General features: G+C 31.6%; 4 protein-coding genes and 1 pseudogene across 4 annotated transcripts in view; all 5 read right to left on the reverse strand.

The window, feature by feature from the left end:
• Window positions 1-4,051: 4,051 nt before the first annotated feature.
• Window positions 4,052-5,257, reverse strand: LOC131173046 (receptor-like protein Cf-9 homolog). The gene has a single exon (XM_058134698.1). The coding sequence runs from the start codon at window positions 5,255-5,257 to the stop codon at window positions 4,052-4,054; it is 1,206 nt and encodes a 401-aa protein (XP_057990681.1).
• Window positions 5,258-20,773: 15,516 nt separating this feature from the next.
• LOC131173047 (receptor-like protein 9DC3) lies at window positions 20,774-24,335 on the reverse strand. The gene is made up of 3 exons (XM_058134699.1): window positions 22,181-24,335; window positions 21,356-22,076; window positions 20,774-21,224 (listed from the first exon to the last, which is right to left on the reverse strand). The coding sequence occupies exons 1-3, from the start codon at window positions 24,333-24,335 to the stop codon at window positions 20,774-20,776; spliced, it is 3,327 nt and encodes a 1,108-aa protein (XP_057990682.1).
• A 22,209-nt stretch (window positions 24,336-46,544) lies between these two features.
• LOC131173048 (receptor-like protein 7) lies at window positions 46,545-49,821 on the reverse strand. Its single transcript, XM_058134700.1, has 2 exons — window positions 48,122-49,821; window positions 46,545-47,799 (listed from the first exon to the last, which is right to left on the reverse strand). Exons 1-2 carry the CDS (start codon window positions 49,819-49,821, stop codon window positions 46,545-46,547), a joined length of 2,955 nt encoding a protein of 984 aa, XP_057990683.1.
• Window positions 49,822-60,321: 10,500 nt separating this feature from the next.
• LOC131173049 (receptor-like protein 9DC3) lies at window positions 60,322-67,713 on the reverse strand (annotated as a pseudogene).
• A 1,763-nt stretch (window positions 67,714-69,476) lies between these two features.
• The window catches only part of LOC110645233 (uncharacterized), a 2,691-nt gene continuing 78 nt past the window's right edge, over window positions 69,477-72,089 (reverse strand). The window contains exons 1-4 of the mRNA XM_058134701.1: window positions 71,773-72,089; window positions 71,112-71,151; window positions 70,924-71,010; window positions 69,477-69,646 (exon numbers count right to left, since the gene is read on the reverse strand). The exon at window positions 71,773-72,089 is cut by the window's right edge and continues 78 nt beyond it. Of these exons, the coding sequence (XP_057990684.1) occupies window positions 69,477-69,646; window positions 70,924-71,010; window positions 71,112-71,151; window positions 71,773-71,826 (351 nt within the window). The 5' untranslated portion in view covers window positions 71,827-72,089. The remainder of the gene's footprint in view (window positions 69,647-70,923; window positions 71,011-71,111; window positions 71,152-71,772) is intronic.

Consider the following 72,089-nt stretch of genomic DNA (forward strand, 5'->3'; position numbering starts at 1 on the left):
TAGCCTTTCACTATAGATGCATACCCTAGAAATATGCATTTTCTTACTCTTAGCTCAGGCTTACCATCTCTCACATTAGCATAAGCAGTGCAACCAAATACTCTCAGCTGAGAGTAATCAGCAGGTGAACTGGACCAGATCTCAAAAGGAGTTTTGCACTTAATAGCTGTAGATGGAGATCTATTAACCAAGAAACAGGCAGTATTAATTGCTTCAGCCTAGAAATCCTTTCCCAATTCTGAATGTGAGAGCATGCTTCGTGCTTTATCACAAAGTGTTTTATTTATGCGTTCTACAATACTATTCTATTATGGTGTCCTTGTACAAGTGCGATGTCTCACTATACCTTCATTGCTGCAGAATGCATCGAACTCACGATTGCAAAATTTTAACCCGTTATCAGTTCTAAGAAGCTTGACCTTCTTTTCTGTCTGCTTCTCAATCATCGTCTTCCACTTTACAAAGGTTGAAAATGCCTCATCTTTTGTTTTCAGAAAATACACCCACACCATCTGAGAGTAATCATCAATCAAGGTCATGAAGTACCTAGCATCGCTCTTGGAAGGAATTCTGTTAGGACCCCATAGATCTAAGTGGATATAATCCATTATTCCTCTGGTCTTGTGCACTGCCCTTTTATCGAACTTCAACCTGGTCTATTTGCCAAACACACAGTGTTCACAGAAGTCCATAGATTCTGTTTTCTGCCTGTCCAACAAATCTCGCTTGCTTAACACATATAATCCTCTTTCACTCATATGACTAAGATGCATATGCCATAATTGAGTCTGATTCTGATTATTGCTTTCGGATGCTACTGCAGCTTCCCCTGAAACTGTACTACCCTAAAGAAAATATAATCCTAAAACTAAACTAATTTCATGAGTACCATCGAGCCTTTGCACACTTTGAGAACTCCATTCTCTGTATGGTATCTAAATCCATGAGAGTTAAGTGTCCCAAGATAAATCAGGTTCCTCTTTAGTCCTAGAACATGCCAACACTCTCAGTTCTGACAACGCCTTCAAACATCCTCAATCTGATGTTACCAATTCCTTCAACAGATAATGCATGATCATTGCCCAGAAACACCCTGCCACTCATCTGTTTGTAAGTGACAAATCAGTTTTTGTGTGGACACATGTTATAAGTAGCACTAGTATCAAGAATCCATGAATTTTGTCCATGATCTGAACTCACGGATAAAATTTCTCCAGCACTGTCATCACCATCAAAATCAATAAAACTATCAACCACATTCACAAAACTTTTTGGTTGCTTTCCCTTTTTATTTTTCAACTTGGGATAGTCTGTCCTCTAGTGACCTTGCTCCCCTCAATCAAAACAGTTTGCCTTTTTCATTTTTGACTTAGATCTGGCCTTAGATTTCTTCCTACTAGAAGAACCCTCCCTTGAATGTGCTCACCAAACCTTCCCCCTCAAATCTTTCTCTATTATCTAGAAATTTCTTTTTAAACTCCTTCGATTTTAGAGAATTACTAATATCGTCTAGTGAAATACTGTCTTTTCCATATAACAGAGTATCAACAAAAGTTTCATAGGAGGGTGGCAAAGAACATAACACAATAAGGGCCTGATCCTCACTATCAATCTCAATATCAATATTCTTCAGGTCCATAATGATTGAATTGAATTCATCCAGATATTCTTTAATGAACGTACCTTCACTCATTCTTAAATTGTAAAGCCTTTTCTTCAGATATAGGCGGTTGGTCAGTGATTTGTCAGAATACAACTCCTCTAATTTCTTCCATGTCGCAGATGCTAAGCTTTCACTAGCAATCTCGCGTAGGACATTATCAGTTACGCTTATGAAAATCGCACTCAAGTCTCTCTCCTTTAGATCAGCCTTCTCTGCCTCTTTCATACCTTATGGAAAGTTATCATCGATTGCCTTCCATAGACCTTGTAGGATCAAGAAAATTTTAATTTTAATCTTCCACATACTGAAACTCGATCCACCATCAAACTTCTCCATCTCATACTTCGTTGAAGACGACGCCATCTGTAAACCCTAGGTTTTGTACACAAAGCTCTGATACTAGTATGTTATAATAAGCATACAAATCCAAGGCACACACACAAATCGTACAATCACACAGTATTGAAAAGAGAAGAAGAATAACACAGCATTGAATGTGGTTCAATCATAAGGTCTACGTCCATGGGCAAAACAAGAGAAAAAGTTCCACTATGATGAAAAGAGCAAGATACAATCAATCAGAACTCTCAAACCCTAACCCCAGTGTGTTTCTCAAATATCTCACAACTCTTCCACAAAGGGTAGAATATTACAATATTTATACTGGTCCTATCGGCCCGTGACCTTCGCTACCACCACAGATCTCACTTATCCCAATCGAGTCGCAGCGCGAAACTTTCGGGTCGGGTCACAATTTGGGTCCTTGAAAAACATATCCAAAATTCAAAGCCACAAATATAACAAAAAGTTTATCTTTTGTGAACAATCTTAATTGTTAAATCTTTTTAGCTTTCGATGCCCTTCACCTTCAACCATCCTCACAAACCATGTAGGTTTTCTTATTTTAAACACAACATATCCCATTGCAACACCAAATATTGCTCCATATCCATACCCTACCACTACAGTTCCCATCCAAATCCATTTTTAGACTTGGAATCATCTTCCTTTGATGTTGTTGGTTTTTGCCTCTCCCCATTGTCACATTTTTCTAGTGGAAATCCGCACAATCCCAAATTTCCTTCATATAAAGTCCTATCGAATGTGTTGAACTGCTTTCCTTCCTATATAGGTCCTTCAAGTCGATTATCAGAAACTCGAAATACTTGCAAAAATGTCAAATTTGTCAATTACATTGGAATTCTTCCAGCAAGAAGATTTGAAGAGAGGTCTAGTGATTCCAAATTACTCAAATTTCCCAACGATGGTTGAATATTGCCTGTGAGTTGATTGTGAGATAAGTTGAGCAACTTAAGTGATTTAAGTTTTCCAATTGACTGTGGAATCTCCCATATGAATTTATTGCCTGACAAATCAATGGATGTAAGAAGTGTTTGGATTTTCACCAAATCAACCTCTAATCTTTTGAATGTTAGACTCACAGAATAATCATAATAAGAATGATTTGGATCCCATGTATTCCATTTTCACATCAAAGATCATCATTGCTTTGAAATTATTGAAATACTCTGCAGGTAAAGGTCCACTAAACATGTTGTTGGAGAGATAAAAAATTCATAGCTTTAAAAATGAATGATTGGCAGAGGACCCTTTCACCAAACCATGGAGCTTATTGAATTGTAGCACTAGAACTTGTAGCTTCGAAAGAGTTTCCAAAAAAATGAGGGAATGTGTCACTTATATTATTGTTGCCAAGATCTAAAATTTCCAATCCTTTGCAATTGGAAATGGATGGTGGGATTATAGCTTGCAATTGATTGCCATTGAAGTTCAAATATCTCAAGCTGCTGCCTACTGAAAATGTTTCAGGGATGGTTCCATTGAACTTGTTCGTGCCCAAATACAACACTGAAAGATTGTTGCTGAAATTTCCCAAACATTGTGGGATGAAGCCGTACAAACTATTGTTTGACAAGTTAAGAATTCCAAGAGAATTTAGCTTGCAAATTGCAGAAGAGACTTGTTGGATGAAAGAATAAGAACACTCAAGTTCGTAAGTTTGAAAATTGAACTTAGAATTGGGCCAAGTAACAAGTTATTAGATAAATCGAGGTATACTAGACTTGAAATCCGACTTCCTTGGAAAGGGATGGGACCTGCAAAATTGTTTGAAGTTTGTAAATAATTAGGAATTTGACCATTGAGATTATTGTTTTGGAGGCCTAAAATTTGAAGCTGTAAATGAGGAGGGAATCTCACCATTAAAATTGTTATTGGAGAGATCCAATAAAGAAAGTTCTTTAAGGCTTCAGAGTGATGATGGAATTTGACACTGAGATTGTTGTTGTCGAGAAACAAACCGTAAAGCTGTTCAAGGTTTTCAAATGAGGAGAAATTGTTAAAGGAGAGGTCCAATGAAGAGAGTTCCTAAAAGCTTCCAAGTGAGAATGGAATTTGAACACTGAGATTATTGTTGTAGAGGTCCAAAGTATCAAGTTGTTTAAGGTTTTCAAATGAGGAGGGAATCTCACCATTAAAATTATTATTGGAGAGGTATAATGAGGAAAGTTTCTTAAGGCTTCCAAGTGAGGATGGAATTTGACCACTTGGATTGTTGCTGTAGAGGGACAAAGTATCAAGCTGTTTAAGGTTTCCAAATGAGAAGGGAATCTCGCCATTAAAATTGTTATAGGCGAGGTCCAATGAACAGAGTTCCTTAAAGCTTCCAAGTGATGATGGAATTTGACCAATAAAATTGTTATGGGAGAGGTCCAATGAAACCAATTTGGATAGATGACTGATATTTGGGAATTTCCCTTGCAAATGGCTTTCGCTGAGTTTGAGAGATGTCAAAGAAAAAGACAAATTCATCAAGGAACTTGGTATAACCCAAGACATGTTTACACCACTCAAGTCCAATTCTTGTAACTGGGTTAGTTTTTGAACAAGCTTCTTAAAATAAGCAGTTTCTACTATCAAATGATCGTTCCCAGAAAGAAAGAGCAAAGTCAATTCAAATAGATGACTGATATCTAGGAATTTCCCTTGCAATTGACGATACTCGAGTTTGAGAGATGTCAAAGAAGAAGACATATTCATCAAGGAACTAGGCACAACCAAAGACATGTTTGCCAAACTCAAGTCCAATTCCTCTAACTGGGTTAGGTTTTGAACAAGCTTCTTAAAATAAGTGTTTTGTAGTCTCAAATCATAATTCCAAGAAAGATCAAGAGATACCAAACCTGACAGATAAGAAATTTCTGAAGGAAGTTCGCCTACAAAATTGGAAGTGCTTAGGTTAAGATAAGTTAAATTCAAAAACTGGCCAAACTGAGGCGACACGTGTGAATTGTTGAAATCATTGCAGGAGAGGTCGAGTTTTTGGAGATGATGAAGGAGGAAAAGAGGATTGTTGGAATAGATGGTACCATAGAGCAAGCTATTAGAAAGGTCAAGGCCAATTACATTACCTGTTTCTATGTCACAGGTAATCCCATCCCACGAGCAGCAATCTGAGCCCTCTTTCCAAGACTGTCTTGGGATAAGGCTTGGGGTAAGGGGAATACCAGGTAGAAGGAGCACTTGCGATGGAAAAGGTTTCCTTGAATTTGAGCAAGGTAAGACTCTGGTCATGTTGGCACGACATGGCTGTAGAAGAAGAATTGAGAGAAAAAGGTAGAGAAGAAGCAGCTTGGAAATGCAAGTGAATCAAAAGGGAGCAAAGAAAGTGAGCAAGCCATAGTAGACTAGCCATTCTCTTGAAGAAATTTTGAAGGGAAAGTGGAAAGCTAAAGTTGAAAAGTTGAGTTATTAAAAATCAGTGTAAGCATTTGGTATTTATAATCTGAATGAAAGGATTTTCGGAGTTTGGAGAGAAGAGAAATAATTTGCATATTATGAGTTATTTGTTTTTTTTTTTTTTTTTTTTTTTTTTATTTAACAATGCTCTTCTTTTACTTCAATTACAACTTTTTTGCTTTGATATTAATTAAGTATTTACTCTGCATCACAGCTTTGCATAGACTATTATTAGTAGCTAATATTATTAATCTTTTTTTTCCAAAATAATAATAATAATAATAATAATAATAATAATAGTTGACTTCTTTTATTAAGACAAGTATGGCCATGAAGACCAAGGCATAGATTTTAATGGCTTCAGCACTATATTTTATTTTCCCCTGTCCATTTTTGCAGATATAAAAGGCAATGACTGGACTCCTTTTTTTCAACTATTCATCTCCCTTCTTAATTGAAGACTTGTTATATATTTCACAGACATTTTTCTAAATGGTCCCTAAACATTCGAAAGCTTGATAGAGTAGAAATCAGGTTGCAAAATCACAAGATCAGACATAACTTAAATTTGAATTTCAAATTTAAATGAAATTATTGATAGAGAGATATATAATTATTTTTAGAGTTTTTATATACAACTTTAAACTTTTAAGTTTAGTGGTTTCTTGACAGTTCGAATCTTGGTCGTTTCTATTTATTAGTCTTATATTCATGCTTCATATAAAATTATTCTTGAAACTCTCATATACCCAGTTTAAACATTTAAGCTGAGTCTGCGGAGGTTTTACCTAATAAATTCCCTGCATAGTTATTTATTATTATTATTATTATTTGATATATATATATATATATATATATATATATATATATATATATATATATATTAAAATTAATAAATTTAACTTAAGAAAATTGAGAATTAGAAAAATATTATTAAAATTAAATAAATAATATTACTAAATTTTAATTTAATAATATTAGAGTACTTTCTGGTGGTAATTCTCTATTTTCCACTCTCTTCTCTCTTACTTTCTCCATTTAAGATTGACATCTTCCATTCCCTTCTTTCTTTCCCCTCTAAAATTAGGGTAGCAAAAGCATAACATCAAATTAACGAAATTTTATATTGCATAACTCAATTAATTTATTTTTGTATTTTTATATTTCTCTAATTTTTATATATATATATATTTTTCAACCTATCATAAGAGTGAATTACTTCAAATTTTTATATATTTACTCAAGAAGACTTATAACCACCAATGAATATAATATTTGTAAGTATCACTTACCAAAATAATAAAATGTATACAAATACATAATAATAATCGACTGCAACTATCAAGACAAGTGAAGACCAAGTCATGGATTTTGTAGAGATAGAGGAAACGTCTCTCTTTCTCTTCTAATTAATCCATTGAAGACTTATTGTATATTCCATAGACATTTTTCAAAATGGTTCCTAAACATTTGAAAGCTTGACAGAGTAGAAATTAGGTCGCAAAATCAGACATAACTTAAATTTTTAAATTTAAATGAAATTCAAAGTCTATGGGTTGCTACAATTGCTATCTGAATCCAAGCTTTAAAGAAGGTTTCAATCGAGAATACTGATTATAACCATCAATAAAAACAATGTTTAGGAGTATCACTTTCCAAACAAAAGACCGCTTCTATGAAAATAAGTATGGCTTTGAAGACCAAGTCATGAATTTTAATGCCTTCAACACTGTATTTTCCCTTCTCCATTTTCTATAGATAAAAGGCTGTGAATTGACTTGCCCTCTTCAATCAATTAGGGGATATCACTACAATAAATATTAGAATTAACAGTAAAATTTTTCCAACAACATTAATTTTGTTGCCTATAAATCTAACATATAGCAACAATAAAAACAATAGATGCTAATGGTACATAAAAAAAAAATATGACAGTAATTATTGTTATCATTAAAATTTTTGTGCAATAATAATTGTTACTGTCAATAACTATTTTTTTTACAACAATCACAGTTTTATTATAAAATACTTATAGTCACAATTTTATAACAACATGCAGTAATTCATATATTATTGTCATAAATTTATAACAATAAATTTTATATACATTTAGCAGTAAAAATCATTATCACTATGTATAATATTTCTTGTAGTAATGTAAAGTTTTTCCCCCTTTGAAAAATACTCATATTTAGCTAAACTAAAATATGAATTTGCTATGAATAAAAGAAAAAATAAGGAGAAAAAAAAAATAGCATTCCTCAACAACATCAAGAAAGAGTTTCTGTTTCAATCTAAGTTTCACTCATGTAATGTTTTATAATGTTTATTTTGATATAAATTGAGAGTATCAGTTTAACCAATTGCTTCTTCAATCAGTGAAAATACAACAATTTTAAAATACAAATATATGAATAAATGTGTATTAACATAAAATTAAATTATAATATATATGTATATATGGGTGTGTGAAGTGAAATAATAGAAGTTTAAATATGTAGGCTACAAACAGGAATTTTTGATAACTATATAAAAAAAAATCCAACGGGGCAAAATATTAATTTTATTTTTCTAAAAAAAAGTAGTATTGGATAATTGTTTTAATAAACTATTTTTAATAAGTTATTTTTGATATCTTAACATCAAATAGTCAAAATTAATAAAATCTTATAAAATAAACCAAAAATTTACAACTTATCAGACATGTTTTTTTTTTCTTATACTTACATAGAAGTTCGATTTCATAAATTATAATATCTAGAGAGTATTTAGTTTGATTACTTAATTTTAATATTTATTTAAAATATATTTTTAACTTATAAGTTAATTTGAAAATAAATAGTGATTGCTTAATAAAACTATTTAAATTTAAAAATTACTTTTAAACAGTTTAAATGTTTGGTAAATATTTACTTAAAAATAATGTAATTTATCAAAATAAAATAATATGAATATTTTTAAAAATTATTAGAATAGTATAAATTTTTTACTTGATTAAAAAATATTTTTAAAATAAATAGATAAGTTATATTGATAATTTTTTCTTATTTTTTATATTTTCTATTTATAAGTAAATTTAAATGTTTTGAAGGCCTTTTTTATTATGTCTGGGTATATATATATATACCAACATTGATATATTATTTAAAATAATAATATGTTTTATAAAACAATATAATAAATTGAGAGTATCACTTTAACCACCGATGAATATAATGTTTGAGAATATCACTTTCTATGGGCTTCATGAAAATAATAAAAGTATATAAATACATAATAATAATTGACTGTTTCTATGAAAACAAGTATAGTTGCGAAGACCAAGTCATGAATTTTAATGCTTTTAACATTCTATTTTCCCTTCTCCATTTCTAGAGATAAAAAGCAATGAATATTGACTTGTCCTTTTCAATAAGTACATCTCCTTTCTTAGTCCACTAGACACTTCCTATACATTTAAAAGTTGTTTTGCTAATTCTTAGTCCACTAGACACTTCCTATACATTTAAAAGTTGTTTTGCTAAATTTTTATGGGTGTGTACTTGAAATTATTAAGGATTTCAATATATATATATATATATATATATATATATATATATATATATATACATAGTTTCCTCTTTGAAAATATTTTAAGAGCAAATCTCTCGTACATTCAAAATAAATAATTTTAGGATATATTAAAAAATAAGCTCCTATTCTAATAAAATGGATTACTCATATTGAATATATTAGGTAATATAATGAAAATAGTGTTTGTACATTCTATGAAATATATAATCTATATATTTGACATTTTATTTATTTATTTAGATGATTATAAAAGACACCCAAATTTGAAATCTCTTAATTATAATTAAAATGTGCCTACTTTTAATTAGAGGAGTATCTCCATCAAGAGAGAGTTTCTATTAGGACTACAATAGATAACGTATAAGGTAATGTTTGGTATAAATGAATTGCATAAGATTTTTGTGAAATTCATTTATAAATCTAAAATTTTAGTGTTTAATTTAAATAAAAATTCATTTGAAATTATTAATCATCAATTTTATAAAATTTATTATAACTAAATTAAATTTTATTAAAATTGATAGAATTGACACATGAATTTTAAACTTAAAATTATGCATATTTCAAGTAATAAGATTATTCTCTTATTATATATCATTTTATTTTACTTTATTTATTTCAAATATAAAATTTATTTCATTCGAAATAAATTTCATATTTAATATAAAATATATAAATGAAATGAATTTTACTATAAAATTGAACCAAACAAGATAAATTCTTTGTTGGCAATGGTATCCAAAATTCTAGTGTCTATAAATTAAAGTTAAACATGTTTTCTAACTTTTCTTTTCTCTGATTATTTGACATGTCAATTAATTTCTAATTTGAATGATTACTTAACTCTATTTTCTTCACTATCTTCTCTACCATTTTTTACGCATAACAAGTAGAATTTAATTTTTATGACATTTATTTCCATGAATTAAATGAATTCTCAAGTCATTACTTGTCTTTATAATTATAAATGTTGATATTATACTGACACAATTCCATTAATGTATAATCCTGACTTTAAGATTGATTGTTAAATAGATTATTCTATCAACTATTTCTAATATTATCATACAAAATCTCTCGAATTTGTGAAAACAGATTAGACCACTTAATTTTCTTAATTAATTAAAAATAATGAAAAACCTTAGTATATACTTTGCTTTCACACATCATAATATATATGTAAAATATCACTTGGGCAGATGGAAGTGAAATCTTGACCTTGTAAAATATCACAAATTAGAGACATTGCATCATTAGTTTCATCTTCCTATTAATTAATCTCTCTATTTTATTTCCGTCAATATATATGTAATTTTCCTTCCTTTCAGCTCAGGCGTTGCACGCGCTAAGAATAATCATGGGCTAGAGTTTGGGCTTTTAGTCCACATTTGGGCCGATTTTGAGAACTAAATACCAGAACTTGGTCCCGTCCAGCACCAACTAGACTTGCTTTCTCACAGTTTTGAAATGTCAACCAGCGTGAAGTTGACCAAAAATCAGGTGAATGGGTAGTAAGTTAGGTTAATGGTTCAATCTGATAGTCATTAAAATTTAATTAAATATATTAATTAATTAAAATTAATTAAATATAACACTTATTGACATAAATAAATATAATTAATTAAATTTTAATTATTTAAAATAAAACTTTAATATTTAATAATGTTTTTCAATTTTATATAAAAATATTTAAGTAATATAATGCATAAAATTTTTATAAATTATATATTTTTTTTAATTTTTATAAAATATTAAGTATATATTAAAAAATAAATATATTGAAATAAAAAATATATAGCTATCAAGTTAGCTCAATAGATTTTAATTTTAAAGACTTTTTATGATATTTTGAGTTTAATTCTCTATACAAAAATTAAAAAAATAAAAATAAAAAAGAAAGATTTAATTGAATAATTGAATTGAGCATATTAACGGTTGAGTTGACTGGGTCACGCAGATCTCTTATTTATCTGGTTCAATTACAAATTTGAATTAATTTGGGGTCAGTTCACTGATTCACTAGTTCAATTGATCGATTCAGTCCGAGTTTAATAACTATGATGTCATCCCTCTAGGTAGGCCTAGCCATGGATAAAAATTTTATTTTAATTAATTTTATTTTAATTTCAATTCTATTAATATTATGTGGTATATATTTTATAAAAGAAACTTTATCTTTCAACTTATAGCATAAAAAATTAAAGTTCATCAATAATTGATTCTAAGAGGTATAATTTTACTTTTTATAATTTTTTAAATGATCTTATTGTTTTAACAGTATTTATTCTTTAATATTACTAATTTTTTAAATAATTTTTATGATTTTGAAATTTAATTCTAATAAATTAATTAATAATGCTATTGGCAGGGGAAGTTATAAATTCATTGAATGTCTCAATGCAAGTGAAATAGTATAATATATATATTTGATGATCATTTAGGCATTATTTTAATAAATTTAATTCTTTTATTTAAATTATCTGTATGTCTAATGGTGCGTAGCAAATTAATTATATGATGCTAAATTTATTAGTATGAATGAAAATTTTAAATTAATACTTACACAATATATAATTGTAAAAAAATCATATTTCTACAAATTTTATCATATAATTTTGTAGTATTTAAATATATGGAAGAATTTGTTAAAATAATAGAATAAGAAGCATGACAACATTTCAAATATGTATATACTATATTACACTAATTAAATTTGAAAAAAAAAACTTTTGTATTTTAATTTAAGTAATTAAATTTAAATTTAGTTAAATTATATAAATAAAATAATTATGTATGTTGCACGTGCCTCAAAAATTAGTATATAATTTATACTATATAGAAATGTATGAAAAGGAGAAATATTGAGAATTCTCAAAATGTCATTCATTATTTTTATTATTTGTAAAAACACCTAAAACGTATTTATAGCGACAAATAAATGCTTCGTCGCCAATAATATACATTAGTGACAAAATTTTATCCCTAATCTAATTATTTTATCGCTAACAACTTTTAGCGACAAAATCAATATCACTAATACTTAGTAATGAAAAGGTTAACCCATACAATATCATTGTTCCAATAACTTTTAGTGACGAAGATATTTCGTCACTAAATCTCTAAATAATTTCAATTACCATTATTACAATAATTAATATAAATTAAAATTTTAATATTATTTTAATATTATTTTAATAATGATTCTACTTATACTAAAATCCTATTATAATTTTTAATATAGTAATTCTATAATTTTACTTTTATAAGCATTATTAATTTATTAAAAATTATTTAATTTATTAATAGAAAACTTAAACATTGAATATTACTTCCACTAATTTAAAGTTTAATGAACCACTAATATTACATCCTGAACTCTTTTGAAGGACTGCCATTGATTAGGATGGAGATCCATGTAAAATAAATTCTTGATAGACCATAATAATTATAAATATAATGTGAATCATAAACGTAAGATTCAACTATCACCCTAATAATGGATCTTGAACAAATAAATTCTCACAGATCTAGAAAGCGTACCTGATGCGGAGTTTTACTTGAGGCATGGCAGTAATTGAGAGAGACCCTTTGATTCAACAAACTGATTTCTCCCTCTTGACCCTTCTTGATTCACACACAAGAATTTAGTGATGGAAGACTTTCTTGAGATGACCCTATTATCTCTAACTTTATGAAAGAGAATGTGTATGACCTTATGGGTAGAAAGAGGACTAGCTCATATATATATATCCAAGACTTAATCTAATACGTCCATCAAGTATCCTTATACAATTAGAATTAGGATTTACTTCAATTAAAGTAATCATTGTATAATTAAGATTTGTATTAATTAAAGTAAATATCAATTAATATTAGGCCACATTAAAGGAATTGATTTTGGCCCTTATAGTAATATTAATTACCGAACAAAATCTTACATTCTCCCACTTGACACAACAATTAGGTGATATTAACTTTAATAACATAAATATTAGGCGCGCATAAAATAAACAAATCCTTTCTATAATATACTTCATAATTACCTTCCTATAATAAATTACTAAGTATGGGTTATGGCAGTTGTACATTGTTTAATCACATACTTCCTTCTATATACCACAATATTAGCAACTTACCATATTAGGTACATAATGGATATATGTTTATCACATCATGGTCCACAATAATGTCTCCAAAGACTTTTTCTATTATCATTCACTCAAAATATTATGTGTATACAATCATGAGAAACAGGAAACACTTCAATGTATATCAGAAATACATCAATGAGCTTAGAGTGTCAAAGCCAATACATTATACATTAATACAATCAAGACCCATTATAAGAAAATATTCTTTAAATGTCTTAGGTTGCGAACCCTTAATTAACGAATCTGCTATCATGAGATCAATACTATTATACTCAATAGACACTCTTTATTTCTGAACTTTCTCCTTAACAATAAAATACTTTTAATTTCATATGCTTGGTACCTTTGGCAAATTTGTCATTTATGGAGAAAATACTATTACAGAATTATCAGAATGAATTCTCAGCGGCTTGCTAATGGTGTCGACTACCTCAAGTCCTGAGATAAAATTCTGCATCCATAATGCGTGAATTATAACTTAAAAACATGACATAAATTTTGCTTTCATAATGGATGAAATAATGATAGACTATTTTTCGGCATTTTTCCATAATACTGTTCCTTCATCTAATAAGAACAAGTAGTCGAAATAAACTTTTATTATCAACACATCCATCTAAATCTGAATTTGAATATCCAATCACTTCTAAATGATTAGATATCCTGTAAGTGAGCGTGAAATCTTTAGTTCATTGTAGGTAACATAAAACTTTCTCTGTAGCTTTCTAGTTATCAATTCCGGGATAAAGAATTGTACAGGTTTAAGTATACATCAAATTGTCCACAATTGAAGCATAAGGAATTGATTCTATTTCTTTACGTTCCACATCATTCTTTGGACATTGATTGAGACTGAATTTATCCCCCTTTTTTTTATATGGGAACAATTCCTGCTGAATATTTATGTATATTAAATCTCTCTACAATTCTATCAATACAAGCTTTCTGAGACAATCCCAATAGTCCTTATGATCTATTACGGAATATTTCTATTCTAATCACAAAGGATGCCTCTCCCATATCTTTCATTTCAAAATTCATTGAGAGAAAATCTTTAGTCTCACGTAATATGTCCAAATCATTTGCAGCAAACAAGATATCATCAATATATAGAATTAAAAAAATAAACATACTCCCATTGATCTTAAGATATATATACATCGATTAATGACTTTTTCTTTAAATCAAAAGACTTTATGGTATCATTGAACTTAATATACCACTGGTGGGAAACTTACTTAAGTATATATATTGATTTCTTAAGTTTACACACCATATGGCCTTTTCCTTCAACTGGAAAACCTTTAGGTTGGTTCATATAAACTTCCTCTACAAGTTTTTCATTTAGAAAGGATGTTTTCACATCTATTTGGTGCAACTCTAAGTCATAATGAACCACCAATGCCATGATAATTCTTAATGAGTCTTTCTTTGAGACTAGTGAAAATGTTTCTTTATAGTCAACATCATCTTTCTAAGTATAACCCTTGGCAACAAGTCTTGCTTTATATCGTTTGATTTTGCCATTCGAGTAGCGCTTGGCTCGTTTAGATCCTCTAGGCAATTCGATTGTATCCCATGTTTTGTTTTGCTCCATAGATTTTAACTCATCTTTCATTGCATCTAACCACTTATAAGACTCATTATTTTCTATAGCTTGTGAAAAGGAAACTGGATCTTTATTAATTCCTATGTCAAAATCTAACTTTTGCAAGTAAACCACATAATCATTAGCAATTGCCGATCTCCTTTCTCTTTGAGATCTTCTTAATGGCATTTCTTGTGGTTCACCTTCATTAGCTCTTTGTGGGTTAGCTTCTTCAGGACGTGTTTCATCATTATGTTGTGTAGCATTGTTAGGTCCTTCAGCAACTGCTGGAACAACATGTGGAGAAGGAGTGGATATTGAAACTTTAATAGGCACATGAAAATCAACTTTATTTTCTTATATATCCACATCCTGTCTCTCAACACTCCCACTAACTTCACCATTCTCAAGGAATCTTTCATTATCAGTTTCTATAATTCTTGGACTATGGTTTGGAACATAAAACCTATATCCTTTAGATTTCTCTGAATAACCAATAAAGTATCCACTTATCGTTTGAGAATCTAATTTCTTTTCATGTGGATTATAAATTCTTGCTTTCACTCGACAACCCCAAACATGCAGGTGCCTTAAACTAGGTTTCCTTTCAGTCCATAATTTATAAGGTGTTTTTAAGACTGCCTTACTAGGAATCCTATTTAATAAGTATATAGCGGTTTTAAATGTATATATCCACAAAGATATAGGTAAAGAAGAGTTACTTATCAAACTCCTAACCATATTCATTAAAATCCGATTTTGCCTTTTCGCCACCTCATTTTATTAAGGAGTACTTGGCATAGTATATTGTGCACATATGCCATAACTTTCTAAGAACTTTATAAATAGACCATGACATTATCCCATTTCAGTGTGTTTTCCATAGTATTTACTACCTCTATCTGACCTTACTATTTTCACTTTTCTATCTAATTGCCTCTCAACCTCATTTATGTACACTTTAAGTGCATTTATTGATTGAGATTTTTCATTAAGCAAATAAATATGTTCATAACATAAAAAATCATCAATAAAGGTAATAAAATATTTTTCTCTACCAAAAGATGGAGTATCAAAAGGCCTACATATATCAGTGTGTATAATTTCAAGAAGCTTACTGCTTCTTGTGGCTTCTTTCTTATTGTGTTTAATTTGCTTTCTCTTAATGTAATCCACACACATTAAGATCAATAATATCTAAACTCGGTAGAATCCCATTCTTTATTGACCTTTCTAATCTTTCTTTGGATATATGACCCAAACGCTTATGCCACAAGAAACAAAATTCTCATTCAGTCTACTAGGCTTAATTCCAATATTGCTAAAAGTGACAAGCAAGGATTCAACAAAATTATCACCAAGTTTCAGTATATATAGATCATCAGTAAGAATTCCAAAAACAATAATGGAATTATCATTATTATTAAATAAACTGAAACATCCATGCCCAAACTTAACATTGAACCCAAATTTATCAAGTTTTAAAACAAAATGACATTCCTAGAAATTAAAAGCATATAGAAAGTTTTTAATAGGTCTAGTTGATAGCCATTATCTTAGAGCAAACGTTAAGTCTCTATGTCTTCAATTAGAGCCTTCATATGGTTCCCCATAAATAGAAAGTCTTAGTTGGGTTTTCTGTTTGGACCATAAGGAATTCTTTCATCACATTGGAGACATAAATAGTAGCATCAAAATCACGCCACCAAGTATTATTAGGAACTTCAAATAAGTTTGATTTGAAACATACATAAGGATAAAGATTACCTTTCTTTTCAAATCTAGCTTTATTTTTCAGGCAATCTTTTTAATAGTGTCATACTACCATTTATTCCTTTCCTTAGCTTAAGTAACATTTGAAGATCATTTCTTTTTTTTCTTAAACTTGTAAGCTTTAACTTAAGTCCCTTATCAGCTTTTTGACCCATAATATTGATAGAATGAGTCCCTTGATTTTTCAACCTTATCTCCTCCTAAAGTAGCTTATTGGCCAATTCATTACTATTCTACTTATTGTAACAGCTCGGCCCACTAGTGATATTGTCCGCTCTGAGCCAAAGCCCTCATAGTTTTAAAACGCGTCACTAGGGGTTACGAACCGCCAACTTATAAACCCAGCATCTCTCCCGTGTTTTGCCGATGTGGGATTTGCCTAGGGTGTTACAATCCACCCCCCTTATGGGACTCAGCGTCCTCGCTGAGGTTTGCCCCACCATCGCTCAAGTTTGCACACGGAGCGGCTCTGATACCACAAATGTAACCGCTTGGCCCACTAGTGATATTGTCCGATCTGAGCCGAAGCCCTCACGGTTTTAAAATGCGTCACTAGGGTTTACGAACCGCCAACTTATAAACCCAGCATCTCTCCCATGTTTTGCCGATGTGGGATTTGCCTAGGGTGTTACACTTATCCTCAATAGTGTTGTAGTTAATTTGAAATGGCCCATATTCAAGAGGTAATGAATTCATAATGAACTACACCAAGAGAGAATCATCAACCATCATCCTTAAAGTCTTTAGTCTTGCTGCAATATCACTCATTTCAATAATGTGCTCTTGTATACTTTTTGATATATCATACTTTATGGTCATAAGTTATGCCATTAGAGTACCAGTGAGTGACTTGGCTTCAGAATAGAATATATCTTTCATAAGTTTAAGGTATTCTTTTGCATTTTCAGTTTGTGAAATTTTAGTCTTAATGTCATTGGCAATAGTCATTCGTAAAAACATAAGGCTCAATTTGTGTACCAATTTCTATTGCTTATGGTATAACTTTTCTTCCTCACTACTTGTATCCTTAATAGTAGCGAGTTAACTTTCTAATAATGCGAAGTCAAGGCCCAAGACACCTAAATGGAACTTGACTTGCTCACACTATTCAAAGAAGTTCAACCCATTAAAACAATAACATATTAAACTTGCGAATAAAGAGAAAAGCTACAATATTATATTTATATGCTCAAAATAGATTCAAATAACTTTAATAATTAGAGTATATTATAGTTCTCCTTTGGGTAGATACTATAATATACTATCCTAAATTAAAGGCCTTTAAACTTGATTGGACAATAATTAACTTACATCAAATATACATGTTGTCTTTGGACATCCAATATATAGATTTGATAAAATATTATTGTCCTCATAATTATCACTATCATAGAATAATTAATTTACCTTTGGGTAAAATCCTTAAGTTCTGATAACAAATGGATATCAATTAATCCATTTTTCATCATAGGCATCTATTAGTATGGATAATTGATAATTTTTATATGCATGTAAACATCATTCATAGTTCAGACACTTTGGTGACTAACAAACTATTATTTTTATTTTATTTTAATTTGGCCACTTTGGTGACTAACAAAGTAAAACAAATATCATAAGGCATGCATATAAATTATGTATCTTAATAAACCTAATATTTATTCATTCATTAGGTTTAATTATAAATCTTAATTAGATTGGGTAGAAAACATAATTTTTTTTGTTTCTTTTAATTTATTTCTTTTGAGAAAATATGATCTTAAACTTAAATCCTTTTATAACACGATTTTTCGTGTTAATAATCTTCATGCCCAAAATTTAATTGAGTCAAATTTTAATAATATTATTTTAATTATTTTAATTATTAACATTAATCATAAAACTTTTATAATCTACACTTTAATCCTACCCATATCTAATAACAAGTAAGATCTTTAATATTATGTTCATCACCATAAATTTAATGGAGAAATTTAATTGTTCAAAACTTAGGGCTCTGATACCAATAAATTCTTGATAGACCATAACAATCATAAATATAATGTGAATCATAAACGTAAGATTCAACCATCATCCTAATAATGGATCTTGAACAAATAAATTCTCACAGATTTATAAAGCGTATCTGATGCGGAGTTTTACTTGAGTCATGGCAGTAATTGAAAGAGACCATTTGATTCAACAAACTGATTTCTCCCTCTTGACCCTTCTTGATTCACACACAAAAATTTAGCGATGGAAGACTTTCTTCAAATGACTTTATTATCTCTGACTTTATGAAAGAAAATGTGGGTGACCTTATGGGTAGAGAGAGGAACAACTCATATATATATATATATCCAAGACTTAATCTGATACGTCCATCAAATATCCTTATACAATTAGAATTATGATTTACTTCAATTAAAGTAATCCTTGTATAATTAGGATTTGTATTAATTAAAGTAAATATCAATTAATATTGGGCTACATTAAAGGAATTGATTTTGATCCATATTTTAATATTAATTACTGGATAAAATCTTACAATCCGAGCATGAGAAATACAAGCAAGAATCCAAGAGCGCACCTGATACCAAACGCCATATATATGCTGAAGAGTGTTGTCAATACGCACACGCCTCACCAAATCGAAGGCCTTCTCAAATATGTCCTTAATAATAGACATTGAAAAAAATATCTATTAGTTTTAAGAATAATTTGAAAAATTAAGTTATTTAATTTTTAATGGAGCAGTATAATTGGAAAGTATATTAGAAAAAAATTAAACAAAATTTATTACTTTAACTTTATTAACTATATTTTCTTGAATTATGTAAAAATATAAGTAGGCTTACGAAGGGATTAGAATTCAATTTTGTCAATCAAAGGAATTCAAATAAAATATTTTTGTAAAAATTTGTGTTTAAAATATAATTTAAAAGGATAGAATTCTTTTGAGTCTTTTTAAAATAATAAGAGCATGACGAGTGGGCAGGACAAGGTTAGTTTTCTCCTTTTCCGTCCCTGGCTCGTTAGATATCAAGGAGGAGATAAGGCAAGCGAAAATGGTCAAGGAGAAGGTAAAACGGGAAGGGATTTCTCATTTTAATTCTTTAATTTTATAATAAATAAAAATATATACTTGTAATATATTATCATAACCTACAAATATACATCATATGAACACAAAAATTAAGGTGGATCGAAGTAGAGATGGAGGCAGGAAGCCTTAATCTCATCCTTGCCCCATTACCATTAATGGAGTGGAATTTCTTTTTGATTGGGCTGGTCACGTACTCACATTAGACATATCCATATTGGCGCAAAATTGGGAGAGCCCTGGTTATGGTCAATGGGATCCCAAATCTTGAAGGGGGGCTTGGATAGACCTGTTTAAATATCGTGTGTGACCTCGGTGATTTGATTCAATTGAACAGCAGTAAGTCAATTGCACTGAATTAGCTTGGTTAGGTTTTGAATAAGACAAAATTTATTATCTTTATTTTCTCAGAAAAAGAATAGAGAGAAACAAAATAAAGTCATGCATGCTGCAACAATTAAAGAATCTACTCAGAGCCTCTTGCAACCGCATCAATCCAGCTAGAAAAGAATGGGCATAATGTGCCAGTCAATCAGCACATAATTTGGCCTCACGATAAATATGCTGAAAATGGACCTACAGACCCTTGTTCAACAAACAACAAATATAGTCCAAGATTTATATATTGTAGCTCAAATCATGGTTTCATCCAAAATAAAGGAATATACAGTCAGAATATAGCTCAACAATAACAAAATAGAAATTAAAATCTAACACAAGTTCCCAATCTTAGACATAAAAAAACTTTCATTATTTTAAGAAAACTTATAAATGTAGAAAACAGAGACGAAGAGAGAAGCGTAACAAGATAAATTTATACATGATAGAACAATTGCGCTAGATTTGTCTCCACATTCATATGCGCTATGCATCTAAGACCGTATCTTCATTTGGCTGCATCTTCTTAGTTATTCTTCATCTACCTAACAAGGTCGAAAATTTAAAAAAAAAAAAAAATTGTAAGAAATTCATGGTAAATGGATAAAATCTTATAACAATAAGATCAAATATTGTGCTAATTAACAATAAGAATGATTTATTTCCTAAAAAAACAATTTAAGTTTATTTATATAAAAAGAGAAAAAAAAAGAGAGCTAATTAACCTGAGATTATATGCAAAGCAAGAAATACCACGAAATATTACCTGTAAACACCAGTCGCATTGAAAAGTTTCTCTTTGAACGTTAATTGCTAGATCTTTTTAGCTTTTGATGCCTTTCACCTTCAACCATCCTCACAAGCCATGCAGGTTTTCTTATCTTAAACATAACATATCCCATTGCAATACCAAATATTACTCCACATCCATACCCCGCCAATATAGCTTTCCATCCAAATCCAATTTTAGACTTGGAATCAATTTCTTTTGATGATGTTGGTAGTTGCCTCTCCCCATTGTCACATTTTTCTAGTGGGAATCCACACAATCCCGAATTTCCTTCATATGAAGTGTTATCGAATGTGTTGAACTGCTTTCCTTCAGGTATAGGTCCTTCAAGTTGATTATCTGAAACCCGAAACACTTCCAAAAATGTCAAATATGTCAATTGCATTGGAATCCTTCCAACAAGAAGATTTGAAGAGAGGTCTAATGATTCCAAATTGCTCAAATCCCCAATGATGGTTGGATATTGCCTGTGAGTTGATTGTGAGACAAGTTGAGTAACTTAAGTGATTTAAGTTTTCCGATTGACTGTGGGATCTCCCCTGTGAATTTATTGCCCGACAAATCAATGGATGTAAGAAGTGTTTGGATTTTCACCAACTTAATCTCTAAGCCTTTGAGTGTCAGACTCACAGAATAATCATAAGAATAATAATTTGGTGCCATCATGTATTTCATATTCAAATCAAAGATCATCATTGCCTTGAAATTATTGAAATACTCTGCAGGTAAAGGTCCATCAAACGTGTTGTTGGAGAGGTAAAAAATACGTAACTTTAAAAATGAATGATGGGCGGAGGACCCTTTCACCAAACCATGGAGTTTATTAGATTGTAGCATTAGAACTTGTAGCTTTGGAAGAGTTTCCAGAAAATGGGGGAATGTGTCATCTATATTGTTGTTGCCAAGATCTAAAATTTCCAAATCTTTGCAATTGGAAATGGATGGTGGGATTCTCCTTTGCAATTGATTGCCATTGAAGTTCAAATATCTCAAGCTGCTGCCTATTGAAAATGTTTCAGGGATGCTTCCATGGAACTTGTTCACGCCCAAATGCAACACTGAAAGATTGTTGCTGAAATTTCCCAAACATTGTGGAATGAAGCTGTTCAAACTATTGTTTGACAAGTCAAGAATTTCAAGAGAATTTTGCTTGCAAACTGCAGGAGAGACTTCTCCTATCAATTTGTTGGATGAAAGAATGAGAACACTCAAGTTCGTAAGTTTGAAAATTGAACTTGGAATTGGGCCATGTAACAAGTTATTGGATAAATCAAGGTACACTAGACTTGAAAGCTTGCTTCCTTTGAAAGGGATGGGACCTGCAAAATTGTTTGAAGTTTGTAAAATAATTAGGAATTTGACCACTGAGATTGTTGTTTTGGAGTTCCAAAATTTGATACTGTAAATGAGGAGGGAAACTCACCATTAAAATTGTTACAGGAGAGGTCCAATGAAGAGAGTTCTTTAAGGCTTCCAAGTGAGGATGGAATTTGACCACTGAGATTGTTGTTGTTGAGCCACAAATTATCAAGCTGTTTAAGGTTTTCAAAGGAGGAGGGAATCTCACCATTAAAATTGTTATAGGAGAGGTCCAATGAAGAGAGTTCTTTAAGGCTTCCAAGTGAGGATGGAATTTGACCACTGAGATTGTTGTTGTTGAGCCACAAAATATCAAGCTGTTTAAGGTTTTCAAAGGAGGAGGGAATCTCACCATTAAAATTGTTATAGGAGAGGTCCAATGAAGAGAGTTCTTTAAGGCTTCCAAGTGAGGATGGAATTTGACCACTGAGATTGTTGTTGTTGAGCCACAAAATATCAAGCTGTTTAAGGTTTTCAAAGGAGGAGGGAATCTCACCATTAAAATTGTTATAGGAGAGGTCCAATGAAGAGAGTTCTTTAAGGCTTCCAAGTGAGGATGGAATTTGACCACTGAGATTGTTGTTGTTGAGCCACAAAATATCAAGCTGTTTAAGGTTTTCAAAGGAGGAGGGAATCTCACCATTAAAATTGTTATAGGAGAGGTCCAATGAAGAGAGTTCTTTAAGGCTTCCAAGTGAGGATGGAATTTGACCACTGAGATTGTTGTTGTTGAGCCACAAAATATCAATCTGTTTAAGGTTTTCAAAGGAGGAGGGAATCTCACCATTAAAATTGTTATAAGAGAGGTCCAATGAATAGAGTTCCCCAAGGCTTTCAAGCGAGGATGGGATTTTACCACTGAGATTGTTGTTGTAAAGGTTCAAAGTATCAAGCTGTTTAAGGTTTCCAAATGAGGAGGGAATCTCACCACTAAAATAGTTATCAGAGAGGTCCAATGAATAGAGTTCCTCAAGGTTTCCAAATAAGGAGGGAATCTCACCATTAAAATTGTTACAAGAGAGGTCCAATGAATGGAGTTCCCCAAGGTTTCCAAGTGAGGATGGAATTTGACCACTGAGATTGTTGTTGTAAAGGTTCAAAGTATGAAGCTGTTTAAGGTTTCCAAATGAGGAGGGAATCTCACCATTAAAATTGTTAGAAGAGAGGTCCAATGAATAGAGTTCCCCAAGGTTTCCAAATGAGGAGGGAATCTCACCATTAAAATTGTTATAAGAGAGGTCCAATGAATAGAGTTGAGTCAAGTTACCAAACAATTCCGAAGTTGAAAGTCCAAAGTTGCAGGCACGAAGTTCCAGTGTTTCCAAGGATTTTAAATTACTAATGAAGTCATGGTCTAAATATACTGGAATTTTTGTCCCAGAAAGAGACAAGGAACGGAAGGAGTTATTCCAATTATGCCTAGGTAGGGAACCAGTGAGATCTTCATTGCCCGATAAATCGAGCAATTGGAGGTTTGGTCGTCGAATTATGTTGTCTGGGAATTTCCCTTGCAATTCACAAGAGGAGAGTGCAAGTGATGATATAGAAGAAGACAAATTCATCAAGGAACTAGTTGCAACCGAAGACAGGTTTACATCACTTAGGTCCAATTCCTGTAACTGGGTTAGGTTTTGAACAATCTCGTTAAAAACAGTGGCTTTGAGTATCAAATCATAATTCCTTGAAAGATCAAGCGAAACCAAACCAGACAGATAAGAAATTTCTAGTGGAATTCGGCCCTCAAAAACAGAGTAGTTTAGGTTAAGACATGATAAATTCAAAAACTGGCCAAACTGAGGTACAATTTGAGAGCGGTTGAAATCATTGTTAGAGAGGTCAAGCTTTTGGAGATGAGGAAGGAAGAAAAGAGTATTATTAGAATGGATGGTACCATAGAGCAAGCTAGAAGAAAGGTTAAGGCCAATTACATTACCCGTTTCTATGTCGCAAGTGACCCCATCCCACCAGCAGCAATCCGTTCCCTCTTTCCAAGACTCAGTTTTGGGATAAGGCCTGGGGTAAGGGAAATCCCAGGAAGAGGCATTACTTCTAATGGAAAAGGTTTTCTTGAATTGGAGCAAGGCAAGACTCTGGTCATGTTGACACGGCATGGCTGGAGAGGAGGAATTGAAAGAAAAAGGTAAAGAAGAAGCAGCTCGGAAATGCAAGTGAAACAAAAGGAAGCAGAGAACGTGAGCAAGCCACAGTAGACTAGCCATTCTCTTGAAGTGGAAAGCAAAAGTTGAAAAGTTTGAGTTACTAAAAAATCAGTGTAACCATTTGGAATTTATAATCCGAATGAAAGAATTTTGGAGTTTGGAGGGAGTTTCCTAAAGTCTGCAGGCCGTGATGACTGAAGACCAAATAAGGAAGCAGATAAATGACTTGCTTTTCTTTTACTTTTCATTCTTCAACACTTATAATTGAGTTGGACTTTATACTAACAAAAAATATTTATTATTTAAAAAAAAAATTTCTTAACTCCTATAGTAGGAGACGTAACTGAATTTGCATTGCTCAAGAGTCCACAAAAGTTTAAATAATAACAGTAGTAATCTAATATACATTATAATGCTAAAATTGAGAAATCATAGTTATAATTAAATGCCAAGTGGTTTAATATGGCATTAAAATTAGTAAATTAACTTTAATTAAAGGAATTGGGAATTAGGAAAATATTATTAGGAAAAAATAAATTATTATTATTTTTAAAAATTCATTCTCCTTTTACCTTTTCTTGTTTCTTAGTTGTATAGTTATTTTATGATTTGTTTGGATTGAAAGAAATGGAGAGAAGGGAAAAAAATGATTTCTTCAATTCTTCTTGTTTAGACATTAAGTGGGATACAGAAAGAAGGAGAATATAAATAAAATTTCATTTCTCAAATCTTTTAATTAATTAATGCAAAATATTTTCCTTCAAATTAGAGTGAAATAGAAGAAAAATTGTAGGAATACGAAGATGTTATTCATATTAAATTTTCTTTCTTTTTTTTTTCTCTTCATTTTTCCTATTTACTTCCTCTTTATTTCGCTGAACAATTAAGGATACAACAAAGGGTCAGATACCAAATATAGATTTTGAAAGTTTAAAATATCCTCTTCCAGGTATTTCAATTTCTTCTGCATCCCTTTTTGACACTCTCCTTCCTTCATTCAGTCATTCACAATCAAGGATTGACTAAGCTAAATATGAATTTGCTATCAGAAAAAAAAAAAAATCTGCATTCGTCAGCCACCAGTCTTGCTCTTCCAAATGTGAAGGAGACTTTACATCAAGAAATAGTGTGATCAGTTTCAATCCAAGCATAGGCGTCAATGCCAAGGCAGGGAGTTAATGACCTTAACTAGTTCACTGTTCAAAGTCTAATGGTGCAATTGCTATCTCAATCCAAGCTTCAAGTCACGTCAAGATGACTTATAACCATCAATATGTTTGGAATATCAATTTCCGTAGGGTTCACAAAAACAACCTTAAGTACACAAATATATGGTTCTAATCAACTGCTTCAATGAAGACAACTGTGGCCGTGATGACAAAGGCATGGATTTTAATGGCTAAACACTTCGTTTTCTCTTGTCCATTTTGCAGAGATAAAGCCTGTGACTTGACTTGTCATTTTCAATCAATTCATCTCTCTTCTTAATCCATTGAAGACTTGTAATTAGGGGAGTATCTCCGTCGGAATAGAGGCACTAAGACAATGATTAATAATATAATATATAAGTCTTTGTTCATATGTGACAATAGTATCTCAAATTCTTTGGTGAGTATAAATTAAAGTTAAACACATTTTCTGACTTTGCTTTTTCTTTGATTATTGATTATTAAACATATCAATCAATTTATAAATTGAATGATGAATTCTTCTTTTTCATTATATTATACACCATTCTTTACGTATAATGAATGAAATTTAATTTCTATGACATTTATTTTCACAAGCATTTAATTAGATGGATTCTCAAGCTTGATTTTGTTTTCTTTGATTATTAGACATATCAATCAATTTCTAATTTGAATGACGACTTAACTTTATTCTTCACTATATTCTACAGTGAAATTTAATTTTTATGACATTTATTTCCACAAGTATTTAATTAGATGGATTCTCAAGTCATTACTAGCATTTTTTTTTTTTTTGCAATTGATTTTGATTGAAACTTAAAACTTCACAGTTTTGGAGACAACTTTAGTACTATTAAGCTTAGCATAAAAATAATGATAAATTAAAAACTCAAGTATATATATTTTTTTCTTTCATAAATTATGATATGTATGAAAAATATCCCTTGGACCAATTGAAGTGAGATCTTGACAAAGTTGCTGAAAGAGAAAATGTCCTCACCTTCCAACTAACGTTGAGCTAAGTTCAAGTGTTCCATGATGCAAAATGTCACAAGGTAGAGATTAGGCCTTTTTTTTTAAAAAAAAAAAAAAAAAATTATTCATAGGAGCTCTAAAGATTGTATAATATTTGGTTGATTACAAAACAGAAGATAGTCCTTTCTATTAAATAACTTTCACCATATAGGTGATAACTCACAGTTAGTAATTAGGGAACGTCAAATTCGAAAACTTCTTATTTCTTATACCTTAAACATAGTAATTAGCTGATTTTTAGGTGATTAATGCAAATATGTATACATATGCTATAACAATTTCAAGTTTAGAGATTTTGATTTTAAGAATTTCGAGTAGTGGATTAAATTTTTAGTTTATTTTCTTTTTTTTTTAGTATATATTTTATTTTTGATTAATTATGAAACTTCAAAATTTTGTAAATTGTAATGTTCAAAAGTTTGTTATTTAAAATATTTAAATAGTTTTATTATATAAAAGTATACATTTTTTTCATATCAATTTCAGTTTATTGTTGTTAGAATAATGCTTTTGGATTGCACGAAACCTTGTTTTACTAATTCAAAATTGGAATATTTCCTTGTCAATAATTAGTTCCTACTCTTTAGGAAACTGTTAGTCTTACTTGAGATTTTGTGGATCACGTAATCAGCCGCTAGGACTTAGAATATTTATTGAATTTCTGTTATTCCAAGTTCTATATATGTAAGCTTGATGAATCAAATAAAATATATCTTGTGCTGCTATATTCTATTATTCTCTTCCATATATACCAACAATTGTCTTAAATTATCACTGGAATAAAACTTTTATCCTCGTTAGGAGGAATCCATCAATGTATGAAGACAATCCTGTAAAAAAAAAATAAAAATGAAAATAATCCTACAAGTATTTTTAATTAAGTATTAGTCTTGAGTAGTAAATGATTTTGCCATAATTAAGTATTGTACTACTACATGTCGCTTCTACTATTGCTTAAAGCTTTGGAATTGTGTATGCAATGCAATCTTTACTAGTGCCAGAATATACAAAGAAGATGTGTATGCTGTTCTAGTTATTGGCAGATTAAAGTGATTTGGCCCAACCGCAAATGCACGGGTCGTACAAGTAATATAGAAAAGATATCGTTCCCACGAGGAGTTGTGTTAATGATTGAATTTTTGATATAAAAGTTCTAACTAATTTGGACTATTTTTGAAATTAAAGTAATAAATTAATGGCTATTGAGATGTGAATTCTATGTGTGTGAGATTTATAATCTATCCAACAATGTATTAATTAAACTAAAATTGCATCAAATTGAAATAAGCAAGTTGAAATATGGCAAAATTTAAAATGGCAAACAATTAAATTCGATTAGAAATTAACAATGATAAAAAGGCGATTCCGGAGTTCGGGATTTCATATTCAAGCTATTTTGGTATTTTAAATTGGTTATCCAATCTTGTGGAACTTATGGGTTTTAAGGAGATTAATTCTTCAATCCTTTGAATACCCTTTCGAGTGGGACAAAGAGTGCCTTAATCAATCTAATCCTACTTTCGTGGAGTTAGAGTTAATTAAGACCCATTAAGTTCTTTAATTAATCTGTAAATCCTCTTAATCCTTAGTCTATTTCTAGATCTAAGTTAATTAAGTCCAATTTCTTGATTATCTATCACAAGGCTTTCTCCTTTCGGTGCCTCAACCATGGATTAAGAACATCACTTAATGGGATCCTACACTAAGCATGTCATTAAGCACACAAGAAATGAATAAAACTCATTAAGACTACAAAATATGGATTACCCAATCAAAATCCACAAAATATCTCAAATATTACAACCCTTACTCCAGAATCAAATGAAAACTACTCACTATCCATAATATTTACAAGATATTGTGAGTTAATATGGAAATAAAGCTTTAATCTAAGCTAAGAAACAAGAAATCCAACACTAGAAAGGTAGGAAAAATGTAAGGAAAGAAAGAAATCTCCAAATCTGGTTGGAAATGGTGTGGGAGATGATTGTGACTCTTCAGCTGCTGTCTCTCCTTTCCCTTTTCTTCCTCTTCTTTCTTTCCCCCCACTCTAAAATGGGATATGGGGCTATTTATAACTTTTTTTTTTCTGACAAAGAGCCCTAAAATGGTGTGTTTGAGGTGAGATTTTTTGAGAGAATCTTCTGCCAGCTCATTAATGAAACCTTTGTGGGACTGCATAAGTGGACTGCATAAGTCATGCAGTCCCTTATGCAGTTTTCGGTTGGTTTCTGGCTCTCTTATGCGAAACTGCATGACCAAACGCATAAGTTATGCACAATTCCGTGAGATTGCATAAGGGAGGCATGAATCTACATAAGCTATGCACTCTCCTTATGCACAATTCGGCAGGTATTGGAACAGTGTTTCTTCTCCTTATGCAGATCTGCATAACTTATGCGGCAAGTTATGCGCAATATGGCCAATACATATTTCAACTTTGAAACTTGTTTTTGACATCTTTGGCTGTAGAAATCACTCCTCAATGGTAAAATTTCTTTTTAGTCCTTCAAAAACACCATTTTTCCTACAAAACAAAGTAAAATTTACAAATTAATCCAAAATTGATAATTATGAACAACTAACTAAATAACTAATGAAATTAGCTAAAAGTGACTAATAATCAAATAAAATAGCTATGAAATTAAACCTAAATGATTATGCAAAATGTATGCATCAAATACCCCCAAACTCAAGCTTTTGCTTGTCCTCAAGCAAACTTTAAAATGTGATGCAATTTTTTAGGGGTGCCTTATCCAAAGAGCTATGAAAATCACCTATTAAAGTAACTTAACACACCTTTAGCCATACCAGCAATCCATATACCCATCCTTCAAAATGCAAAGAATCTAATGCTTATCCAAGCTTTCACCGCTTAGCCATCAAGTCAATTATCATTCAAAATTCCCAAACCAACCAATCAAAAGAGAGGGTCATGCTCAAAAGGAATTCTTGGATAATCAATAACCAAAGTGTCTCTATATAGAATGATGGAATTAAATGAATGAGTATATAATTTTCCAATCCCATAGGCAAATTCCCTACTCCTATCTCCACTAATGTAGCAAGTACTATCAAGAGATCAAAGGTCTTTTTAGGGATGTAATGGGGCCATGGGGTTCAAAAATGAGGCTAAGAAGAAAAATGGGTAAAAAGGATTCGAAGCATGAGAATATTTTCAATCTTGACAACATAAGGTACACTTCTTATTTTATTATATTTTTTTCTTTTTTCTCTTTTTTTTTATATAGAGGAGAGAAATACGCAATGAGAATTGTCAAGTGCTAGCATAATTTACAAAACACATAAAAATGGAGGGACATTTAGGTACTTTAAACTTGTATCTTGCATTTTCTTTTGATGTTTGTCCCTAAAAATGCCACCCCCAAACTCATTCCTTTTAATACTTTAGGTGGATTTCTTTCAATTTGAATGACAATAATGAAAAGCATATATACTAGCACTTTTACAAGATGACAAGCATTTCTTCTCCCTTTTATTGTATTTTATTTTATTTTCTTTTTTTTATGTACCTAATATTATAAATAATTATCCTCATGAAAAGGGTTGGAGTGTTTGGTTTATTAGCTAGGTAGCAATAAGGGTTTTAAGAAAAATTAGGAATAAAAAGGCTCAAAGGGGTTTGCAAGGGTCAATTTCAATTAGGAAAAGGGCCAAAGGCTTAAAATGAGAAGGTTTAAATCAAAGAATGCCTAATCGTTTCTCTTTTCAAGTACAAGCTGGTATTTCGCCTTAAAAGGTTTAGAAATTTTGTTCTAGGATTGGTGAGACATCATTTGACTACCTTATATCCAATAACTCCCTCTAAACACTCCAATCTCTAAAGGACTAGTTGGGTGGCTTTTTGGCTAAGAAGATATAGGCAAGGGATAGACACTTCAAAACTTTGCACCTCTTAGGAAACTTTCAGTCTACAAACCCAACTAAAGGTAAGTCAAATCACTCTCATAGGCAACTTTTCAATACTTAAGGGATTTGGCAAAAAATTTTAATGCATGATGCATGATTCCTAAAAATGAACAATGCATTAACTGAATGGAGAAAATCTAATTGTGTGCAATGTGTACAATTTCTAAGTGGTGTATAATGTGTGTGTAAATGTGTTATGTATATGTATGTATGGATGTATAGGTAAAATATTTACAATATATATGTAAATGGAATGGGATGAGATGTTCCTATACTCAAAATGTGAAAAATGTAGCAAAAATCAAAATGCACACCCCCAAACTCAAAATTAGACATTGTCCTCAATGTCTCAAGTAGTGCATTATCAAAACTCAAAGTAAACAGGAATTACCAGGAATTGTGAAATTTAAGAGCAAAAAGAATGAGTTACCTGGTATAGAGCAGATGAGAATTCAAGAGATAATGGTGATGCATAAGAAGCTGCATAGGTTATGCAGAATAAAATGCTGTACAGAACAGGTGTATAAGGAGGGTGCATAAGTTGTGCGGTTCTGCATGAGTGGCATAAAGGGTTGCACAGGCTATGCAGAACATTTGCATAAGGGGATTGACAGCCTGTGCAGTTCTGCATGAGTGGCATAAAGGGCTGCACAGGTTATGCAAAACATTTGCATAAGGTGATTCACAGCCTGTGCAGTATATTCAAAAGCTGCTGCAGGATGATGAGCAAGGAAAAATGTGCAAACACCAGTAGAAGCATGCAAATATATACAATGTATGGACAAGTATGCATAAAAGGGCAATAAAGGCAATGAAAATCAATGAAAAACTAATGTAATAGCCATCCAATAGAACTTCAAAAGAAACAGAATTCAAAACAAACTAAAATTGTTTCAACATATCTACAAAGAAAAACTCCTACAAGTTTGAACAAAAGTAAAACAGAAACTAATCTAATTCTATTGTTTTGCCCTTGTCCAAAGATGCTGCTAAGGGACTGGTTGGAGCTGTCTGCTGTCGAAGTGATGGTTCTGGAGGAGGTGATGGAGGTTGAGGTGGCATTCCCAGAAAAACCATGAGCTGCTTCATCATCTCCTTTAATTCTTTCTACTTATCTCTGGTTTCCATGACAAAATCAAAGAGTTGATCATGACGATCCTTGAGGGTATCAAGACTAGATTCAAGCTTTCTATCCACAAAATATATATCATCACTAAGCCTTTCAAGATAGGTGAATAAGGCTTTAGTGTTGAAGGGAGGAGGTGCTGTGGATGAAGAGGGTCCAGCTGCAGAAGGTGTAGGCTGTGCAGAATCTGCTGGGATGTTCTGTGCAGGCTGAGTGGGTGGTGTAGGTTTAGCAGAATGCTGTTGGACTGGTGGGACAGAATGTGCCTCTGGTTGTCTGATGGTTTACGTGCATTGCTGGTTGTGCAGTGTCAGAAGGTGGCAAACTGAATCTAGTTTTGGATAGGTGTGTAGCATCAAAATATAGAGTGTCTGAAAGTGCTGGTAGTGGATGCTCTTCCGGATTAAAACCAAAATGCTTGGCTATAACAGTGATGAGCCCACCCATGACTATATCACCTATGGATTTGGTGGCAATATGTAACACATGTTCACAGAAGAAGTAACCAGGAGAAACTTTGACTTTGTGAAAAGCACACCATAACATGAACAATTCAGATTTTCCAACAGCACCAGAACTAGTCCCTCTACCCAAGATAGTGCTAGCAATAAGCCTATGGATAAATCTAAGTGCAGGGTCTAGTATTTGAGAGGTTTTGGATCTGCCAGCAGAAAAATTCTGAGGTTGGTTTGTGATAATCCTCCAAAACTGAGCAGCATTCCAAACACCTTTGTTTGCTACCTCTACCACTGTATATGGTACCCTAAATAGTCCATCAATTGCAAACCCAAAAATGCTATGAAATTCTAATGATAGCTCTCTATTTTGCCCCAAACATCTAAATTTAATAGTTGGCTTGTAATCTATCTCATGCAATTTCAGGGTAGCAGAGAATGAGGAAATAAATTCCAAAACTAGAGCTGGATAAACTATTTCTTGCTTATGCACAAATTCCATCCAACCTAAGCCATTAAGGTAGGCAATAACATTGTCAAATAAACCAACTGATTAGAGGGCATTCGCAGAAATGTACCTTGTGGGTTGCACCCTCCTTTCCTTAAGTCTCTTAAAAGCTGCCTTGTGAGCTGCATCAGGAAGGGGCCAAGGTAGTTTTGATACTTGTGATGCTACTAACTTTTGCTTTTTGCTGGAAGAGGGTGATTTGGCTTGTGTGGAGGCTGAAGTTTTAGGGTTTTTGGGTGGAGGCTCTGACAGTGGAGTGGTGGGTGGTTCTTTGCGTTTTGAGAGAAGAGGTGCAGAAACCATGGGTCGGGTGGATTTCGACATGATTTTTCTCTTATAAGTGGCTGTGGGAGGTGGTGGAGGGGTTTCTTATGGAGGGGAATCGGGGTTGGGAGGCCGCATTGCCAAGGGCGAGACTTGCAAAGGGGAGGTTTGAGGGGAATGAGGAGGTGAGTCCATGGGGTTGTCGACGATGGAAATGGAAGAGGTGATGGAGAAAGTAAAAGAGACAGAGAGGTGTTAAGGTAAAGGGGGGCGAAAAGAGGAGTGGAGAAGAAGGGGAAGATTAATGCCGGAATAAATGGACGTGGAGGGACAGGCATGAACAGAAAAGACGGGAAGTGGAAGTGGGAAAGTGGATGCCGAAAAAATTTTTGATTTGAACAGGACTTGTGTAAAACTGCATAAGGGGAGAATGGGTGTGCATAACTTATGCACTCTCTTATGCAGGTTTCGGTGGAAGATAAAGGGTGTGAAAAATTGATTATGCAAGAGTGCATAGCTTATGCGCTGACTTATGCAAGAGTGCATAGCTTATGCGCTGACTTATGCAAGTTTCGGCTAAAAATGGAAGTGTAGGAATTGTGGTCATGCGGAAGTGCATAAGCCGTGCACTCTCCTAATGCAAGTCTCGGCAAGTTTTTGATTTCAGAGAAATTGGTCATGCGGAAGTGCATAAGCCATGTACTCTCCTTATGCATGTCTCGGCAGGTTTTGGATTTCAGAGAAATTGGTCATGCGGAAGTGCATAAGCTATGCACTCTCCTTATGCAAGTCTCGGTAGGTTTTTGATTTCAGAGAAATTGGTCATGCGGAAGTGCATAAGCTATGCACTCTCCTTATGCAAGTCTCGGTAGGTTTTGGTTTTCAGAAAGTGTGGTCATGCGGAAGTGCATAACTTATGCACTCCCTTATGCAGATTTCGGCAGAAAGAGAAAATGCAGGATTTGAAGTCATGCAGAAGTGCATAAGTCATGCACACACTTATGCAAGTTTCGACAGATATGAAATTTGACAAAAATGTGGCTATGCAGAATTGCATAAGCTATGCACATCCTTATGCAGTTTGCAATAGAAATGAAAAATGGCAAGAATTGTGGTTATGCAGGATTGCATAAGCTATGCACATTCCTATGCAGTTTTTAGCAAGATGAGAAAATGGCAAAATTTGTGATCTAAAAGCTGCATAAGCTATGCAGTTACTTATGCACAATTCAACAAGATTGAGATTACAATTGAAAATGAATTGCAAGTTTGAAAAATACACTAGAATGCAGAAATGTAATTCTATAAAGCATAAATCATGAGAAATTATCACCCAAAAACACATCAATATATACAAAATCCATCACAATTGCATCACACAGGCTTGTAGAAGTGGATCCTGCATAAGAGGCATTTGTGAATCATGCCATTTCAATCAAATTCTGCAAATCAACATTTAGCACATTAAGACTCAATAAAATCTGTATAAAGTTGTATCTACCCACAAATGAGAATGGACTCCCCAAGTTATGCCAAGAAAATGCAGCATATCCACCTTGAATCTCACAACCCAAATAAGCTTAAAACTACAAAATGACCCACTTACCATCATATTAACATGATAAGCACAAATACTTAAAAGTTATACACCCAACCTCACAAAGAAACATAAGCCATGTGCTGCAGACCCTTCCTTGCTGAAAATTGCATTTCTCTGCATAAACCAAGAAGCAAACCTGCACAGGTTATGCAGTAAGAATAAATCAATCTTGGGAGAGTTGAAGGACAAAATATCAGATTAAGAGTCACTCCCCAGCAGTTCACCAACCTTCCTTCATTGAAATATATCTACAAGGGACAAGATTCAACAATGTCAAAAATTGAATTTGGGGAGATTTAAGATAAAAACAAAAGCAATGTAAATTAAAGTAAATCAACAAAAAGGAAAATAAAAGAACTTGGGATGCCTCCCAAAAGGGCTAATTTATAGTCCTTAGCTGGACTCTTCATGCATTTCACTAAAAAGAGGTGAGGGATTGGAGAGCTTATAACAGCTTGCTCCCTTTATTGGGTCTCCAGTTATGTAATGTTTCAATCTATGCCCATTGACCTTAAAATTCCTAGATTTTTCACTCTAAATTTCAATTGCTCCATAAGGGAAAACCTTAGAAACTCTATATGGACCAGTCCACCTTGATTTAAGTTTTCCAGGGAACAATTTCAATCTTGAGTTAAACAACAAAACTGAATCACCCTCTTTAAATTCCTTTTTTCTAAGATGCTTATCATGCCAAACTTTAGTTCTTTCTTTGTAAATACGGGCACTTTCATAAGCATCCATCCTCAATTCTTCAAGTTCATTAAGTTGCAATAGCCTTTTCTCACCAGCTTGTTTGAGATCAAAATTCAAGGTCTGAATGGCCCAATATGCTCTATGTTCTAGCTCCACAGGTAAATGACAAGACTTACCATACACCAACCTAAAGGGAGTAGTTCCTATAGGGGTTTTGTAAGCAGTCATATATGCCCATAAAGCATCATTTAATTTGACAGACCAATCTTTTTGAGAATTGCTCATTGTTTTCTCCAAGATATGTTTGAGTTCTCTGTTAGAAATTTCAACTTGTCCTGAAGTTTGAGGGTGGTATGGGGTAGTTATCTTGTGCACTACACCATACTTCCTCATTAAGCTCTCAAATTGCTTATTACAAAAATGTGAACCCCCATCACTAATTACAGCCCTTGGAGCTCCAAATCTACTCAAGACAAATTTCTTCAAGAATTTCACTACCACTCTAGCATCATTAGTTGGAGTTGCAATAGCTTCCACCCACTTTGACACATAGTCAACTCCAACTAGAATGTATTTGTTACCATATGAAGGAGGAAATGGCCCCATAAAATCTATTCCCCAGACATCAAATAATTCTACTTCAAGAATATCATTTAGGGGCATTTGATCTCTTTTTGACAAATTTCCACTCCTTTGACATTTATCACATTCCAACACAAATTTCCTCACATCCTTAAAAAGATTTGGCCAAAAGAAACCAGCTTGCAAAATTTTACTAGCTATTTTAGAGATTCCAAAATGTCCTCCATAATCAGAAGCATGGCAATGATGCATAATACTCTGTGTCTCCTCATCAGGAATATATCTTCTTATTAAACCATCACAACATCTCCTAAAGAGTAAAGGATCATCCCATCTATAAAATTTTTCCTCATGCAAAAACTTTTTCTTTTGTTGCCATGTCATTCCTAGAGGTAAAACTCCACAAGATAGATAATTCACCAAGTCTGCATACCAAGGTAGTTTAGCAACAAGAGAGAAAAGTTGTTCATCCAAGAAAAACTCATCAATAGGGACTTCATCCATTTCTTCATCATCCAATTTCAACCTACTAAGATTATCCGCAACTACATTTTCAGCTCCTTTCTTATCTCTAATCTCCAAATCAAACTCTTGTAGCATCAGAATCCACCTAATGAGCCTAGGTTTAGCCTCCTTTTTACGGAGTAAATACCTGATGGCTGCATGATCTGAAAATATAACCACCTTTGAGTCAATAATATAAGGTCTGAACTTTTCCAAGGCAAAGACAATTGCTAAGAATTCCTTTTCAGTTGTTGTATAATTTGTTTGGGCCTCATCCAGTGTTCTACTAGCATAATAAACCTTTTTGTCCTTTCTTTGACCAAGAACAGCTCCAATTGCATAGTTGCTAGCATCACACATAATTTCAAAAGGTAGGCTCCAATTAGGTGGTTGCATGATTGGTGCAGTGACAAGAGCTTGCTTCAACCTGCAAAAGGCATCCAAACATTCTTGGTCAAATACAAATGGTATGTCATGACTTAACAAATTAGACAAAGGTTTAGCTATTTTAGAAAAATCCTTGATAAAGCGTCTGTAGAACCCGGCATGTCCTAGAAAACTTCGAATTCCCTTGACATTGGTAGGAGGAGCCATCTTCTCTATCACTTCAACTTTGGCTTTATCAACCTCTATTCCTCTGTTAGACACCAAATGTCCAAGCACTATCCCTTCCTGAACCATGAAATGACACTTTTCCCAGTTTAACACAAGGTCAGTATCTGCACATCGCTGCAAAACTTTAGAAAGGTTAGCCAAGCATATGTCAAATGAAGATCCATAAACAGAAAAGTCATCCATAAAAACCTCCATTATATCTTCAATGAAATCTGAGAAGATTGCCATCATGCACCTTTGAAAAGTGGCTGGTGCATTACACAACCCAAATGGCATCCTCCTATAAGCAAAGGTTCCATATGGACAAGTAAAAGTGGTTTTCTCTTGATCATTTGGATGGATAGGGATTTGAAAAAAACTCGAGTATCCATCTAAATAGCAAAAATAAGAATGCCTAACCAGTCTTTCTAACATCTGATCAATGAAGGGAAGTAGAAAATGATCTTTTCTAGTGACTATATTTAATTTCTGTAATCTATGCACATTCGCCAACTAGTCACTGTTCTGGTGGGAATTAATTCATTATTTTCATTTTTGACAACTGTCATTCCACCCTTTTTTGGGACAACATGTACTGGACTCACCCAAGTACTGTCTGAGATAGGATATATGATCCCTGCATCAAGCAACTTCAAAATTTCTTTTTTAACAACTTCTTTCATATTTGGGTTCAACCTCCTCTGATGTTCAATAGATGGCTTATAATTTTCTTCCAAAATAATTCTGTGCATGCAAAAGTGTGGGCTTATTCCCTTAATGTCATCTGTGGTATATCCTAAAACTTTCCTAAATTGCCTCAACACTCTTAACAACTTATCAGCCTCTAAGGTACTTAAATTTGCATTTATAATTACTGGATAAGTGTTATTAGTGCCAAGAAATTCATACCTGAGCTGAGAAGGAAGTTGCTTAAGTTCTACCTTAGGTGCATCTTCTTCCTTGAATGATGGTTGCTTAGATTCGACTTTTTCCTTTTGTGTGAGTTGAAAAACTGGAGCAGAAATGAATGGTGGACTACCCTCTAAATGTTGAGCATATGCAGCCACATGAGGTTTGTCATAGTCTATGCCTCCTCCATGAACCAAACAATTTTCAAGTGGATCTTCTGGATATTTTTTTCTGAAGTGTTCTTCAACCAACTCATCAATGATATCAATTCTCAAGCAAGTATCAGCTTCAAAATGATGCTTCTTCATAGTGTTATTAATATTGAAAACCAATTGATCTTCACCAACTCTAAGAGTCAATTTTTCTCCCTTAACATCAATCAATGCTCCTGCTATAGCTAGAAAGGGTCTTCCCAAGATAATTGGGATATTAGAATCCTCTTCCATGTCCAAGATGACAAAGTCAACAGGTATATAGAACTTCCCAACCTTCAAAGGCACATTCTCCAAAATCCCTTCAGGATACTTAATTGATCTGTCAGCTAACTGGAGAGAAATGTGGGTTGGCTTAAGATCTCCCATATTGAGCTTCTCATAAATGGAGAGGGGCATAAGGCTAACACTAGCCCCTAGATCACATAAAGCTTTTGTAGAACATGATTCCCCAATGTGACATGGAATTGAAAAACTCCCTGGATCCTTGAGCTTTGAAGGAAGTTTCCTTTGGAGGATAGCACTACATTCTTCTGTCAAAGCTACAGTTTCATGGTCTTCAAGTTTCCTCTTATTTGAGAGAATTTCTTTTAAGAATTTTGCATAAGAGGGCATTTGTGAGCATCAATAAAAGGCACATTTATGTATAGCTTCTTCAAAACCTCTAAGAACTTCCCAAATTGTTTATCAAGCTTGGCTTTTTGAAATCTTTGTGGGAAGGGAAGTTGTGGCTTGTAGGGCTCTGGAGGTATATACTTCTCTTCCTTCTCTTCAATTTTCTCTTTACATTTTTCTGCACTTTCTTTCTCACTTTCTTGTTTTTCACCCTCATCAGTTTCTTTCTCATTTTCTCTCTTCTCACTATTTACACTTTTCTCATTTTTTACAACTTTCCCACTTCTTAAAGTAATAGCTTGACACTGCTCTCTTGGGTTTTCTGGTTGACTTGGAAGTTTTCCAAAAGACTTGGTACCTGAGGAAGATGCTTGTTGTGCAATCTGATTTTCCAGCATTCTGTTATGTGTTTGCATCTGTTCTAGCCTTGCTTTCATCTCTCTCATCTCCTCATCATGCTTAGTTTGGTTGGCAAGAATCTGTTGCAATAAAGCTTCTATGGTGGAACTTTGTTCTTGCTGTTTTGGTGGAGGATTCATATTTTTCTACTGAAAATTAGGCAATGGTTGCCTATTTTGCTGATACGGAATTCCTTGTTGCTGTTGTGGTTGAAAATTCTGATTTGGAACTTGACTTTGCTGATTTCCCCATGAAAAGTTGGGATGATTCCTCCAAGTTGGATTATAAGTTTGAGAGTAAGGATTCCCCATTTGTTTGTTTCCATAATTACCAACATATGCAGCTTGCTCTCCATAGTCTACTCCACAGCTGGTAGTTCCCTCTGCATAAGCAACTTGTTGTGAACTTCCAGATGATGATGATGAACTAACCAACATACTCAAATCTTCCATCTTCTTAGCCAAAACATTTGTAAGTGCATCAAACTTTTCATTAATCATGTTGAATGGATCAAGATCATACATTCCAGCAGCTTGCCTCTTTTGAGTTGGAGCTGGTCCTCTTGGACTACTCCAAAGATGAGTGTTCTTTGCAATTTTCTCCAATAACTCATAAGCTTCATCTTCATGCTTCATAATAAATTCTCCTCCTGTTTGAGCATCAATAATCCCTCTAATTGCAGGAGTAACATTTGTGTAAAAATTCTGATTTATCATCTATTTTGGAATGGCATGATGTGAGCATTGTCTCTCTAATTCCTTCCATCTCATCCATGACTCATAGAGAGTTTCATCTTCTCTTGGTCCAAAGTCATCATTTGATTCCTTAATTCTTGAGTTTTTCCAGGTGGAAAATATTGTGCAAGAAATGCATCAGTGAGTTGCTCCCAATTTGTAATGGAGTTGTGAGGTAAAGAATCAAGCCAATCCAATGCTCTATCTTTCAAAGAGAATGGGAATAGCTTCAATCTTGCTGCATCATCAGATACTCCAGGTTGTTTTTGCATATCACAAATCATAGCAAACTTGTTTAGATGTGTGTGTGGATTTTTAGAAGGATGTCCCCTGAATTGGGAATTCTGAATCATTTGAAGAACTCCAAAATTCATCTTGTAACTATTTGCATCAATTCTTGGTCTTGCTATGCTCTCTCTCAAGTCATCAAAACGAGGAAAAGCATGATCCATCATACTTCCCCTAGGCACATTAGCATTTACAACTTCTTCACCTTGGGCTAAATTTTCATTGTTTCGACCATTTCCAGCATTACCGCCACCAATTCTAATTCTTTCATCAGCCATGTCTGCTTCTAATTCAATTTCTCTCAAAGCTTCTTTCCTTTTTCTGGTTTCCTTCTTGTTGGCTTTACAAAATTTCTCAATTTCAGGATTAAACAATAAGGATGTGTCACTTGTGCTTCTAGCACTTCTCATAAAAGATTAAGAGTACCAGAAAAAGAACAAACAAACACAAAATGAAAAGATAACAAAGATAAAATTATAAACAACTAAAATAATCAAGAATTCAATCCTAAACAAACAACTCCCTGGCAACGGCGCCAAAAACTTGATGAGGCCCAACCGCAAGTGCATGGGTCGTACAAGTAATATAGAAAAGATATCGTTCCCATGAGGAGTTGTGTTAATGATTGAATTTTTGATATAAAAGTTCTAACTAATTTGGACTATTTTTGAAATTAAAGTAATAAATTGATGGCTATTGAGATGTGAATTCTATGTGTGTGAGATTTATAATCTATCCAACAATGTATTAATTAAACTAAAATTGCATCAAATTGAAATAAGCAAGTTGAAATATGGCAAAATTTAAAATGGCAAACAATTAAATTCGATTAGAAATTAACAATGATAAAAAGGCGATTCCGGAGTTCGGGATTTCATATTCAAGCTATTTTGGGATTTTAAATTGGTTATCCAATCTTGTGGAACTTATGGGTTTTAAGGAGATTAATTCTTAAATCCTTTGAATACCCTTTCGAGTGGGACAAAGAGTGCCTTAATCAATCTAATCCTACTTTCATGGAGTTAGAGTTAATTAAGACCCATTAAGTTCTTTAATTAATCTGCAAATCCTCTTAATCCTTAGTCTATTTCTAGATCTAAGTTAATTAAGTCCAATTTCTTGATTATCTATCACAAGGCTTTCTCCTTTTGGTGCCTCAACCATGGATTAAGAACATCACTTAATGGGATCCTACACTAAGCATGTCATTAAGCACACAAGAAATAAATAAAACTCATTAAGACCACAAAATATGGATTACCCAATCAAAATCCACAAAATATCTCAAATATTACAACCCTTACTCCAGAATCAAATGAAAACTACTCATTATCCATAATATTTACAAGATATTGTGAGTTAATATGGAAATAAAGCTTTAATGTAAGCTAAGAAACAAGAAATCCAACACTAGAAAGGTAGGAAAAATGTAAGAAAAGAAAGAAATCTCCAAATCTGTTTGGAAATGGTGTGGGAGATGATTGTGACTCTTCAGCTGCTGCCTCTCCTTTCCCTTTTCTTCCTCTTCTTTCTTTCCCCCCACTCTAAAATGGGATATGGGGCTATTTATAACTTTTTTTTTTCTGACAAGGAGCCCTAAAATGGTGTGTTTGAGGTGAGATTTTTTGAGGGAATCTTCTGCCAGCTCATTAATGAAACCTTTGTGGGACTGCATAAGTGGACTGCATAAGTCATGCAGTCCCTTATGCAGTTTTCGGTTGGTTTCTGGCTCTCTTATGCGAAACTGCATGACCAAACGCATAAGTTATGCACAATTCCTTGAGATTGCATAAGAGAGGCATGAATCTGCATAAGCTATGCACTCTCCTTATGCACAATTCGGCAGGTATTGGAACAATGTTTCTTCTCCTTATGCAGATCTACATAACTTATGCGGCAAGTTATGCGCAATTTGGCCAATGTATATTTCAACTTTGAAACTTGTTTTTGACATCTTTGGCTGTAGAAATCACTCCTCAATGGCAAAATTTCTTTTTAGTCCTTCAAAAATACCATTTTTCCTACAAAACAAAGTAAAATTTATAAATTAATTCAAAATTGACAATTATGAACAACTAACTAAATAACTAATGAAATTAGCTAAAAGTGACTAATAATCAAATAAAATATCTATGAAATTAAACCTAAATGATTATGCAAAATTTATGCATCATAAAGGAATCTTATCTTGCAGCTTACAAGTCGAAGGAGAAGAAATTAATTAATTAAAAAAATTAAGATGTTGAGGATTTCTCAATTCCACCTTTAAAGAGTTCAAGTTTGCGTGTGTGTATATATATATATATATATATATATATATAGAGAGAGAGAGAGAGAGAGAGAGAGAGAGAGAGAGAGAGAGAGAGAGAGAGTAGAAATTAGGCTGCAAAATCACAAGATCAGACATAAATTAGAATTTCAAATATAAATGAAATTCAAAGTGTATGGCAGCTATAATTGCTATCTCAATCCAAGCTTCAAAGGAGGTTTCACTCAAGAAGACTACTTCTAACCACCAATGCATATAATGTTTGGGAGTATCACTTCCAAACCAAAACAATAAGAAGTATATAAATACATAATAATAGTTGACTGCTTCTATGAAAATAAGTATGGCTTTGAAGAACAAGTCATGAATTTTAATGCCTTCAACACTCTATTTTCCCTTATTCGTTTTCTAAAGATTAAAGCAGTGACTTGACTTATCATTTTCAATTATAAAATTTTAATAAAAAGTTTTAAGAAATTCATTGACACACCTACCTATTAAGCCAAATTTGCATACCATTTCTTGGGGTTGGTTGGTTTGGGTTGAAAACTACACCACCCATCAAGTGGTGGGGAAAAAAACAGTGATCTAGATTGCTAATTGCTATGCGTTAAGCCATGAACTCTCTTTGGAGTCCTGGAATACACGCCCTACTAACTATTAATTATTTCTGTCTGAAGAAAAAAAATAATGAAGCTGCAGTAGAGTCGAAATCCCAATTGATAAAGAATTATGAAACTTCAGTGCCTTCGAGTCGAAGTCCTAATTGATAAAGAATTATGAAACTTCAGTGCCTTCGGGCTTAAGCTTAAGGAAGTTTAGTTTGGCTCAGTTAAATTTGCAAATAGAGTGAAAATGGTGAAATAGATTCATTCCTGTGCCAAGCCAAAGGCAAAGAGCACAAACTCCTTACCGCCTAGTAACTTCGTCGAATTTATTAGGTTATACAATAAAATATTGGTTTGTAATAATAATAATAATAATAATAATAATAATAATAATAATAAATGACATTCAAATTTTAAATATCTTAATTAAAATTAAAATATATCTACTTCTAATTAGAGGAGATCTCCTTCAGAATAGAGCCCCAAGGTTGTGATTAATAACATAATAAGCCTTCATTGGTATGTGGCAATGGAAGATCATATTCTGCACCATTCTTTACGCAAAACAAGTGGAATTTAATTTCTATGACCTTTATTTCCACAAGTATTTAGTTGGATGGACTAACAAGTGGAATTTAATTTCTATGACATTTATTTCCACAAGCATTTAATTAGATGGACTCTCAAGTTTGAGTTCGCTTTTCTTTGATCGTTAGACATATCAATCCACTTCTAATTTGAATGATGACTTAAGTCTTTTATTCACCATATTCTACACCATTTTTTAGGCCAAACAAGTGGAATTTAATTTTTATGACATTTATTTCCACAAGTATATAATTAGATGGATTCTCAAGTTTGACTTGGTTTTTCTTTGATTACTAGACAATATCAATCAATTTCTAATTTGAATGATGACTTAACTCTATTCTTCTCCATATTCTACACCATTTTTTAAGCATAACAAGTGAAATGACATTTATTTCCTCAAGCATTTTATTAGATGGATTTTCAAGTCACTACTACAACATTTTTCTTTTTTACAATTAATTTTCATTGAAACTTAAAACTTCATAGTTTAAGAGATGACTTTATTACTATTAAGCTAAGCATTACTTGTCTTTTTAATTATAAATGTTGACATTACTAACACATTAAAAAAAAGAAAGAAAGAAAATTATTCTTCTCCAATGTAAAGAGAAGCACAATACCTTTAATGTCTTTCAAGGTTCACTGCTAAATAGATTATTCTATCAGTTATTTCAAATGTTATTGTACATAATATTTCTGGATTTATTTAAATATATAGTTAAATCCTTGAATTTTTTTTATAAGCATATATATCATTAACCAAAAGTCAGGAAAAACATAGCATACCTCGCTCATTTAAACCCTGTCCATTAGACCTCCCCAGTACAACTTTTTATTATATTAATTATCCTTGAACTTCTTAAAATACATAAATGTGCAATTTCTAATTTTAGTATTTTAATTAATCAAAACGGATTTCACATAATCATAACATTTTACTCCATATAGATATCACCCCATAATTTGTAGGTTGATATATCATTAATTCTGTAATTTTGAAGACATTATATTAGAGCACTTAATTTTCTTAATTAATTAAAAATAATGATAAATGAATAAATTGCGATATATATGAAAGATATCCCTTGGACCAACTGAAGTGAGATCTTGACAAAGTTGCTGAAAAAGAAAATGTCCTCACCAACCAACTAACATTGAGCTAAAGTTCAAGTGTTCCATGACTCAAAATAGCTCCTAACCAGTTAATGTAACATGTCACAAGGTAGTGACTATGTTTTTTTTTTTTTTTTTTTTTAATTTAATTTAATTATTCATAGGAGGTCTGAAGACTATATAATATTTGGTGGATCGCAAAGCAAGAGATAACCCGTTCTATTAAATAACTCTCACCTTACGGGTGATAAACTCACAATTTGCATAATTAGGGAAAGTCTCGAGAACATCTTATTCCTTATACCCTTAAACAATTTAGGTAATTGATGCAAATATGTATACATATGCTTTAACAATTTCAAGTTTAGAGATTTTGATTTTAAGAAATTCAAGTACTGGATTAGTTTTATAGTCAATTTTTTTTTAATTTTTATGAAATATTTTATTTGTGATTAATTGTGAAACTTCGAAATTTTGTAAATTGTAATGTTTAAAATGTTTTTTTATTTTTATTTTAAATATTTAAATATTTTAAATTTTTTCATATGAATTTCGGTTAATTATGTTATATTGATCTCTAGATTAAAACTTTTATCCTCAATAGGAGGAATCCATCAATGCATAAAGACAATTCTATAAAAAAAAATAATAAAAATGAAGACAAACTTCACTTGTGCCAGAATAATCATAGGCTGGAATTTGGGCTTTTATTCCAAATTTGTGTTTAAAATATATTTTAAAATGATAGAATTCTTTTGAATTTTCTTAAAATAATAGGAGCATGACGAGTAGGTAGGACAAGGTTTGTTTTCTCCTTTTTTCCATCCCTGCCTCATTAGGTATCAAGGAGGAGAACCCAAATGAAAATGGCCAAGGAGAAGGTAAAGCAGGAAGGGATTTCTCATTTTAATTCTTTAATTTTATAATAAATAAAAATATATACTTAAAATATTTTATCATAACGTACAAATATACATCATATGAACACAAAAATTAAGGTGGATCGAAGTGGAGATGGAGGCAGGAAGCCTTAATCTCATCCTTGCCCCGTTACCATTAATGGAGTGGAATTTCTTTTTGATTGGGCTGCTCACGTACTCACATTAGACCCATCCATATGGGCGCAAATTGGGAGAGCCATGGTTATGATCAATGGGATCCCAAATCTTGAAGGGGGCCTTGGATAGACCTTTTTAAATATGGTGTGTGACCTCGGTGATTTCATTCAACTGAATGGCAGTAAGTCAATTGCACTTAATTAGCTTGGTTAGGTTTGGTATAAGACAAAATTTATTATCTTCATTTTTTCAGAAAAGGAATAGAGAGAAAAACAAAATAAAGTCATGCATGCTGCAACAATTAAAGAACCTACTCAGAGCCTATTGCAACCGCATCAATCCAGCTAGAAAATAATGGGCATAATGTGCCAGTCAATCAGCACATAAGTTGGCCTCACGATAAATATGCTGAAAATGGACCTACCGATCCTTGTTCAACAAATGGCAAATATAGTACAAGATTGATATATTGTAGGTCAAATTGCATTCGAAATAAAGGAATATACAGTCAGAATATAGCTCAAGAATAACAAAATAGAAATTAAAATCTAACACAAGTTCCCAATCTTAGACATACAAAAACTTTCATTATTTTAAGAAAACTTATATATATGTAGAAAACAGAGACAGAGCGAAGCATAACAAGATAAATTTTTACATGATAGAACAATTGTGCTAGATTTGCCCCCACATTCACATGTGCTATGCATCTAACACTGTATCTTCATTTGGCCGCATCTTCTTAGTTATTCTTCACCTACCTAACAAGGTAGAAAATTCAAAAAAAAAAAAAAAAAAGAATTGTAAAAAATTCATGGTAAATGGATAAAATCTTATAACAAGAAGATCAAATTTTATGCATATTTATATAAAAAGAGATTAAAAAAAAAAAAGAAAAGAAAGCTAATTAACCTGAAATTATATGCAAAGCAAGAAATATCACGAAATATTACCTGCAAACACCAGTCATATTGAAAGTTTCCCTTTGAAGATTAATTGCTAAATCTTTTTGGCTTTCGATGCCCTTCACCTTCAACCATCCTCACAAACCATGTAGGTTTTCTTGTTTTAAACACAACATATCCCATTACAACACCAAATATTACTCCACATCCATACCCTGCCAATACAGCTTTCCATCCAAATCCATTTTTAGACTTGGAATCATCTTCCTTTGATGTTGTTGGTTTTTTCCCCTCCCCATTGTCACATTTTTCTAGTGGAAGTCCACACAATCTCAAATTTCCTTCATATGAAGTGCTATCAAATGTGTTGAACTGCTTTCCTTCCGGAATAGGTCCTTCAAGTTGATTATGTGAAACCCGAAATACTTCCAAAAATGTCAAATATGTCAACTGCATTGGAATCCTTCCAACAAGAAGATTTGAAGAGAGGTCTAAAGATTCCAAATTGCTCAAATTCCCCAATGATGGTTGAATATTGCCTGTGAGTTGATTGTGAGACAAGTTGAGCAACTTAAGTGATTTAAGCTTTCCAATTGACTGTGGGATCTCCCCTGTGAATTTATTGTCCGACAAATCAATGGATGTAAGAAGCGTTTGGATTTTCACCAACTCAATCTCTAAGCCTTTGAGTGTCAGACTCACAGAATAATCATAAGAATGATTTGGCGCCCCCATGTATTTCATATTCAAATCAAAGATCATCATTGCCTTGAAATTGTTGAAATACTCCGCAGGTAGAGGTCCGCTAAACATGTTGTTGGAGAGGTCAAAAATTCGCAGCTTTGAGAATGAATAATGGGCAGAGGTCCCTTTCACCAAACCATGAAATTTATTGGATTTTAGAATTAGAATTTGTAGCTTCGAAAGTGTTTCCAGAAAATGGGGGAATGTGTCATCTATATTATTGTTTCCAAGATCTAAAATTTCCAAATTTATACAATTGGAGATGGAAGGTGGAATTTTCCCTTGCAATTGGTTACCATTGAAGTTCAAATATCTCAAGTTGCTGCCTATTGAAAACGTTTCAAGGATGGTTCCATGGAATTGGTTCATGCCCAAGTGTAATACTGAAAGATTGTTGCTGAAATTTCCCAAACATTGTGGTATGAAGCCGTTCAAACTATTGTTCGACAAGTCAAGAATTTCAAGAGAATTTAGATTGCAAACTACAGATGAGACTTCTCCTATCAATTTGTTGGATGAAAGAATGAGAACTCTCAAGTCCATAAGTTTGAAAATTGAACTTGGAATTGGGCCATGTAACAAGTTATTGGATAAATCGAGGTATGCCAGACTTGAAAGCTTGCTTCCCTGGAAATGGATGGGACCTGTAAAATTGTTTAAAGTTTGTAAAATAATAAGGAATTTGACCACTAAGATTGTTGTTTTGGAGTTCCAAAATTTGAAACTGTTTAAAGTTTTCAAATGAGGAAGGAATCTCACCTTTAAACTCGTTATAAGAGAGATCCAATGATAAGACGTCTTTAAGCCTCGCAAGTGAGGATGAAATTTGACCACTGAGATTGTTGTTGCTGAGGTCCAAAATTACAAGATGTTTAAGGTTTTCAAGTGAGGAGGGAATCTCACCATTAAAATTGTTATAGGAGAGGTCCAATGAGGAGAGTTTCTTAAGGCTTCCAAGTAAGGATGGAATTTGACCACTGAGATTGTTTTTGTGGAGGTACAAACTGTCAAGCTGTTTAAGGTTTTCAAATGAGGAGGGAATCTCACCATTAAAATTGTTATAGGAGAGGTCCAATATGGAGAGTTTCTTAAGACTTCCAAGTAAGGACGGAATTTGACCACTGAGATTGTTGTTATAGAGGTACAAACTTTCAAGCTGTTTAAGGTTTTCAAATGAGGAGGGAATCTCACCATTAAAATTGTTATAGGAGAGGTACAATGAGGAGAGTTTCTTAAGTCTTCCAAGAGAGGATGGAATTTGACCACTGAGATTGTTTTTGTTGAGGTACAAATTGTCAAGCTGTTTAAGGTTTTCAAATGAGGAGGGAATCTCACCATTAAAATTGTTATAGGAGAGGTCCAACATGGAGAGTTTCTTAAGGCTTCCAAGTAAGGATGGAATTTGACCACTGAGATTGTTTTTATAGAGGCACAAACTGTGAAGCTGTTTAAGGTTTTCAAATGAGGAGGGAATCTCACCATTAAAATTGTTATAGGAGAGGTACAATGAGGAGAGTTTCTTAAGTCTTCCAAGTGAGGATGGAATTTGACCATTGAGATTGTTGTCTTCGAGGTCCAAATGATAAAGCTGTTTAAGGTTTTCAAATGAGGAGGGAATCTCACCATTAAAATTGTTACAGGAGAGGTCCAAAAAATAAAGCTGTTTAAGGTTTTCAAATGAGGAGGGAATCTCACCATTAAAATTATTATAGGAGAGGTCCAATGAGGAGAGTTCCTTAAGGCTTCCGAGTAAGGATGGAATTTGACCATTGAGATTGTTGTTGTCAAGGTATAAAGTATCAAGCTGTTTAAAATTTTCCATTGAGGATGGAATCTCACCACTAAAATTGTTATAGGAGAGGTCCAATAAAACCAACTTGGATAGATGACTGATATCTGGGAATTTCCCTTGCAATTGGCATTCGCTGAGTTTGAGAGATGTCAAAGAAGAAGACAAATTCATCAAGGAACTAGACCCGACCAAGGACATGTTTATTTCACTCAAGTCCAATTGCTGTAACTGGGTCAGGTTTTGAACAAGCTCGTTAAAAATAAAGGTTTCAAGTATCAAATAAGGGTTCTTAGAAAGATCAAGCGAAACCAAAGCAGGCAGATAAGAAATTTCTAGTGGAATTTGGCCCTCAAAAACAGAGTGATTTAGGTTAAGATACCTTAAATTCAAAAACTGGCCAAATTGAGGCACAATTTGAGATTGGTTGAAGTCATTGTTGGAGAGGTCAAGCTTTTGGAGATGAGGAAGGAGGAAAAGAGAATTATTAGAATGGATGGTACCATAGAGCAAGCTAGAAGAAAGGTTAAGGCCAATTACATTACCTGTTTCTATTTCGCAAGTGACCCCATCCCACAAGCAGCAATCTGTGCCCTCTTTCCAAGACTCTGTCTTGGGATAAGGCTTGGGGTAAAGGAAATCCCAGAAAGAGGCATTACTTCTAATAGAAAAGGTTTTCCTGAATTGGAGCAAGGCAAGACTCTGGTCATGTTGGCACGGCATGGCTGCAGAGGAGGAATTGAAAGAAAAAGGTAGAGAAGAACCAGCTTGGAAACGCAAGTGAAACAAAAGGAAGGAGAGAAAGTGAGCAAACCATAGTAGACTAGCCATTTTCTTTAAGTGGAAAGCTAAAGTTGAAAAGTTGAGTTATTAAAAAATCAGAGTAACCAGTTGATATTTATAATCCGAATGGAGAGAGGAAAAATAATTTGTATATTATGAGTTATTTGTTTGTAATGTCTGTAGGACATGAAGACCGAAGACCAAAGAAGCAAACAAACACTCTTCTTTCGCCATTTTTTTTTAATGGAACTTTTATTTTTCTATCTTCAATTCTTATAATTGAGTTGGACTATATGCTAAGAAAAAAATTAGATTTTTATACTCCAAAGTTAATTTAAACAACAAGAATACTTCAAATTACAACATTTTTTCTTTGATCTTAATTAAATATCAGTTGCTCTACATAACAGTTTCCCATATTTATTATTATTAGCTATTTTTTTTATATATTAATTTTTTTAAAAATTAAGAAACTGAATTTGCATTGCGCATGTGGTTAATATATATATATATATATATATAATTTTAAAAAAAAATTAATGCAACAAATAAAAATAAATAGAGATGGTATAAATTTTTTGAAGCATCACTTACCCAAAGGATTAAAAAATATATATATATATACATACAAATACATTATAATACTTGCTTCTATCGAGAAAAGTGTGGCCGTGAAGACCAAGGCATGGATTTTAATGGCTTCAACACTATTCTATTTTCCCTTGTCCATTTTGCAAAGATAGAAGGCAACAGTGATTTTAATTTTTGGCCATTTTAAAAAAAAAAAATTACGTATAAAAAAAAATTAGGATAGCATTAGCATTATTAAATGGCACCATACAAAGAGTAAAATGGCCATGTTCTCCACACTGTAAAGGAACCGAATGAGGAACTTCTTGATATAGAATGGCAATTCTATTTATTAAAATGTTATAAATTCCGAAATTAAAGTTTAGTTTTAGTTTTGTTATTTATAACATACTATCATTTATTATTTATAGAGAACTTGCAATTTAATTTTCCGTTTTAAGAGTTAGTAAATATGAGATTATATCATTAAAATTATTTTGTTGTTTTTACTCGTATGTCTGCACATGCTATACACATCTTTATCATTGTTGTGAAAATTATTTACACATTAAATTAAATTTTCCGAAATGAGCTTGAATTATTATTTAAGTCAATACAGGGAGAGGGGAAAGCGAGGTCTTGTAGAAAAAGAACAGTCGTCAGAATAGAAAAATGAAAATTTTATTGTTAATATATGGACTCTGGAAAAGGAAAGCCCCAATCAATCCCTTTGATAACCTTTCCTATGGATATTCAAGTTGAGATGGCCACCCATCGGCTTCATGGTTTCAATTCAAAATTTAAGAAAATTATAAAAATAATAATTAGTTGGGATATTCGTCCGTCAATTATTAAGTCTTTTTTTTATTAATTTTATTTTTTTTAAATAAGTACTCAGTCAATCCACTTTTATTTGTTACCTTTCAAATATTATTTTGTCTGAAATTATTTATCACTTTGAGAAGACTAAAGAAAATTTTTAATTTGACTTATAAGTCGGTTAAACATACTTATAAATAGAAAATTATAAATAAATTAGTATTTGATTTAACTTATAAAAAAATTATTTAAAATAAATTATAAGTTATAAGTAAGTATCTATTTATTTTATAACTACTCTTTGACTATATTATCTTAATAATTTTTGAAAATATTAACATTATCCTTATTTTAATAAATTATGGCACCTAATATATATATATATATATAGCAAACAAATTTTTTTCTTGATATTACCATATAGGATTCTAAAACTATCAAATTTATGTCAAGTGACAATTTTAAATTGAATTTATTAATTTTTTTATTTACTAAATAGTTGTAATATATATAATTATTATAGAATTTAATTTTTTAAATACAATTCTTAATTAATTTAATTTTTAAATTTAAATAATAAAAAAATATTAATTAATAAATATAATTATCATCCATTATCATGTTCCCTAATTTTTAATTTGAAAACGTCAATGTTAGTAAAATCAAAACTCAACTTTTACTTTAAAACATTTTTAAACACATTTATTATTATTATTATTATTATTATTATTATTATTATTGTTGTTGTTGTTGTTGTTGTTGTTGTTGTTGTTGTTGTTGTTGTTGTTTGTTGTTGTTATAAATAAAGAATAACTTATGGTCATTTAAAAAAAAAAAATCTTTTGGTCACTAGAAAAAAAACTTATAGCCATGAAGGCTATTGATTTGAAAGCAATTGCCAATTTATTTAGCAAAAGATTATGGCTAACATTTTAGAGTTTTAATATTAAAGGGATAAGTGCCAAAAAAATTGTACTTTTCAAATTTTTGCAATTCTACCCTATATTATAAAAATTATTAATTAAATTCTAAATTTTTTAACTCTTACCAATTCTATTCTACTGTTAATAAAACCATTATCTCACTAATGGATAGCCGCGCCAGATGCCACATTTGCTGCCATGTCACGCCACAGTAGGGTATAATTGGTAAGAATTAAAATGTACATGATTTAATTAGTAATTTTTTTAGTATGGTACAATTGTAAAAAATTTATTAGTGTGGGTATTTTTTGGCAAATTTCACCATTTTTTTTATGGAACTTTTATTTTTCTATCTTCAATTCTTATAATTGAGTTGGACTTTATACTAACAAAAACAATTAGATTTTTATACTCCAAAGTTAATTTAAACAACAAGAATACTTCAAATTACAACCTTTTTTTCTTTGATCTTAATTAAATATCAGTTGCTCTACATCACAGTTTCCCATATTTATTATTATTAGCTATTTTTTTTATATATTAATTTTTAAAAAAATTAAGAAACTGAATTTGCATTGCGCATGTGGTTAATATATATATATATATATATATATATATATATATATATATATATATATATATATACACACAAATACATTATAATACTTGCTTCTATCGAGAAAAGTGTGGCCGAGAAGAACAAGGCATGGATTTTAACGGCTTCAACACTATTCTATTTTCCCTTGTCCATTTTGCAAAGATAGAAGGCAACAGTGATTTTAATTTTTGATAATTTTTTTTAAAAAAAATTACGTATAAAAAAAATTAGGATAGCATTAGCATTATTAAATGGCACCATACAAAGAGTAAAATGGCCATGTTCTCCACACTGTAAAGGAACCGAATGAAGAACTTGATGATACAGAATGCCAATTCTATTTATTAAAATGTTATAAATTCCGAAATTAAAGTTTAGTTTTAGTTTTGTTATTTATAGCATACTATCATTTATTATTTATAGAGAACTTGCAATTTAATTTTCTGTTTTAAGGGTTAGTAAATATGAGATTATATCATTAAAATTCTTTTGTTGTTTTTACTCGTATGTCTGCACCTGCTATACACATCTTTATCATGACATCTGTTAATACAATCTCCCGTTTAAAATCGAAAATTTTATAAAAATTTAATTTAATTATTTAATGTTTAGTCAATTCTCTTATTTGTAATAAAAAAAATTATATTGTTGTGGAAATTATTTACACATTAAATTAAATTTTCCGAAATGAGCTTGAATTATTATTTAGGTCAATACAGGGAGAGGGGAAAGCGAGGTCGTAAATTTATTATTATATATGACAAATCAATAGACTTGTAGTCCAAATGGGAATTAAGTCTTTGGTAATTAGCAAGTCTTCGGAGGGAGGGTCAAGCTACAGAAATTGCAGTGTAGAAAAAGAACAGTCCTCAGAATATAAAAATGAAAATTTTAATTATTAATGTCTGGATTTTGGAAAAGGAAAGCCCCAATCAATCCCTTATGTAACCTTTCCTATGGATATTCCAGTTGAGGCGGTCACCCATCGGTTTCACGGTTTCAATTCAAATTTAAGAAAATAATAATAATAATAATAAAAGGTTGGGATATCCGTCCATCAATTGTAAAGTCTTTTTTTATTAATTTTAATAAAATTCGATTATTAATTTTTTTTTAAAAAAAAGTGCTCAATCAATCCAGTTTTACTTGTTACTTTCCAAATATTATTTTGTCTACAATTATTTATCATTTTGAGAAAACTAAAGAAAATATTTAGTCTTGACTTATAAGTTAATCGAACACATTTATAAGTAAAAAATTATAAGTAAATAAGTATTTAGTTTGACTTATAAATAAAAAAAATTATTTACAATGAATTAGAAGTCATAATTAAGATACCCTTTTAGCTTATAACGTATCTACTTATTTTAGGACTACTTTTTGACTTAATAAAAGACTATATTATTCTAATAATTTTTAAAAATATCAACATTATCTTCATTTCAATAATTACGGCACTTAATATATATATATATATATATATATATATATATATATATATATATATATATATATATATATAACAAGCAAATTTTCTCCCTTATGTTGCCATATAAAATTCCAAAACTATCATATTTATGTCAAGTGACAATTTTAAATTGAATTTATTGAATTTTTTATTTTTCTAAATAGTTATAATATATATAATTATTATAGAATTTAATTTTTTAAATAGAATCCTTAATTAGTTTGATCTTTCAAATTTAAATAATGAAAAAAATATTAAATAATAAATATAATTATTATCCAATATCATGTTCCTTAATTTTTTAATTTGAAAACGTCAATAACAATAAAATCAAAGCTAATTTTTACTTTGAAATATTTTTAAACACATTTATAATTATTATTATAATTATTGTTACTATAAATAAAGAATAACTTATGGTCATTAAAAAAACTTATGGCCATTGGGGCTATTGATTTGAAAGCAATTGCGAACTTATTTAACTAAAGTTTATGGCTAACGTTTTAGAGTTTTAATATTTTAAAGGGATAATTGTCTAAAAAATCCTGTACTTTTCAAATTTTTACAATTCTATCCCATATTATAAAAATTATTGATTAAACCCTAAACTTTTTAACTTTTACTAATTCTACCCTACCATTAACAAAACCATTATCTCACTAACAGAGAGCCACGTTTTTAACTTTTACTAATTCTACCCTACCATTAACAAAACCATTATCTCACTAACAGAGAGCCACGTTAGATGTCACGAAACGTTAGTTGTTACATCACGCTACGGTAGGGTACAATTAGTAAGAATTAAAAAGTATTGGGTTTAATTAGTAATTTTTTTAGTATGGGTATAATTGTTAATTATGTATAAGTGTATGGTTTTTTTTGGCAATTTTTCCAATCTATTTTAATTTATACAAAATTCAAATTGCTTTTAAAATTAAGAGTTAATTAACAATTTGATTTGGATTAATTTACTTGATCTAAACATGATTTAACACTAAAATATGATAAAATAATGGTGAAACAAATGAAAATGAAAATAGAGATGCCTAAAATGACACGAAAGGAAGTAATAATAACAAAAATTATAACCTTTAAATATTGATGCAAAATTGGCTTCGAACATGATTGAATGGAGAAAATTGATTTATTAGGATGATATATTTTTTTATTTAGTTAAAGAGTAGTTTTAAAATAAGTAAATAAATAATAAATAAGGTATTTTACTTATTATTTTAGACATATTTTAAGTAGTTATTTTAACTTATAAGGAAAATTAATGATTAATTTACTTATAACTTTCTATCTATAATAAGGTTTGATCAATTTATAAACCAAACTGAATACCTCTAAGGAGTGTTACTTTTTTTTTTTTAATTTTACTTTTATCTTTATTAAATGCAATAATTATTTTTACAATTTTGTAAAATATAGATATCAAACTTAGATTTTGATAGTTTAAAATACCTAATAATGAATATAATGGCACCACACAAATAGTAAAATGGTTCATGTTCTTTGCACTGTGAAGGAACCGAATGAGGAACTTGATGATACAGAATGGTTTAATTTTAGTTTTATTATTTATTATTTTAAAAGGAGCTTACAATTTAATTTTCTATTATAAGATTTAGTAAATATGAGATTATATCACTAAAATTCTTTAGTTGTTTTTGCTCGTTTGCCTGTACATGCTATACACATCTTCATCATGACACTTGTTAATACAATCTTTTTGTTTGGAATCTAAAATTTTATAAAAATTTAATTCAATTAATTAATATTTAGTCAATTCTCTCGTTTGCAATAATAAAATTATATTGTTGTGAAAATTATTTACACATTAAATTAAATTTTCCGAAATGAGCTTGAATTATTATTTAGGTCAATGCAGGGAGAGGGGAAAGCGAGGTCTTAAATTTACTATTATTTATAACAGATCAATAGACTTGTAGTCCAAATGGGAATCAAGTCTTTGAGAATTAGCAAGTCTTCGGAGGGAGGGTGAGTAGAGTCAAGCCACAGAAATTGCTGTGCAGAAAAAGAACAGTCCTCAGTATAGAAAAATGAAAATTTTAACTATTAATATCTTGACTTTGGAAAAGGAAAGCCCCAGTTAATTTCTTTTATAACCTTTCCTATGGAAATTCAAGTTGAGGCGGTCACCCATTGGCTTCATGGTTTCAATTCAAAATTTAAGAAAATAAAAATAATAATACTTGGTTGGCATGTCTCTCCATCAATTGTAAAGTCTTTTTTTTTTTTTTTTTTACATTACTTTAATTTTAATCAAATTCAATGATTAAAATTTTTAAATTGTTTTTATATTACTTAATCTGTCCGCTTTTGTTTGTTTTTTTTTTAAATATTATTTTGTCTAAAATTATTTATCCCTTTGAGAAGGTGAGGGTGTTTGACTTGGATACTTATTTTAATTTTTAATTTAAAATATATTTTTTTAAATTATAAGTTAATTTAAAAATAAACAATTAATTATTTGATAAAATTATTTAAAATTAATTTTTAAATAGCTTAAGATTTAGTTAAAAGATATTTAAAAGTAACTTAATTTGTTAAAATAATAGTAGTAAAAAATATATATATATATTATTAAGTGTTGTGATTGTTAAAATGATGATAATATTAATATTTTAAAAACTTATTAAAATAATATAGTCTTTTACTTAGTCAAAGCATAGTTTTAAAATATATAGATAAGCCATAAGTAAAAGGTACATTTCTTATTACTTTTGACTTATTTTAAGTAATTTTTTAATTTATTATCCAAACCAAACACTAATCTGCTTATAAGTAAATTTAACCAACTTATAAGCCAAACTAAACACTCTCTACTTATGACTTTCTATATATAAGTAGGTTTGACCGATTTATAAACCAAACTGAACACCTTTAAAGAGTATTAATTAATTTTTTTCAATTTTACCCTTATTTTAACTAAATACAATAATTATTTTTACAATTTTTAAAAATCATCTTATAACCTTATTGTCTCTCTTAATTAGGTGAGATAAAGAGTAATTTAATCAAATTAAAAAGTATTTTGTTACCCCCTCCATCCCATAAAAATAGAATTGTTTCTATTTTTAGTGGATTAAGAAAATATAGTTAATATAGTTAAAATAATAAACTTTATCTAGTCTTTCCCTAATATATCCTCCACTCATGTTGCTCAATTAAAAATTAAATTATTCATATTACTAAATTATTTTTGGAACTAATAAATTTACTTTGTTTAATAGATAGGCATATTAGTGAGTTAATAAATAAACTAATATTTTAGAAAAGAAAGTGATCTATAATTTAGAACGAGTGAAAAAGAAAAGTAAGCGTGTATTTACGAGATGAAAGGAGTATAATTTAAGTAATTTAATTACTTTCTCAATTTTCGTACGAAAACCTTAAACCACAAATAAAAGTAGACAAAAAAATTTATAATTTTATTCTGAAATTGAAATAAATTTGCTAATTCTGATTTAATTCAAAATTAATTTTCATCAATTTCGGTTTTGAGTTGAACAAATCGAATTCCAGTCTTGCAAGAAACTCCATTATTCATTGACCTAATGGCAAGTAAATATGGCCCATTCTTCATTAGCAAATTGCAGAAAAAGAAAAAAAGAAAACAACAACAAATAACCCAACAATTTTTCCAGTCGTTTTTGGGCTTTCCACTTTTTGCTTTCCAATAATCCTATTTAATTTGACGGTCTGTCTGCCAGGGAAGTCACCTGGAATATACAATATACATGAGCAACACACACGATTTGAAAACCAGCTGAGTGAAAATGGGTTTATTTTCATCCGGCAAAGGAACGTTATTGTCCCATTCTGAAAGAGAGGTTCAGTAAAAATGTGCGTACGAATTCCGCATATAATCAATCATAGCCAATGGTTAAAAACCAGTGCTTAGAGGAACAGAGCCCAGTAAATGGCTCGTAGGGAGGTTGCTGTAAGAATCCTCCATGGATGTAGTCAAAGATCCAGCACAGAGACCTTTTTTTACTTCTTTTTTAGATTTTAGAGAGACATTGCAATTTAGAAGTAACAGAAAATAGAGAGAAATTAAGAATTTTAGGAGTAGATTCCAAAATTGGGATTTGGAAAACGGAGCCCAAAAGTGTTGAGTTTGTAAGCAAACCGAACCAGAGGACGAGAGAGGACGTGCATTGCATCAGTTGGGTTCAATATCGAAATTCAATAAAAATTAGAATCGAGTTGAAATATAAAAATAGCCTAACCGAACCAGTCCAAAATAAATGGTTCGGTCCGATTTAAAAAGTTCTGTTCTTGTTCTTCTTCCATTTTATCTCCCTTTTCTTTTACAAATTCTCTCACTTATCAGTTACAGTAGTCTCCCATTCTTCATTCTCAGATCTCAGTCACAGAGCCATAATAAAACTCAAAATCAAAGCAAATAAACATCAAATAATTCATTGAATTAAACACAGAATTGATTTAAAATCATAGGATTACATTTACTTTACACAGAATTGATTCAAACATTCAAAATCGTAGTCACTTCAATTACATATTCACACGAAATTCAAAATCACAGAGTCACTTCAATTATGCATTCACACAGTCAAAATCGTTTACGCATTCACTTCAATTTGTTCATTTTCTTCAAACCTGGTACTTCAATTTTGGAGACCCCTATTTTTATTCCAACGCCGAGTCGTCGACCAAAAGACCAGATCTGGAAATGCTGCAAACATACAAACGGTAAACCAACAAAGCCAACAATACAATCGAGACACAGGGGCGAGCAAGGCCAGAGCAGTAGGCAAGCCGAGAAACACCACGAGCGCAAGACGCAAGCCCTAAGAGACAGTGCAGTCTGTGGGTCTCTGTCTGGCAGTGAGGGAGTGGAGGAGAGTGAGTGAGGAGTGAGGAGGGAGGGAGATGGTTGATCGAAGGTTCATAAACATAATTAAGGAGATTACTTGTGATTGTATTCTTCATTGATTAAATATGCTAAAATCTTATATTCAATATTATTCATTTAAACGTCTCATAAAAAATATTATTCATTTAAGATTGTAAACAATTTTAATGGAATTGTTTTCTTCATATGGAGCAAGGCATGGCTCTAATCATGAAGGCACAACATTGCAGAAGAGGAGGAATTCAAAGTTAAAAAAAAAATAAAAAAATAAAATAAAATAAAGAAGAACAAGTGAAACAAAAGGAAGAAGAAGAAGTGGGCAAATTCTATTGTATTAGAATTTAATTCTATTGTACTTTTATAAAAAAAAGTTCATTGTTTGAAATAAATATTAAAATAATAACATGACTAAAATATGAATAAGCTATGGAGGAAAAAGAGAATAAATAAATAAATAAAAGAGTCTAAATAAATCGATTAGTTTAATGTGTTTGGAGATAATTGAAAAAATGAATAAAACTAACCTACCAACATATAATTAAGGCCAATCAGAAATTGAACTCAGCCTAAACATAACATCTAAATTAAAATGAATTCCTACGTCAACTCCCACTTTATTTTTTTGAAATTAAATAATATTATTAATAAAATTCAGAAAAAACTTAACAAAATAGGTCCATACTATCCCGATCAACAGACTCTCCACTTACATCCAACCTAAAACCTATAGTGTTAAGTGAAAAAATCTGGAAAACATCCTTAAATAAAACATTACAAAGAGAGCTTGGAGGCTTATTCCAAATAGTGGGAATAGCATATCAAAGAAAACTTTTCTACCTACAAAAACAGAGAGAAAAAGAGAAGCATAACAAGATAAATTTATACATGATAGAAATATTGTGCTACATTTGCCGCTGCATTCATATGCTCTAAGCATTTGAGACTGCATCTTCATTTAATTTGGCAATAATTTCGCATCTTCTTACTTATGCTTCATTTGCCTAACAAGGTACAAAATTTTTAGAAAAAGAAGAGGAAGAATTGTAAGAAATTTATGCTGAATGGATATAATCTTACAATAACAAAATCATATATAGTGCTAATTACCAATAAGAATAATTTATTTCCTAAAAAACATTAAGTATATTTAAATAAAAAGATAAAAGGAAAGCTTATTAAGATGAAATTATATATGAAGCAAGAAACATCACAAAATATTACCTGCAAATACAAATTGCATTGATAAGTTTCTTTTGGAGAAACAATCTTAATTGTTGAATCTTTTTGGCTTTCGATGCTCTTCACCTTCAACCATCCTCACAAACCATATAGGTTGTCTTGTTTTAAACACAACATATCCCATCGCAACACCAAATATTACTCCACATCCATATCCTGCTTGTGACACATCTTACCCATCTACAGTGTAACTGAGCAAAACGTGGCACATTTGGTACCGGAGCACCCTATTTTATCTTACTTTATTAGTGATTTTGGTTCTCGTTATATTTTAAAATCAAATTATATTTTTCTAAGGAGAAACTGATGGAGTTTCCCTTATTCTAATACCATTTGACATATTTCACTATTCACCTGCTTGAAATTTTCAATAATATTTTACAATGAAAATATCATTCATACTCATAATATTCATCTTACATTCAATTTTTGTAATTCACATACTTATTTGTACAAATCCATTCATTTCCATACATATTCATTAATGCACGATTTATATATAGAAATTCTCACATTTTCATTAATTTACATAATATACGAACTAGTTATACAAGTTCATAAATTACATAATATACAAATTAATTTTAGATGAAAGAGCTAATCTATTAATTTACATCCCATACATATTAAATACAATTTCCTCGATTGCATTACAACATATGAAATAATTATAATACACAAAATATATAATATGACTAATGTGAGCACTATTTACATGCATTGCTGAGGAGGTGACTCCCTTAAACACTTCTAACACTTCTGTAGATCTGGACTCCAAAAATTCTAGTCAAATGTCCACTGGGTTTTAGTTTGAGTACTTGCATGAAGGAAACAATTCATCGCGCTAAGCATTGCTGCTTAGTGGTGCAATAATATAACAAGAAAATAATATATAGAAATAAAGAAAGAAATTGATTATACTTTGGATACTCTGGAATTTAATCTAATTTAATATAATACTTCTAGTATCAACACTCTTTCGTTCAATTTATTTCTCTTAAGAAGCAATTTATTCCTAAAGTCACAGCAGTAATATACAATTCCCAAAAATTCTAAGAATATTATTATTCTTAACTTTATATTATTATAAAAAAAAATACATTTGTAATGCTTATTTAAGTTATATCTCTATTGCAAATCTTTTTATCATTTCATTCAATACTTTCTAAGTTACCACAAATTATTTCATAATAATTAAAATTCTCAGCTTATTTCATAATAATTAAATCTTAATATCGATCTAGTTTATTTCAATTCTTTCTACTAAATAACTATTCTAATTTATTTTAGGTCGTCTTACTCATTTATTTAATTTCTAATATTTTTAATTACTAATATTCTTAACTTATTTCAATAAATTTCACTGCCCAAGTAACCTATGACAGGCTGACTAAATTGGATAAGCGGATCATTGACACTGGACACCGTGGTATATCGAGCCGTCATACCATGGGACATGAAATACGGTACATCAACCAAGTATGCAGTCAGTATGGCTAAAAGCCATGATAACAGGTAATTGGGCATAAAAACTATGAGTGCAGGCATAAAGTCATAAATAGAGGCATAAAGCCTTACGCAGTACTGCTAAAACAATACCCCATTGGCGTACCAATCTATTCAATCTGGCACACGTGTCTAGGCAGTACATGGGTACATAAGTACCATTAAGTGTTAATATGCATTAGTATATCATTAATTCGTTATAAGTTTTAATTACAATTTATATCACTTAATTCTGTTCTCAGTGGAAACATAAATTTTTTTAAATCACAATTATATATAATTTATGCATTTCTCATAATTTATACATTCATTTTATCCTTCATATTGATCACAATTCACAACAATGGTCCTCATGTACCATTGTACTCAAAATACTATTCCTTTCTCTCCTAATGAGAACTAAAGTCATATTCACACATTTATGTGATTCATTTATTCATTTCAAAATTTATATGAATTATCATTTGTAATTCAAGAGATATCTTTACTTACTAGGTATTTATAATTCCCCTTATTTTCTCTCATGTACCATTTAATATTAATGAGTCAATTATTTCATTATATACTCTATTATATATATTTGTTGTAACATTCTAAACTTTATTTCCTAGTGGAAATGTAATATCTAGACTCATTTTCATCTAATGCATATATTGATGAATTTCATTTACATAATTCACAATTTATCAATTATATCATCTATTTTTCCTTTATAATTCCTTATCTAATTTATTACATCATTTTACATATCCCTAGATTGAACATTTTTATTTATATTGATTTGCAAACCACATTTCAAAATATATTAGCAATGTCTCCCAAGTTCTATTTGTGATGAGGATACAATTCCGTTCTACCTATTCTCATAATTTATGTATACATTAAATCCTTTAAGTGGGGTATCATTGACTCCATTAGCAACTTAAGTTTTTTAGTAGTTATTATTTACTTGACCATTTCCCTTCAAATGTTGACTTTTTAATTCATAATAGATTTGTTAAGCCTAAGTTCACCAAGATACCACATTTTGCATTTTATTTTTGTTGGCATTGATTGCCAAACTCAATTCTTAGCCTCCTAGATTTTATTTCAAATTTTCAGAATTTGATATCCAAATTCACTGTTCCATTGAACCTAGCTACAGTAAAAATTTGATAAAACTTTCTTCATGAAAGTTGTTCCTTTATGTGTCTTCTTTAATTCTCTTTTTGAATCACTCCATTTGGAGTTTTCTAGCTCAAGCTATGCTAATTTTAGCAAGGTTAGCCGGATTGGTATCCACCCAGAATTTCTGGGTAGAATGTGTTCTGGCAATTTTGGTACTTTATCTTTGGCCAGCATTTCAAATGGTTTATGGTCAAAATTTGAGATGGTGTTCTTCATAAAAGTTGTCCTAAATTGTCTAAACTTTCTATTAATATAAAATTTAGGTCAATTGGACATTTCTACACTGAGTTATGACCAAATGAACACTGTTCATTTGGTCATTTTGCCCATGACAGAATGTGTGTTATTCGGATTAGGTCAATTTTTAGGCCATTCTATTGTGGTTTTCTGGGTATGATATCTTCACAAAAAATGTTGCATTATGTGTCTAGTTTCACCTCCAATTGGCCTTGCACCAATTGGAGTTACATAGTTTGAGTTATAACCCCATAAGCACACTGGACTCAAAAGGTCCAGAATGCACTCATGAGGCAGCCTCACCTTTCCTCTAATTAATGTCCCAAGTCACTCCAATTTCAGTTCAAACTACAACAAATGGTCATTAATTGACCATTAAAACAACAATTCATACTCAATTATATCAACCCCCAATTATTGATTCAAAACCCTAACCTTAATTGACCAAGGTTTCCAATTCATACATTAAGCCCCCAATTATTGTGTTAATCATAAAACTCATGTTAAGGGCAGCCAATATATCACTTTAATTCAAAGAATTCATCAAAGTCCTAACCTCTCTATGGCCATTGAAAACATAAAGTGTGCATATCAAAGTTTTTCATTTCAATTTCTCAAAATTTGCAATGTAATTCAATTTCCTAGACCTAAATTTAAAGAAAGATAAAGATAGTGGACACTAACCTCTTTGGAGCTCCTACTTGAGCTTGTAAATCTTCACAATTTCTACTTCTAATGGCTGCTTAGAGGTGATTTAAGGTGTGAGGAGAAGGTTTAGTGAAGAAAGCTCAAAATTTTATGGTGATTTATCAAGGAATTTTTGTGAGAAGTTTTAATCAACAATGGTGGATTCTCTCCCTCTCTCTCTCTTTCTCTTTGGTTCGGCACCTATGGTGAAGAAGGCAGCTGATTTATTTTGTTTTTATCTCATCTTTATTTCATTTTTATCCCTTTTTATTAGTTTGTCAAATGGTGATTGGGTGGAGCTTTTTAAATGACATCATAGTGATGTCATAAGTCCCATTTTAATTCATTTTATTTTCTTTTCTTTTCTACTCATTTTCAATTTAATTTTCATGAATTTTTTATTCATATTTTATGTCATGTAATTCACTTACATAAATGGACAAGTTTGTCAAAAATCGTCTTTGAAGTCAAATGACCAAAATGCCCTTCGTTTTGCTTAACAGACTAAAATTATTTGTACTGATCTAAAAATTTTTCTAAGCATTTTCTTGGCATCTTAATGCCATCGAAACATCAATGACTCTTCTCTGAAGTCCCAAAAATTATTTCACGGAATTTCCCTCGGGTTTAGGGCTATTAGCTGTGAAGACAGCAACTTCCCGTTAGGTCACCCATCGCTAGGGCACCGGCTCATTTTACTTCATTGTATTTTATTTCTAAAATTTTTACTTAATTTTTCTTACTATTATTTGGTCTATTTATGACTACTCACTCTAGTCTAAATATAGTTTCAGACATTTTAGCTGTCCGGACAGATATCGATCACCGGAACATTAGAACGTACGAACTACCTAAAGTGAGAGTGTTACAATGCTAATACAATTCTCCATCCAAATCCATTTTTTGACTTGGAATCATTTTCTATTGATGCTGTTGGTTGTTGCCTCTCTCCGTTGTCACATTTTTCTAGTGGAAATCCACACAATCCTAAATTTCCTTCATATGAAGCATTATCAAATGTGTTGAACTGCTTTCCTTCAGGTATAGGTCCTTTAAGTTGATTATGTGAAACTCGAAATAATTGGAGAAATGTTAAATCTACCAACTGCGTAGGAATCCTTCCAACAAGAAGATTTGAAGAGAGGTCTAGTGATTCCAAATTGCTCAAATTACCCAATGATGGTTGAATATTGCCTATAAGTTGATTGTGAAATAAGTTGAGCTGCTTAAGTGATTTAAGTTTTCCAATCGACTGTGGAATTTTTCCAGTGAATTTATTGCTTGACAAATCAATGGTTGTAAGAAGTGATTGGACAACTCAATCTCTAATCCTTTGAATGTCAAACACACTGAATAATCATAAGAATAATTTGGTGCCGCCATGTATTCCATTTTCAAATCAAAGTTCATGATTGCTTTGAAATTATTGAAATACTCTGCAGGTAAAGGTCCAGTAAAGATGTTATGAGAGAGGTAAAAAATTCATAGCTTTGAGAAAGAATAACTGGCAGAGGACCCTTTCACCAAACCATGGAGTTTATTGGATTGCAGCACTAAAACCCGCATCTTCGAAAGAGTTTCTAGAAAATGAGGAAATGTGTCATCTATATTATTGTTGCCAAGATCTAAAATTTCCAAATATTTACAATTGGAGATGGACAGTGGAATTTTTCTCTGCAATTGATTTCTATTAAAGTTCAAATATCTCAAGTTGTTGCCAATGGAAAATATTTCAGGGATGGTTCCATGGAAATTGTTCATGCCCAGAGGCAATACTGAAAGGGTGTTGCTGAAATTTCCTAAACATTGTGGGATGAAGCCGTTCAAACTATTGTTTGACAAGTCAAGAATTTCAAGGAATTTTAGATTGCAAACTGCAGAAGACACTTCTCCTATCAACTTGTTGGAAGAGAGAATGAGAACTCTCAAGTCTACAAATTTGAAAATTGAACTTGGAATTGGGCCGTGCAACTTGTTATTGCTCAAATCAATATAACTCAATAGATTATCTTGGAATGGACCTGAATGAGGTAGGGTAAACAGAGACAGGGGTATTGTTGCATTTAAGAAGTTATTGGACAAATCTAGACGATATAGATACGAAAACCTGCCTAATTGGAAAGGGATGGGGCCTGTAAACCGATTATCTGATAAGCTAAAATCAAAAAGTTGTGTGAAGTTCATAAAATAATTAGGAATTTGGCCATCAAAATTTTTGTTTTGGAGGTTCAAAGTTTCAAGCTATTTAAGGTTCTCAAATGAGGAGGGAATCTCACCACTGAAATTGTTACAGGAGAGGTCCAACGAAAAGAGTTGCTTAAGGCTTCCAACTGAGTATGGAATTTGACCACTGAAATTATTAAAGGAGAGATCCAAAACAGTGAGTTGAGCCAACTTACCCAACAATTCCAATTTTGAAACTCTAAAATTGCAGCGAGCGAGCCTCAAAGTTTCCAAAGACTTGAAATTACTAATAAAACCATGGTCTAAATATATCAGAAATTGTGTCGAAGAAAGAGACAAAGACCTGAGGGAATTATTCCAATTATGCCGAGGTAAGGAACCGTTGAGATCTTCATTGTATGGTAACTTGAGCAATTGGAGGTTGGGTAATTTAATTATGTTGTCTGGGAATTTCCCTTTCAATTCACAAGACCAGAGTGCAAGTGATGATAAAGAAGAAGAGAGATTCATCAAAGAACAAGGTTCAACCATGGACATGTTTGCAAAGCTCAAGTCTAAATCTCTTATTAGGGTTAGATTTCTAACAAGCTTGTCAAAAATCATTGGTTCTATTGTCAAACCATTGGGAGAAAGATCAAGTGAAACCGGATAGATGACTCATATCTGGGAATCTTCCTTGCAAATGACTAAGTTTGAGTGATGTAAGAGATGAAGACAAATTCATCAAGGAACTAGGTGCAGTCAAAGACATGTTTACATGAATCAAGTTCAATTCTCGTAATTGGGTTAGATTTTGAACAATCTTGTTAAAAATAGTGGCTTCTAGTATCAAATCAAAGTTGAAAGAAAGATCAAGTGAAGCCAATTTGGATAGATGACTGATATCCGGGATTTTTCCTTGCAATCTGCAAAACTCAAGTTTAAGAGATGTCAAAGAAGAAGAAAAATTCATCAAGGACCTAGGTGCGACCAAAGACATGTTTACACCACTCAAGTCCAATTCCTGTAACTGGGCTAGGTTTTGAACAAGCTTGTTAAAAGCAGTGGCTTCGAGTATCAAATCATAGTTCCCAGAAAGATCAAGAGAAAACAAACTTGATAGATGAGAAATTTCTAAAGGAAATTTACCTACAAAATCGGAAGAGCTTAGGCTAAGATACGTTAAATTCAAAAACTGACCAAACTGAGGTGAAATATGAGAATTGTTGAAATCATTGTAAGAGAGGTTGAGTTTTTGAAGATGCTGAAGGAAGAAAAGAGGATTGTTAGAATAGATGGTACCATAGAGCAAGCTATTAGAAAGGTCAAGGCCAATTACATTACCCGTTTCTATGTCGCAAGTGACCCCATCCCACAAGCAGCAATCTATATCATCTTTCCAAGACTCTGTCTTGGGATAAGGCTTGGGGTAAGGGGAATTCCAGATAGAAGGAGCACTTTTAATGGAAAAGGTTTTCTTGAATTGGAGCAAGGCAAGACTCTGGTCATGTTGGCACAGCATGGCTGCAGAGGAGGAATTGAAAGAAAAAGCGACAAAAGAAGAAGCTAGAAAATGAAAGTGAAACAAAAGGAAGCAGAGAAAGTGAGCAAACCGCAGAAGACCCATTCTCCTGAACAAATTTAGAAGTGGAAGTAAAAAGCTGAAGTTGAAAAGTTGAGTTATTAAAAATTTGTGTAAGCATTTGCTATTTATAAGTGGATGAATGAATTTTGGAGAGAAAAAAATGCATATTAATTATCAATTATTTCAAAGATGCCGATGTCTTTAGGAATTTCTAGGTACTTCACTAAATTCTCTTTCAAATAATTCAGGTAAACCAAAGAAGAAGACAAATGACTTGCCCTTCCCTTACTTTTCTTTCTTCTTTTATTAAAGCCAAAACAATGACTAGGTTTTAGTTCAATATAATAAAATTATTTTTAGAATTATAAAATTTTAAATTTAAATATCAATCTAAAATTAAATAAAATTAAAATTAAAAAATAAAAATAAAAAGTCGCTTTCCATATCAATGTTATATTGTTTGATGTAGCTAGAAGTCATTAGCAATTTCTAAGTGCTTTATTAAATTTGAATTTTCTCTTTTAAATTAGTTCCCATCATTTACAGTTAGTTGAATTCTTAAATATATTTCAATTAAAAATTATTGTAATTTTCAGTTAATATCAAGTTATTCAAATATAAAAATAATTTAAAATAACTAAATTATAGTTTATTAACAAAGAAAAGAAACATTGTCAACGGAAAGAAAGATTATATTTCCCATATAATATATATTAATTAAATTATAATATATTAACAAAACATGACAGTGAAAGAATGAGATGCATAGAACTACAAGTTAGTAGCAATACAACTTAACTCAACTAAGCTTTTACCCCAAGAATTTGGGGTTGGTTATATAGATTCTCTTTCTCCATTCTAAACAATTTTAGGTTAGATCCTCGGAAATGTGTAATGCTTTTAGGTCATGTTGTACTACTCTTCTCCAAGTCAGTTTAGGTCTACCCCTTCTTTTCTTTCTATCCTCTAACCTAACGTGCTCTACTTGTCTAACTGGAGCCTCCGTATGTCTATGCTTCACATGACCAAATCACATCAATCTTCATTCTCTTAACTTATCCTCAATAGGCACTACTCCTACATTTTCTCTAATACTCTCATTACGGACTTTATCTAGTCTAGTATGGCCACTCATCCACCTTAACATTCTCATCTCCGCAACTATTATCTTAGACATATATGACTCCTTTAGTGCCCAACACTCACTACCATATAACATGGCTAGTCGTATGGCTGTACGGTAAAATTTTCCTTTCAACTTATTGGGAATTTTGCTATCACATAAAATTCCCGTAGCACTTCTCCACTTCAACCATCCGGCTTTAATCCTATGACTAACATCCTCCTCACATCTCTCATCTACTTGAAGGATTGAGCCGAGATATCTAAAGTGATTACTTTGGGGCAGTACCACTCCATCCAAACTAACTCCTTTCCTATCACTACTTCGGCTTTCACTGAACTTGCAATGCATGTATTCTGTTTTCATTCTACTTAACTTAAAACCCTTTGACTCTAGAGTACTTCTCCAAAGCTCCAACTTTCTATTGACTCATTCTCGCGTCTCATCTTTTAGAACTATATCATCTGCAAATATCCTGCACCAATGGATACTCTCTTGTATATGCTTTTGATGTCCTGCCCACAAATCCTCCTACCAGATTATAAACTCATTCCTTCCCCCTCCCCACCCTCCCTTCTCTCAACAATAGTTCATCCAACTTTTGGATCAAAATAACAGAAGTACATGGAAATATGTTGAAAAAGAAAAAAGATTTTCTAATATATGAAAAATTTTTAATCTCGAGATACTGGACAGAGCAGGGAAAAAGCAAAACTCACAGATAAGGGTTCGCATCAATCTTGCTGAAAAAATCCCCACCAACCGGATAAAAAGAGCTCATCATTCTGTTTATGACAACGTCTGTATCCACATTGAAATACTGCGTGTATGATGACACACTGAATACCCCTTTCCAATTGTTAGGTGGTTGTTGCTCAAATCCTTCTGCACAAGATGAGATGTTAAATAGGAGCAAGAATTAGTAACATGCAGATGAATGCAACAGAATATGCATCACTAATAACTTATGTGAAATGGTACCACATCAAAACAAAAGATAATGCATTTTCACTCTCCTTCAAAGCCCCTCACAATGCTAGTCAAATTCTCATTAAAATGCTCAGACATTCCTATTCCATACATGCATTAATACCTACGTCATTGAAGATCAACAAATAAATAATTAAACAAGAAAAGGTATACCATAGATCTGGATAGGAAAAATAGGAATTTCACAATATTGAATATAGGTAATAGCAAGTGATCATCCAGAACTATTATGTTCTTTTACAACGATGATCTCTATTTTTAAGATCATTGTTTTTTTATGAAATAAAAAGATGCCATGCATCATTAGTTTCATCCTCCTACTAACTAATATCTCTATTTTATTTTATCTTTCTTTTTGTTTCCTCTTGGGATTTATTTTAAAGGAAGAAAAAATTATATGGCAGCCCCATTTTATTTAAGTCAAAAAGAATTCCCCAACCTCAAACTGTGAAAAAAAATCCAATGTCCCACTGGACAAATTATTATTTGCACTGTGAATATAACCTCTACATTTCTAAGCCTCATCATCACTAGGCAAAGAAAAACCCGCCCACCAATTTCAAGTATTCTCTTTGAACCATCCACATGATATAACATTTGTGCTCTTATCAACTTACATCCAGACCCATGTTTATCAGTATTGCACCCAACCTATTGGGCATTCTCAATCACCAAATTAAGACAAAATATTTGGGTAACTGAAACAGGACCTAGGATACATATCTCTTTTAGTGATGATGTAAATCTTACAAATTGAGAAGGGGAAAATATAAGAATGGCATTCCTCATTTACAGGTTATGCTAAGTAAAACTAAATATGATGGGAGAAATTCTTCAATAGTTTCAGTTTTCATGAATTTCACCACAAAGATGATGTTATCAGGCCATTACTTTTCATGTTTCCAAGCAAGTCATTGTTTGCATATTGTTTTTGAGAACCTATTTCCTTACACATAACAAAATATACGACCAAGACTCAGTCTCGGCTACCTCAAGGTAGAAATTTTATTTTGGAAAGTAAATTACAAAAATATGTTATTGATCCACAAAATGATTCACAAAAAGTCAATAATAGCGAGAATTGCCAAGGATAAAAAGAAGAACATAACCAAGCTTAATAATCCACAATAACACATTCAAAACCATGGAAATAAAATATTTAAACACCATACCCGGTGGACTTCCAAGAGTTTGATAACCCCGGCTGCTACCTCCTCCATTATTATTTGATGGGAATGTTAGCATATTTGCTTCAGGGACTGCACATAAGTTCATAAACAATTTTTATTTCAAATTATTACATTTTTGATACCGCAAAACAATTTTATCGAAACAAATGAAAGAAAGAAAACACTCATACCTCCATAGGTGATGGTACTTTTTTCTTCACTGACCACAGCCTGTAAAGCAAGGGAAAAAAAAAAGATACTAATCAAATTATCTACAAAACAATATTAACAGAAAAAAGATAAATACACCAATCTACTTTGTATCACCAAGCTTCATGAACTTCACTTAATCCCCTTGTTTGGAAACAGAAATTTACAACAATACAATCCAATTGATTTCTTTTTTATTAATTCTCATATTTGAAATAAAAGAATTCAATAAAAAATTTTTCATTTTAAAAGAAATAGAAATCAAAATTGTGTGAGAATTCAATTAAATTCTTTTATTGCAAATGACTTATTCCAAAGAAAGTCAATATAAATAAAAATGAAATTATCCATTTAAAAGGCTCTAATTAAAATATTTCCCACAAAATTCCATATTTAAGCATTGCATTACCATTAACCTCAGTCACATTTAAACTCCCATTCTTACAAAAGCCAAAAAGCACCGACTTCTCTAAACAAAAATCAAAACTTTACCAATTTTATTTCGATGATGCAATTGACTAGGATCACCTTTACTTCAAAATTATACCCCAAAATGCCAAACAAAAAACATATATAAACACCAAAAAAATACATTGAGACATGAAAATCAATCATAATCAATCCTAAAAAACCGGTGCTTACAGGAACAGAGCCCAGTAAATGGCTAGTAGGGAGGTTGCTGTGAGATTCTTCCATGGACGTAGTCAAAGATCCAGCACAGAGACCTTTTTTCCTTCTTTTTAGACTTTAGAGAGACATTGCAAATTACAAGTAATAGAAAATAACGAGAAATTAAGAATTTTAAGAGTAGATTACAGAATTATGGTTTGGAAAATCGAGTCCACAACCGTTGCCTTTTCTTAGTTTAGAAGCAAACTGAACAAGAAGACGAGGGAGGACTGACTGAGGAAGGAGGGACCTTAGCGTACAAGCTCAACTTTTAGGAGAGGGAGTTGGCT

Source organism: Hevea brasiliensis, chromosome 14, assembly GCF_030052815.1.
Source record: "Hevea brasiliensis isolate MT/VB/25A 57/8 chromosome 14, ASM3005281v1, whole genome shotgun sequence".
Classification (NCBI taxonomy): Eukaryota; Viridiplantae; Streptophyta; class Magnoliopsida; order Malpighiales; family Euphorbiaceae; genus Hevea; species Hevea brasiliensis.

Coding starts and splice junctions, on each gene's coding strand:
- LOC131173046 (XM_058134698.1), bottom strand. CDS start 5,257: ATGACCAGAGTCTTACCTTGCTCAAATTCAAGGAAACCTTTTCCATCG.
- LOC131173047 (XM_058134699.1), bottom strand. CDS start 24,335: ATGGCTAGTCTACTGTGGCTTGCTCACGTTCTCTGCTTCCTTTTGTTT. Junction 22,077..22,180: donor CTCCTGTAACAATTTTAATG/GTGAGTTTCCCT, acceptor ACAATTTTGCAG/GTCCCATCCCTTTCAAAGGA. Junction 21,225..21,355: donor CTCAAAGGCTTAGAGATTAA/GTTGGTGAAAAT, acceptor ATCAACTCACAG/GCAATATCCAACCATCATTG.
- LOC131173048 (XM_058134700.1), bottom strand. CDS start 49,821: ATGGCTAGTCTACTATGGTTTGCTCACTTTCTCTCCTTCCTTTTGTTT. Junction 47,800..48,121: donor CTCTCCTCATTGGACCTCTC/CTATAACAATTT, acceptor TCTGGCATACCT/CGATTTATCCAATAACTTGT.